General features: G+C 33.8%; 6 protein-coding genes across 10 annotated transcripts in view; 5 read left to right on the top strand and 1 right to left on the bottom strand.

The window, feature by feature from the left end:
- Positions 1 to 14,520: 14,520 nt before the first annotated feature.
- On the top strand, positions 14,521 to 19,633 carry LOC126670575 (RNA-directed DNA methylation 4). 2 transcript variants are annotated; one of them, XM_050364335.2, is made up of 10 exons: positions 14,521 to 14,671; positions 14,741 to 14,821; positions 14,912 to 15,006; positions 15,099 to 15,170; positions 15,261 to 15,302; positions 16,588 to 16,742; positions 16,817 to 16,947; positions 18,679 to 18,766; positions 18,854 to 18,927; positions 19,024 to 19,633. In XM_050364335.2, exons 1-10 carry the CDS (start codon positions 14,563 to 14,565, stop codon positions 19,272 to 19,274), a joined length of 1,098 nt encoding a protein of 365 aa, XP_050220292.1. In that variant the 5' UTR covers positions 14,521 to 14,562; the 3' UTR covers positions 19,275 to 19,633. The 2 variants fall into 2 exon arrangements, with proteins under 2 accessions (XP_050220292.1, XP_050220293.1); XM_050364336.2 differs by having other exon boundaries at positions 14,522 to 14,671; positions 16,829 to 16,947.
- A 25,074-nt stretch (positions 19,634 to 44,707) lies between these two features.
- Positions 44,708 to 46,462, top strand: LOC126670558 (spermidine sinapoyl-CoA acyltransferase-like). The gene has a single exon (XM_050364312.1). It carries the CDS (start codon positions 44,771 to 44,773, stop codon positions 46,211 to 46,213), a length of 1,443 nt encoding a protein of 480 aa, XP_050220269.1. The 5' UTR covers positions 44,708 to 44,770; the 3' UTR covers positions 46,214 to 46,462.
- Positions 46,463 to 47,822: 1,360 nt separating this feature from the next.
- Positions 47,823 to 49,730, top strand: LOC126667174 (pentatricopeptide repeat-containing protein ELI1, chloroplastic-like). Its single transcript, XM_050360134.2, has one exon. The coding sequence runs from the start codon at positions 48,020 to 48,022 to the stop codon at positions 49,634 to 49,636; it is 1,617 nt and encodes a 538-aa protein (XP_050216091.1). The 5' UTR covers positions 47,823 to 48,019; the 3' UTR covers positions 49,637 to 49,730.
- A 336-nt stretch (positions 49,731 to 50,066) lies between these two features.
- On the bottom strand, positions 50,067 to 59,693 carry LOC126667534 (ion channel CASTOR-like). Of its 3 annotated transcripts, none has more exons than XM_050360524.2 (11): positions 59,164 to 59,690; positions 58,458 to 59,075; positions 58,133 to 58,315; positions 56,251 to 56,310; positions 55,965 to 56,168; positions 55,545 to 55,793; positions 54,217 to 54,315; positions 53,676 to 53,870; positions 53,221 to 53,313; positions 51,242 to 51,508; positions 50,067 to 50,582 (listed from the first exon to the last, which is right to left on the bottom strand). In XM_050360524.2, the coding sequence occupies exons 1-11, from the start codon at positions 59,584 to 59,586 to the stop codon at positions 50,364 to 50,366; spliced, it is 2,610 nt and encodes an 869-aa protein (XP_050216481.1). In that variant the 5' UTR covers positions 59,587 to 59,690; the 3' UTR covers positions 50,067 to 50,363. The 3 variants fall into 3 exon arrangements, with proteins under 3 accessions (XP_050216481.1, XP_050216480.1, XP_050216482.1); XM_050360523.2 differs by lacking the exon at positions 54,217 to 54,315 and adding an exon at positions 54,059 to 54,157; XM_050360525.2 differs by lacking the exons at positions 50,067 to 50,582; positions 54,217 to 54,315 and adding exons at positions 53,091 to 53,137; positions 54,059 to 54,157 and having other exon boundaries at positions 51,283 to 51,508; positions 59,164 to 59,693.
- A 1,459-nt stretch (positions 59,694 to 61,152) lies between these two features.
- LOC126667539 (protein LURP-one-related 7) lies at positions 61,153 to 63,962 on the top strand. The gene is made up of 3 exons (XM_050360530.2): positions 61,153 to 61,494; positions 62,765 to 62,977; positions 63,713 to 63,962. The coding sequence occupies exons 1-3, from the start codon at positions 61,264 to 61,266 to the stop codon at positions 63,836 to 63,838; spliced, it is 570 nt and encodes a 189-aa protein (XP_050216487.1). The 5' UTR covers positions 61,153 to 61,263; the 3' UTR covers positions 63,839 to 63,962.
- A 4,676-nt stretch (positions 63,963 to 68,638) lies between these two features.
- Positions 68,639 to 71,855, top strand: part of LOC126667533 (E3 ubiquitin-protein ligase listerin) — a 13,632-nt gene continuing 10,415 nt past the window's right edge. For both annotated transcript variants that reach the window (XM_050360522.2, XM_050360521.2), the window contains exons 1-7: positions 68,639 to 68,851; positions 68,930 to 69,047; positions 69,322 to 69,384; positions 69,460 to 69,537; positions 69,988 to 70,079; positions 70,174 to 70,276; positions 70,446 to 70,598. In XM_050360522.2, coding sequence (XP_050216479.1) covers positions 68,796 to 68,851; positions 68,930 to 69,047; positions 69,322 to 69,384; positions 69,460 to 69,537; positions 69,988 to 70,079; positions 70,174 to 70,276; positions 70,446 to 70,598 — 663 coding nt within the window. In that variant the 5' untranslated portion in view covers positions 68,639 to 68,795. The remainder of the gene's footprint in view (positions 68,852 to 68,929; positions 69,048 to 69,321; positions 69,385 to 69,459; positions 69,538 to 69,987; positions 70,080 to 70,173; positions 70,277 to 70,445; positions 70,599 to 71,855) is intronic.

The following is a 71,855-nucleotide window of genomic DNA, read 5'->3' as shown; positions in this document are numbered from 1 at the left end:
TCATTAGCCCCTCCCGAAAAACAGTTTGACCAAGTATTTATGCTTGTTTGTGCGACTGCTGGTTGGGGCCGTTACTTTGTCGGGCTTGGTTTTCAGCGTGCTTGCTTTAGAAAAAATTACCTAGGCCCAGCCCGTTGTTTTTACTTGGGCGCTTATAGAGCTGGTTTAATTTTTAAAATTTCAAAATTTGTAATCATTTGAAATCCCCTGGACTTCCGCCTGTCGCCACGTTTCACGCAGGTAACCGCTTAACGGTTCTCTAGTTGCTTCTTTAAATGCTTTTTTCAAATTTCCTTTTTTTCTTTTAACTGCTCCTTCTTCCTCCTCTGATCTGCTCTTGCTTCGGCTTCATTTCCTTCAATCTTTGGGTGTTTTCTTCCTCCTTTTATCAGGTAAATCTCTTTCATCTGCTTTATTAGTAGTGTAATTGATTCAATGCCTCGGACTAGGTCTTCTGTCTCTCTTCCCTCATCTGGTACGACTGTAGATTATAGGAATTCTCTTGATACTTTTACCTCCAATGTCGATAAAGAGATTTTGGCTGAATTCCGTGAAGAGTATGGTATTCCTCTTAGCTATTCTCTTTCTGTCTGCGGTTCTCGAGTTGCTGCTAACACCTTCGTCGGTGACGGCAAGGTTATCGTTTATAAAGAACAGTTGCGTTGCGGCTTGCGTTTTCCTTTGGATCCTCTGATCAAAGCCTTTATTGTAGACTATCAAGTTCCTCTAGTTCAAATCCACCCTAACGCCATTAGGACTCTTTGTTGCTTCGTTGAGTTGTCTCACGAACGAGGCTTAGTCCCTTCTCTGGGTCTCCTTAGCCAACTGTTCTTCGTGTCTCGGCGCAACAATGAGTTTTACGTTCGTTTAGTTGCTCATAGGGGTAAGAGGGTAGTTGAAGGTCTCCCTAAGATCACTAAGCGTTGGCAGCGGTCATTCTTTGTTGTCAGTCATGATGAAGCTTTTGTTGATTTTCCTACTGAGTGGGTTGATGATGCAGCCTCGTTGGCTTTCTCTCCCCTTTCTGCTACTGAGTTGGAGGTAGTAGATTCTCTTGTTGATGATGCCAAAAGTTGTATGTACGATTGTTGTGATTTAGTAGATAAATACCTTCTGCGAGAGTTTCCTCATCTTGAGTTGCCCCTTCGTGCTGTGACTGAGGGTCCTCTAGAGAGTGAGGGTACCCTATCTCAATCTTGCCATAATTCTCCTACTGGGTCTTATGTAGATCTGACTGCCTCTCATGGTATGCTTTAATTTGTCTCGTTTTCTTTTACTTGATGTTGATTCATCTTTTGATTCGTTTGTTTTTTTTTTTTTTTTTTTTTTTGCAACTGCAGATATGGGTGAAAACTATCTGGATTCGTTGAAATTGTCCTTTGATGAAGATGTCCCTGTGATTACTGGTGTTGTTCCAGCGTCTACCTCTCTCCCTCCTAAGCCTGTGGTGAAGTTGGAGAAATCCATGGATGCTACCTTGGCAGCCCCTTCTGCGAAAAAGAGCCGTGATGGCCGTGACAAAGCCAAACAGGGCTCTGCCAAGCGACTGAAAACGAACCTGGATGCTTGCCCCAGTCCCAGGGAGTGGTTGGAGCGAAACGTGGATAATGTGACTGTGACCTCTCCTGGTATTGCGTCTCTTTTCTCGCAGTTTGTTCAATTCCCTCAGGATATGGAGTCTTGGACCGATCTTTCGGAAAGTGATGCCTGCGACCGGGTTGACATCGCTTTGCTTCAGGTTTGAAATAATTTCCTCCTCTTTGTCTTTTCTTTCTTCTTTTCCTCTGTTAGTTGTTTATTTGTACCGTGTTCTGTCAGCTTTTGCAAGGGAATGCTTTGATGCGTCGTCACCGGGATGAGATGATTTCGTTGAGTTATAAGCATGAAAAGGAAATGGCTTCCCTCCGGGCTACTGCGACTGCGGAGAAGGTCAGGTTATCCAAGCTGAGTCAGACGGCTGCTGATCGCCTGAAGATTATGGAGAAAAAGGTCTCTGATCGTGAGAATGCTCTGGTGGAATTGAGGCTCTCCTATGACAAGTTGTTGCAGGAGCAGAGAAGTAGCAAACAAGATGCTAATGTGTATGTAAGTGGGTGTTTGACTGATTTCTGCTCTACCGTCATTAAAATTGTGCGTGCAGATTACCCGGAGTATGATATAAGTAAGTTTCTGTCCATTGATCTTCGCGCGCTGGGTCAGCGTGTTGCGGCCAAGGTGGCTGCGAAGAAAGCCGGGCGGAGTGTTTCTCCTATTCTTCCGTCGGATGCAGTTAATGATGGGGCTATTGATGCGATCGGATCCGAGGAGAATGTCAAAGGTGCTGAGAGGAAGGACGCGACGCCCTCCTCTGAAATTCTTGCTGGGACTGAGGTGACTGTGCCATCTACTGAGCTGACCCCCGAAGCTGAAGTTAGTGCCTCAGACCAAGGGCTGGGTGACGTGGACCAATTTAACATTTCGCTTCCCGTAGGAGATGCGGTTGGTCCAAAGGAGGGAGCGACCCTGCCAGAGGAAGATGTATAGGCCGTGTGTTTGGCTGTTTCGTTTTTCTTGCTACTTGTTAGGTAGCTTTTGTACGTAGTTGGGGAGTCTTTATAGTAGACTCCCTTCTTTTGGTTAACTGAACAATTTGTATTTTCGTATTTCAAGTGTTGGCGACTGGTTGCAGAGTCGTCTTGTTGTGTCATATACTTCGATTGCGTTCCTCTCTTTCTCTTTTCTTCTTCTTTTTTTTTATATATACATGTGTGGCTGCGTCCTGTGTCTTCGTCATACTACTGGTTATACTCATATGGCTGACATAAATGAATAAATTTAAATAAAGTGAGAAGAAAAGAAGTAACTTTATTAATGAATGGTGGTTACATCTTTTACTGAAGGTATAGCTTCAGATTTTCAACATTCCAAGTGCGAGGTAATGGAGTCCCATCTAGGTGAGCTATTTTGTATGCGCCCTTGCCGACTACTGCTACTACGCGATATGGACCGTCCCAGTTGGCCTCTAACTTTCCAACTCCGGCGGCTCCTCTTCCAATTTCTCCCTTTTTCAGGACTAAGTCTCCTTCTTCGAATTTTCTTTCTTTGACTCGGGCGTTGTGATACTTGGTCATCTGTCTGCGATATGCCTCAGCTCGGATTGCTACCTGCTGTCTTCTCTCTTCGAGGAGGTCCAGGCAAAGCCTTAGGGACTCCTCGTTGCGATCTTCTTCTAAGACCTGGACCCGTAAGGTTGGCATTCCCAGTTCTACTGGGAGAACGGCTTCGGTGCCATACGTGAGGCGAAATGGGGTTTCCCCTGTTGCTTTTCTGGGGGTAGTTCGATAGGCCCAGACCACGTGATAAAGCTCATCAACCCATCTCCCTTTTAAGTCTCCTAGCCTCTTCTTTATTCCAGAAAGGATGGTGCGGTTGGTGACCTCTGTTAGTCCGTTGGTTTGCGGGTGTGCCACTGAGGAGAATTTTAAGAGAATTCCTAGCTCAGCGCAAAAATCTCTGAAGCTGGCGCAGTCGAATTGCTTCCCGTTGTCTGTGACTAGGGCATGTGGAGTGCCGAACCTGTGACATGTTAATGTGTGGTTTTGTTTTGCTTTTGACTTAAAGGAAAAAATGAAAAATACCAAATACCTGCTCATGACTTCGTTTGATAACCACTTCTGGATTTTCTTACTTGTTATGGTGCTCATGGGTTGTACCTCTATCCACTTGGTGAAATGGTCGACTGCGACTACTATAAACTTTACTTGTCCTCTCGCTGGGACAAAGGGTCCCAGTATGTCTACTCCCCATATCATGAAGGGCCAAGGGCTTCCAATAGTTGACTGGTGAGCGGCTGGGGTTCTGATGAGCGACCCAAATTTCTGGCATTTATCGCACTTCTTGACCATTTCTTCAGCGTCTTTTTTCATCGTGGGCCAATAAAATCCCTGTAACATTGCTTTTCTGTATAAGGTTACTGCGCCCTCGTGAGCTCCGCATTCTCCTTCATGGATTTCCCGAAGGACGTAGCTTCCTTCTTCTAGTGATATGCATTTAGACCATGGGTGTGTGACTGAGGTCCGGTACAGTGCTCCTTCTATTAGTGAATAGACGGAGGAAATTCGAACTAGCTTAGCCGCTTCGGTACGTCCTTCAGGTAGGACTCCGTCCGCTAAATATGCCACTATGGGTTGCATCCATGGATCTAGGACTGCGACTGGTAACACCTGCTGCTCCTCTACCGTTGGTGTTAACCGCTCCTCCTTCATTTGGAGTGATACATATAGCTGGCTTTTCACTGCGGCTGCCTTGGCTATTGCATCTGCTCTAGTGTTCTCTTCTCTGGGGATGGGTATGATTTCCCACTGTCCTCCGTTTTTTTCGATCTTCTTGAGTTGTTCCTTTGCTCTTGCCATGTATTTCGCCATGTTTTGGTCCTTGGTTTGGAATTGTCCCAGCACCTGGCTAGTGACTAGTTGGGAATCACTATGGATTTTTAGCTTTTCCGCCTTTACTTCAATCGCGATTTTGAGTCCTGTTAAGAGGGCCTCATATTCTGCTACATTGTTAGCATATGGCAGAAATATTTGCCTGAGAAATGAATAAAACATATTTGTACCTGCCACATTGTTGGTAGCCTTGAAGCTTAGGTGTACTGCATACTCAATTGCGATTTTGTGAGGTCCTAATAGGACTACACCTGCTCCTGCTCCTTGGTCACTGGAGGCTCCGTCTACGAATAGGTTCCATGTCAACTCCTCGGTTGCTGAGTCACACGGTTTCTCTGTCATCTCTGCCACGAAGTCCGCGAGTGCCTGGGCTTTCAAAGTTGTCCTTGGCTCGTACCTGATGTCGTGCTCTCCCAGTTGTACCGACCAACTGACCAATCGTCCTGAAGTCTCAGGTCGGTACAATGCTTTCCTCAAAGGCTGGTTTGTGCGCACTATGACTGTGTGTCCTTGGAAATACGGTTTGAGCTTTTTGGTGGTTATGACGACGGCAAGTGCAAGTTTGTCTATGGTTGGGTAATTGAGCTCTGCCCCTTTTAGCGTTCTGCTTATATAGTATATCGGCCACTGCTCCTCCTCTTCCTCCCGTACTAGTACTGAGGCGATGGTCTCTCTCCCTACCGATAAGTACAGGTACAGGTTCTCCCCGGCTACGGGCCTACTCAGTAGGGGCGGGTTGGTCAAGAATGCCTTTAATTCTTCGAATGCGACTTGACAGTCCTCATCCCATTTGAATTTTTTCATGTTCCGGAGTTGTTTGAAAAACGGCAGGCATTTTTTGGCTGAGGAAGAAATGAAACGTCCCAGTGCCGTGACTCTGCCATTCAAATTCTGTACGTCCCTCACACTCTGGGGGGCCTTCATATCTATCACTGCTTGGATCTTTTCTGGGTTTGCTTCTATTCCTCGTTGGCTGATCAGATAGCCTAGGAATTTTCCTGCTTTAACACCGAAAGCGCATTTTGCCGGGTTGAGTTTCATTCCGAACTTGTTCAGGACTTTGAAGGTTTCTTCTAAGTCTTGGGCGTGTTCCTCTGCTGTTAGGCTCTTCACAATTATGTCATCCACGTATGCTTCTACATTCCTCCCCAGCTGGTCTTGGAACATGAAGTTGACCAGACGTTGAAAGGTGGCTCCTGCGTTCTTTAATCCAAACGGCATGACTTTGTAACAGTATGTCCCTCGGTCTGTGACGAATGATGTTTTCTCTTGATCCTTCTCCTCCATCGGTATTTGATGATACCCCTGCGCTGCGTCTACGAAGCTATATAGGAGATAACAAGCTGTTGAGTCCACTAACTGGTCTATGTTGGGGAGCGGATAGCTGTCCTTTGGGCAGGCCTTGTTCAAGTCTGTGAAATCGACACACATCCTGTACTTCCCGTTTGCCTTCTTTACTAAGACGACGTTTGCCACCCATTCAGGATAGAAAACTTCGCGGATAAAATCTGCTGCCTCCAAAATGTTTACTTCGTCTGCGATTATCTTCTGCCTCTCCTCAGTGAACCTCCTCTTCTTTTGGACTTTGGGTACACTGCCTGGGATCACGTTCAGTTTGTGCGACGCTACTTTGGGATTGATTCCCACGATCTCCGTTGGTTCAGTGGCGAAAGATTCCACGTTCTTTTTCAGTATCTCTGTTATTTCATGTGCTACCTTTTCTGGTACTTCTGTGCCTACTTTGACCATCTTGGTCTCAGTTAGGTGAAGCTCTTTCATGACGCCTACTGGTTCTGCTCCTTGTGACTCCTCCTCTTCTACTGCGTCTCCTGGGAACGCCTCAATAGTCAAACTCTCATCTTCCTTTGTTGTTACCAAGCAGCATTCCTTGGCCATCTCCTGGTCTCCTCTGACCACTACTATCCCAGATGGTGTTGGCATTTTCAGGGTTAGCAGCCTGATGCTAGTTACTGCTCCCGTCTGGTACAAGAATGGTCTGCCCAGTATGCTGTTGTAGGCCAGTGGAAGGTCTACTACATTAAACTGAGCATGCATCTTTTTGACTGGCCCTTCACTTCTATTTCCCAATTCTACATATAAACTTACTGTCCCTTCTGGACGTATTGGTGCTCCTCCCAGGCCTACTAGTGGGACTGAGGACTTCCGCAGGTCTGTTGTTGAGCCTTTCATCTCTTTGAATGCCTCCAAGGTTAATAAGTTCACGGAACTGCCTTCATCTACCAGTATCCGTTTTACTAGGTGATTCCTGATTATGGCTTCTATCACCAACGCGTCATTGTGTGGTCCCTTCACGTGATGTCCATCTTCTGGTCCGAACGATATCTCTGGGATTACTTCTCTTTCAATTGCGAACACCGTGGCCGACCCTCTTCTGTTTCTTTTCTTTTTTTGATTATTGCTGTAGGGCTCTCCTCCTTCTATCACGTTTACTACGCCTGCGACCTCTTTCTGCTTCTTGTTTTGTTCCTCCTTTTCTGTAAACTCCCCTTTTCTTTTGTCTCCTGGTCTGTCGTTGACAAACTTCTTCAAGAGTCCAGACTGGATTAGCTGCTCTATTTCTCTTTTGAGGTCCCAACATCTGTCCGTGTCGTGGCCATAGCCCTCATGGAAGCGACAGTATTTGCTCTTGTCTCTCTGGATGTCCGGGTCCATCTTCCGGGGTGTGTTGAACATCACTCGATTCTGTTTCATCCAGCTGAGTATGTATACTGGGGCTTTATTCAACGGGGTGAAGTCGTAGGGTCTGTGCCCTGCGCCATATCGCTGAGTCCGTGGCCGTTCTTCCTCCTTCTTCCCTCGATATCTGGAACTATCCTGCTTGGTGTGCTCATGTTGTTTCGTGAGGGTTCTTCTGGATTCGTCTAGTTCCACATATTTGTGAGCGATCAGCATTAAGTCTTGAAAGGTGGTTGGCTTTTTCATCAGGATCTTGTCACGGAGTTCTTCAAACTTTGTTCCCATCTTCATTGCTTCGATGGCTGTGTCATGGTTCAGGTTTTCGATTTGCACTGCTTCCTTGTTGAATCTTTCTACGAAATTTTTGAGGGTCTCCTGCTCTCCTTGCTTGCACTTCCTCAAGTCGCTGGAACTCTTCTGCATGGGGATATTTGTTCTGAACCTTGCTTTGAATGCCGATGCTAAGTCGGAGAAGGAACTTATTGACCCTGCCTTAAGACATGAGTACCATTTTTGCGCCGATGCTTTTAACGTCGCAGGGAACACTCTACAGAGCATGGGATCAGTCACATCTTGTAGCATCATGATCGTCTTGAACTTTGAGATGTGGCTTTTCGGATCTCCTGTTCCATCAAAAGGCTCAAAAGTTGGTAGTTTAAACCTCGAAGGGAACCTTACCGACTGTATCTCTGAGTTGAGTGGGGAATCTTCGTCCCCTCGCTCTTCCTCTGCTCCCTTGCCTTCTTTCTGATATTTCTTCATGGCGCTCTTAATTTTCTCGTCAATGTTGCTCCTTTCGTCCGCTCCCCTCCTCTTGTTGGATGAATGGCTTTCTGCGTCTTTGCTGTGCTTCCCTGGCATCTTGGTTCCTTTTGATTTGTCGTCTTCGATTACATGAATTCGACCGCTATTCCGCACCGCTGCTTCTACGACCTTCTCCTGGGCCGTCTTATCTCCCAGGAGCGGGACTGCTCCTGGTCCCTTGTCTAGCTGCTCCTTCTCCTTTTGTAGTATGGGCTCCGATTGTCCTCTTCTCGGTGCGTTTCCTCTTTCTTTTTCCTTGGTGACTGGGGGGTCCTTTCCACGTCTGGTTCCTACGTCAACTCCCTGGTTTTGCTTTTCTGCGAATTTCTCCTGATCTCTTGCTAGTCCTATCAGGTGGTCCTGGAAGTCATTGATGCTCTTCATTACTGCCTCATGATAGAGGGGTGGCATAGGCACCCCCTGGGGTACGTATGGGGGTATCTGCGCCGTTGACGTCACTGTCCCTTCTGTGTCCAGGGACGGGAAAGGAATAGGCTGGACGGGTCGCGGATACCCTGGTTGGTTAGGTTGACTCCACGGATAGTAACCTGGATACCATCCTCCTGCCTGTTACTGATAGGTCATAGGTGGCTGGTATTGTGGAGTATAATATCCCCACGGCGAGGTTGTGTTCCTCAGTGGGTGTATGCCCTGAACGTTTCTCATCATGGGTGGTGGTGTGATGTCGTACGCGACTCCCGTGGTTGCTGGTATGGTCCCACTGGAGATCGGAACGTTAATTCTGATTCCTCCTTCGGGTATCAGGGGTGGGATGATCGGACCACTGCTTGCTGGTAAGCCTGTTGTTGTCACGACCACTCCCGGCGGTGGTGGTTCTTCTCTTCCCTCCATTCCGTCTTCAAAACCAAGATTAAAACTTATATTAGAAACGAATGTCGTTCCCACAGACGGCGCCAAATGATGGTTTTGATGATCGTCTTTGTCACTATTGTCGCTGAGCTCCCACCTGCTAAGATCAACAGGTTAGAAGGATTCGAGCCGGTGTTGGCTCGAACACCCTCCGATGCCTAAGTCAGTCTCTGGTGAGGTATCAGTGAAAGTAATGATGAGAAGTGAATATGGGAGTTACCTGGCTTAGGCTTCGTTTATATATATATTACATAGTCTTTGTATCATAATAGGATTGTTTCTCTATTTGTCTCAGTTATCTCTATGAGATTCGCCTCTATCCCTGATCTTAAGGGATTTCGGTGTTATCTTGATATCTTCAGCTGTTATAGCTGCGTACTGGGTCAGGGACCTGAATAGATCAGTCTCTGGGTCCATATTCAGGGCCGTTGTAGTGAGTCTTGTCCCTTGTTCTGGTCCTTTATCCATCACTCGCTGAAAAGGACGCCAAGCTTCTATCCAAAAACCTTGCACGCTTGATAATACCCAGACTTGACCGAGAAGATACCATTCTTATTCATTGACCAGAAAAGCTTGTCAGGTGGGAGAGTTCTACTAATCAGAATTTTCAGAATATTGGCCATATCAGCCGGGGAGAAACATTCCCAAACCTTCTCGTTGTTCCAGCAACCATTAGAGGATAAAAAGTAACTCACTTTGCAATCCTCGCTGATGTTTGAAACGACCATCGATTTCATGTAGCAGGTAGAAGTAATCCATCGGTTATTTAGAACATTAATACATGCACCATTCCCTATCATCCACGCCAAACCAGTATCGCGAATACGCTTCCCCTCCATAATACTTTTCCATATATAGCTCGACCCTCGACGCCTAGTAGCCTGCAAAAAATCACAGTTTGGATAGTACTTGGCCTGTAGGACTCTAGCGCAGAGAGACCGAAAGTTATGGATAAGGTTCTAGGCTTGTTTTGCGAGCATTGCAAGATTGAAGGCGTGTAAGTTCCGAAATCCCAGTCTTCCATCTTTTTTCGGTTTACATATGAGTTCCAACTAATCCAATGAATCTTCTTTTGATCATCCGTCCCACTCCACCAAAATTTTGATATAATACGCTGCATTTCCTTGCAAAAAGAAACCGGAAGGGAAAAGACGCTCATGATACAAGTGGGGATAGATTGCGCTATCAATTTAATAAGAACTTATTTACCCGCCTTGGACAAAAATCTCTCCTTCCATCCGAGAATTCGCTTCTGAAGCCTATCCTTAAGGAACGCAAAATGGGTTTCTTCGACCGCCCAATTAACGTAGGCATTCCAAGATACTTCTTGAAGCTATTGACTTACCGAAAAACCAAGCAATCTTCCAAGGCAGCCCTATTTCCGTGAGATACTCCTTTGCTGAAGAACATCTCGGATTACTCCGTATTAACACTCTAACCGGAAGCTTGTTCATAAGAACTGATGATACCTCTCAGGGTCTGTCCCTCCCAAATCGTCGCTTTGATGAACAGAACACTGTCGTCAGCAAAACGAAGGTGACTAATGTGGGGACCTCCTCTACAGACTCTACCACTTGAAATAACCTTATCTCTCACACCCCGTCGAATAAGCGAAGAAAAGCCCTCCGAGCAGAGGAGGAAAAGATATGGAGATAGTGGGTCGCCCTGACGAAGTCCCGTTTTAGGATGAAGGATGCTGAAAGGTGAACCGTTTATGAGGAAAGTAAAGGAAACCGACGATATACAAGACATGATAATCCTAATGAAGTGATTAGAAAAACCCATCCGAACCAAAACCTGCTCTATGAAGCTCCACTATACTTTGTCATAAGCTTTATTCATGTCCAGTTTAAGCGTTGCAGTCCCCACTTTTCCCTGAGAACGCTTAGCCATGGAATGAAACAGTTCAAAGGCAATCATCACATTATCTATAATTAATTTCCCCGGGACAAAAGCGCTTTGTGATTCATCAATCAAATCCGATAACACAGCTTTGAGGTTGGCAATCACTTTAGCCATAAGCTTATAAATGACATTGCACAGACTAATGGCCCGGAGATCTTTCATGGTTTCAGGTGCAACTGTTTTAGGTATCAATGTTAAGAAGGTATGATTAACCCTACTCGGCATCACTCCCGAAGACAAGAACTCAAGGACGCAGGTAACCACATCTCGACCCACTATGTGCCAATAAGAATCATAGAAAAGCACATGCATACCATCAGGTCCTGGCGCCTTCAGAGAGCCCATTTGTTTGAGCGCAGCTACCACTTCCTCTTCACGGTAAGGCTTTTGGAGCTCAGAGAACTGCTCCGCACTCAAACAAGAATCAATACAATCAATGACCATATCCTGGTTTATGGGGGACGACGAGGTGAAGAGGGCTTTGTAGTATGTTTCAATAACCCGGTTGACTTCTGTACCATTCCTCCACAACCCATTCTCGTCGCGGATATGCTGAATAAAGTTGTTTTTTTTCATATTGGATGCTTTCTTGTGGAAAAATTTTGTATTACGATCGCCTTCGCGAAGCCAATTCGCCCGAGATCATTGTTTCCATAAAATATCTTCCGGCGCAAGAAGATTATCAAGCTCAGCTGAAACCTCCGCAACTCAACCACAAGAAGAACTCTGATCATGGTTGTTTTGTAAAAGAAGCAGTTCAACAAGCTTCTTTTTAACGTTTTTTTGAACGTTGCCAACGTTGGAGTAAGCCTATGATTTCAAGGTAGCACCACAAGATTCAACCCTAGCCATAATATCTGACGACACTGAAATTCCCCTACCAAGCTGAGTAGACAACCTCGTCGAAATGCTCAAAACCCATCCATACCTACTCGACACGAAACACTCTAGCTCGCCTGACACCATTCAGAGAAGCATCCATACCTGCTGTATTTAAGAGAATTTGACAATGGTCCGATTTGTAACGAGAAAGATGCGACACTCGCCAACCCGGAAAAGCATTCTGCCACTACAAATTGGCCAAGAATCTGTCCAGCCTGATCTATATAAGGTTATCATTATTTCTCCTATTAGACCACGTCTAAGTACCGCCAGAATGGCCCAAGTCTTCCACTCCACATTCATCTATTACTTCCTTAAACATCTCAATCTCCCTCTGATCACTACCTCTACCCCCCTTCTTCTCACTAAGAGATAAATGGAGATTAAAATCCCCGAATATAACTTGAGCCTGGGAGGAGCCACTTCGCAATTGTTTAATCAGCTCACAGGTCCGAGACTTATGTTGTGATTCCAGCCATCCATAGATACCCACTCCTTGCTACAAAATGTTAGCATTAACATCATCCACCAGAAAACCAATGTAATTGTTCGATGAATTGTCAATCCTAACGTCAATATTTTTCCTTCAAAAGAGAGCGACACCTCCCTTTCTACCATCCGCATCAACAATAAAAGAATAAAAAGTATCAAAAATTCTAACAATACTACTGAATTCAATATTAACTAACTTAGTCTCCATAAGAAAGAAAATATATGGGGAATTATTTTTAACAAATAATTTAAGCGCCCTAACCGTCCAAGGATTCCCCAATCCTCGAAGGTTCCAACTCAATATTTTCATTGCGTCCGGCGAGACTGAACGTCAGTCTCCGCCGATATCTCAATATTTTCGAACCGATCCATCAACCCATCTGTAAATTTCTTTGAGAAAAGGTCATCAGGAAGACCACCATTAACCTCACTTCGGGATCTCTTCATAGTACTTTTCTTTTTAGAGCCACTCCCCTCCCCAGGAACAGCATTCTTGCTAGTTTTGCTACGGGTCCAGGAACCCTCTTTGCCCAGCTGCTTCTCCTTGTTCACCTGTCCAAAAACCGCTGCTATATTATCTCCTTTCTTACTAACATCGTTGGACTGAGCTTGAAGTATATGAACATCCACAAGACCGTTCAGTTGTACCACTTCTGCACCCGATAGTCTTACAATTGGCCTCAAATTATTCTGCCCACTGACATGTTCTTTCAGGTTCGCTAAACCACTGTCCTTTTCAACACCTACATTCTCCAAATTTTGATTGAGATTGAGACCCCGTTGCACCCCAGATGAGCTACCTCCATTATTCGACGTGAACCCTGGTGATTCATGCACATCAACCCTGTTGTGTCTAAAGAGAACTCTAGACTTATTTCCCATCAAGCTCCGTTTACGCGGGGTAGCCCGTAAGCTTGGACCGTATGGCCAGTCAAAAACTTCAGTCTCCTTAGGTTTCTCTTCGCAGTCAACAACGAGATGATCCATCATACCACACCAATAGCAAAAGTTTTGAATTAGTTCGTACTTAAACGGGATCCAACACTACTCCCCAAGTGGGTTAATAAATTTCGTACCTCTAATCATAGGTTTAGAGACATCCAACAAAACCCTAACTCTACAGAACCAGTTGCATTCTCCACTTTCACCATCGACCTTTAGAACTCGACCTAACTTCGATCCAATTTTGCTCAGGGCAGCTTTACCTCTACAGCTCATCGGGAGATTGTAGATTCTAACCAATACAGGACAATGTTTTAGAATCATGTTATTGGGTTGCATGTTTCCGGACATGGGTTCGAGAAGAATAAGTTGTTCATCGAAATTCCACGGACCCTCCCTCAATATTCTTAACTTATCGTTCTTTGAAGCAAACTAACACACAAACAAATTGTCACCAATATCCCTCATGTTAAAACCTTTTAACAGCCTCCTAGCACTCGCCAAAGCGTTCTTCATATATGGTTCAAGTTGTATGGTTTTTGCGTCAGAAGCTTACCCACCGGCTGAGTTCACTTTCTCAACAACATTATCGTCAACAACATCCTCCAAAGTAATAGTAATATGTTCCTCCTCAGTTAATCGCAACTGAGCGCATGTTCAACAAGACCTTCCTCATCTAGACACCTCAAACAACTCCACGGAGAAGGGAGAGATAGACGCACGTGAAAAGGGCGTAACAGAATCGAGAAACCGATAGCAAATCTTCACAAGGAAGAGAAAAACCCTTACCCTAGAAAACCTAAGGTAGAGAGAACTTAACCTTATTTTACATATTCTTAAATATTGATAATTTATAATTAAATTTCAAAAAAACAAAATTCAATAAACATTTTTATTTAAATATGGTATCATATTTGTATTTAGAATTTCATATTTCATACTACTTATATTTTAAAATTTAATAATTAATAATTATTAAAATTGAATTAATTTAGTTGAATCATTCGAATTATTTGAAAAGCCGGTTTTATCTCGGGTCTGGTTTGAAAAACATTGGTAAGATAAATTTTGGGATAATTGATCCTGACCATCACTGAACTTTCGAGTTTTTTCATTTCGGTCATTGAACTATTTTTTTTTTCTTTTTGATCATTAAATTTTTATTTTTTCATTTTGGTATTCAGGCCAAAAATGCTTAGGTGGTAGCCGAAAATTGACATGTGGCAACCGAATTTTGCTAGTATTATTTTAAAAATTTATCACACATGCATAATTTCACTTTAAAAATGAGTTTGTAGGTCAAATTATGCATATATGGTAAGTTTTCAGGTAAAAAAAGATTAATTCCGGCTGCCACCTAAACATTTTTCGTCGGAAAATATCAAAATGAAAAAAATAAAAGTTTAATGATCAAAAAGAAAAAGAAAATAGTTCAGTAACTGATATGAAAAAACTTGAAAGTTCAGTGATCTTCAGAATCAATTATCCATACATTTTGATTTTTAAAAAGTGCGGGTCGGAACTAAGAATTAGGCTGGGTTTTTCCATGGCAGACATGGGAGAAAGCTCGTCAACTGCTCTGAATTCAACCAGTGAGAAGCCTGTAGTTATAAGGGTCAAGCGCAAGTCCTACCACTCTCGCCTCGACGCTTTCTGTGAGTACTTACTTCTCTGTTTTTAGCTCAAATCTTTTGAGTTTTGTTTTAATTTTTATTGCTGTCTAGGGCTAGAAATCAATGAAAGGCCATTGAAGCGCGCGCTTTTGGATTTTCAGAAGCTTTCCGTTACTGATGCTGAATCAAAAGGTACGGACGGACCGCCGAACATTTTCATTTATTTATTTCAATTTCTGCAAGTTTGTGGTTTAGGGTTGATTTACTGAATTGTTGTTGCAGTGGAGGAGTTGAAGACTAAGAAAGTTTTTGTACAGCATGTTGAAACAGTTAGCAACTCAGATGCCATTATTGATGTGCTGCAGTCATTTGTTGTGGTAACTAAGTTTAATTTGTAAGCTGTCTATTCATTATTACATATTGGTAGTTTACAATTGTTTTCGTGTCGGATATACTTGTTTTTTAACAGCCGAGTTCTAGTAGTGCTGTTGAAGTTATTCCGAAAGGCGAAGAACGAAAGCCAAGTTTAAAAAAGGATAGTGTGAGTTCAATGCCTCTCTCCCACTCGATCACACTAAAATTTGCTTGATAATGTGCATGTAACCCAATGTGCGAATTGTAATGCCTGCAGAAACAAGAGCAGCTTTTATCCAAGGCGAGACAAAGTAAAGAGGTTAGCTTACTTGAATTTTGCATAATTTGTAAAAGATTTATAGTATTACAGTATTACAATGTCATCATTTTTTCATTTGTTTAAATGGTATTGATTTGTTTTCTTTTTTCAATCTTACACTTTTAGGTTTACATGCTGTACTTCTTGATTGCTTACTGGTTTTTCAATTCTTGATATATAGTACATATACGTACGATTCTTTTAGCTTATATTTCTTTTTTGTTTCAATCCTTTTATAATCATCTTTTAGCGTCTTGTTGAGCTGCTAGTATTTCCATCTTATTTGAAGCCATGGCTGTAGCCAATCTGTTTAACTTTTACTAGAATAGGAATGGTTGTAGTGAGATATGTCTGCATCATGGTCATGAAATGCTGAAATTTGCATATCCTTTTCCTTGAGATTGACTATGAGATGCATGCTAAACTTTGAGATTTTCTGAGTGTTGTCTATTGAGACCACAATCCTTGTGTATTTTTATGATGAATGATGATTAAGTATACTGTTGCATTATTGTTTCAGGCAGATGAAAAACGTCATTTTTATTCATTCTTTTGTGGTAAATTGAGAAAAGTAATAGTTGCATGTTTACGCTTATGTTCTATCAGAGCTCTAGACTCTTATAGTTGTAAAGTATAATTTGACATTTCTAACATTAGTTAACCTTTTCTCTTTTGATAATTCAAATCATGTTTTACTTTACATGATCCGTTTGTTGATCTTCATAATATTATCATTTGCAAGATGGAAAACCTTGATTATATTTGCTTCAGGATGGAACATGTTTGTTTGTGGGATGCAATTTTCTTGCATAAAGCTTTTAGGTTGGCTGACATTAAGAATTTGAGTTACTTCATTTTCATGAGCAAAGTAAGCTATACTTTGTTGAGGGATGTCTAGCTACTTTAGACTCACTATATATTTAATTCTGTATGATTGAAGCTCTCAATCTCATTCTGGGATATATCAAGTCTTGAAGAGAAGGACTAGAGAGTTCTGGTTGGTTTGACAGGTTTCAGGTTCCCCATGCAGATATAGCACTATAATAATCTTGTTATCAAGCTATCAGGCTAGTTTGAGCAGGGGGGGTAGGCCATCATTCATGTTTCTCCACCTTATTTATTTTCGGAGAAAGTCCAAACCATCTACTACATAATTTGAGTTGATTCATCTCTATATTTTCTGTTTGAGAAGACAAATATGTATTTTTATTACCATGATTGCTTGAATGTCTCGTCTCTCGTGATTATATGCACTTTGTTTCATACTTTCCCCACTATGTATTAGGTATCAGCTCAAAATGCTCGATTTGAACAAATATGGAGACGTCGTAGGGGAAACAAAGAGGCTTCTCAAGATAAAGCACTCCATGACATGTGTCATTTTTATGATATTGTCCGTGTTGATGTCGAGGGACAATCGAGTGAGATGCAAGAGCAAGAGTAAGTGTTGTCATCATGTATGGTATCCACTGATCTCTCTTAGAAATTTGTTGAGAATTGTAAATTATCTTAAGATTCTGTTGCAGGGTTATGTCTTTGGAGGATCAGGAACTTCTCTCTAGTTTTCTTCCTCTACTTAGAGAGTTTATTCCAAGTGCTGCTGCTGATATTGAGTCTGACATGAGTGGAAACATATCGAAGCCAGGTTGTTTTTCTTCTTTGATCACCTTAAAAAGTATTACTTAAAGTTAATCGCGATTCGATCATTGGCTAACTATTTAAATTTCGATTTTGCTGTGCTGTCATATTCTAGAAATGAAAAGTTTGTTTCTAGCAAATTTAGAGATGACATTTTTCAAATGCTTTTAGATTTTATGTAGGTGATTGATAGTGCTCTCCAACTAGTCCCTTCTTGATATCTACTTGTTCATCCGTGCTACATATACGAAGCTTCCTAAATTTCCTTACAGTCTTTTCATTCTTAGAGTCTGCTTGAAAATGCCTCGGAACTTCTCATACATTGAATGAAACACTAAGCTGCAATAGAACGATACAAAACAAAGTATGAAAACCTATAATGAACAACAAACAAGAATTAAATGACTAAAGTAATGAAAATAAAACTTCTAGAATATTAAGTCTGCAATAATGCGAAAATGTTTGTTATCGTTTTGCAATATTATGGAATATTGATTAGGTAAATGTACTTATCTCAAACCGAGTATAATGATTATCCGATACGTATCCACAATGATTGTACGTACTAGTATTAACTTTCCTTCTATTATATAATCTAGAGTAAATTACACTGAGCCACTCCACATGTCATAATTCACACTTTCCTCGTCCTTGTTTGAAAATCAAACAATATAGTCCTCCATTCTTGTTTCTGTCAAAAATTTACTCCTCGTATCCATTTATATGAGAACCCCTTTAAGATCACGTGCATGAATGTAAATAATCTAATGAAATCGTTATCCTTGTGTTAGCCAAATACCGAAATTAACATATTCCCCTTCTCAAGGTAAACAAGTTTTAATTCTAAGCCTATCGATTGAAATCTCTTTCTTAGTGGATGGAACTCAAAACAACCTAAAATAAGGTGGATTTCACTGAAGACAAATAAAATCTTGTCAGTCCATATATAGAGTTTCAAGTGTCCTTTTACTCTCTCTAGGTTTTATGTGATATCCTTCTACATATTTTTCTTATCAATTTTTAACTGTTTATTTCCCTTTGTAACTTTACTCAAGTGAACCGCTTTTACTGCATAAATTACCACCATTATCACCTATAGGTCATGATGATCTTTCCATTTTCTTTTTTCACCACGGTATGGACAATAGCCGTGGTCTAAACCGTGGCCTTCTTGAGTTCCACGTGTGCGTCTCCATGGCAGCGGTTAGGCCATCGTGTCTGCTCAATTCGTCTCCTCTCCACGGCTTACACCATGCGTGTGGTGAGGACAGAGGTCTTCTCCCCTTGCCACGCTTTGGCTCCATGGGCATGGTGAGCTTACCATGGTTTGCACAATGCGTGGTGACCTTTGGCTTTCTAACTTAGCCTCACATTGAGCTTTTCATTTTAGCTTTCACCATGGTCGTAGGATGTGGTAGGCATAATTCCTCGTATGTTGGTACATTTTTCACCAAATTTACTACGAAATAATAGAGACTGATTTAAGTATAGAGGTTTTGTGCAAGTATGCATCAAACATATAAAAACAAGAAAGAAATTGACTGAAATGTAATGTATAATATTATCACTATGAAAAAATGCGCTGCTTTCTAGGATATGCTGTTTGACTTCTACAATCATTTGTTCATATATCCAAACACTCAATTACTCGCCTAGCCTTTTCTGTACGATATCAGGACTGTGGTATAACTGTTCATATTCATGAATGTTGCTTAATGGTCTCTTGTTTCTTGCACAGCATCTGCCGATGATTATGTTTATGACTATTATACTGCGAGGGATGACATAGATATGGACGATGGTGATTCTTTATGCCCATTTCCATTGTAAGTATCGCATTTCTTGTATCTGTTTAGCTGCATCCTTTTACTTGTTATTATTGGTGATTTTCACAAGTGATTACTTTGGTTCAGGGTACAAGTGGAGGATGAAGATTTCTATGATGGGCCAGATGATGAATCAGATTATGAAAGCGACGATTCAAATGGTATCATGAATTCCATTACTTATACGTTCTTTTTAGTTTTTTTTTCCTCAAGTTTCTGTTCATTAAAAAGCCTTTTGTCTCTTTGATGGTTCTCAGCTGAGCATCATCCATGGAATGAGTATCCAGATGAAGAGGAGAGTGGAACATCGTCTAATGAATCAGAAGAAGACGATGACAGAAGTAGTAGGTCTTCAGAAATTGAGGAAAGGCTGCATGGCAGGTCCAAAGTTGGAGTTCCATCTCGTGGAGGTGGGATCGATGATGATGATGATGGTAATGATACTTTTGACGACTATGAAGATGATGATAACTTTGAGTGTGGTGATGATGATGAAGACAGTAGATGATATTGTTAATATGGTTTTTGCCCAACTTGTGTCCTCTTGCTATATTGGTAAATTACCTTAGTTTTGTTTTTGTGTCGAAGTTATAGCTGTACAAACTTAGGTAGATTCTCTTATGTGCCTAGTCTGTTTGCAATGGCGGCCTGCATGATCCGTCGTGTGCAGCTTCAGTGGAGACGTTGACATTGGCTAATGTGGATGATGGTGATTATGGAGTTGAGAGGTGTTTTATCTGATGAGGTTGCATATAAGAAGAAAACAAAAATTCATGGATATGCCCTCATGTTGTTGCTGTATAGCAACATCTCTTGCTTTTGATTATTATTGCAATTCCAACCTGCAGCTGGTAATCTTTATCTTTTTCAGTCTTTACCTTAATCCATGTTTATATTGTTAAATCAGTAAATTGATTTTCTTCTCCATTAGCGCGGATGAGTAGGATATGGGATTGATCAAGAAACAATCCTCGGGATGATTGTTGCTGCAATGAAGTCATGAACTTCTTACTCGTTTCTCCACATACAATGTAAAAAAATGAAAAATTAAACAAAGATCATAGGATAAGCCACATCAGGGTATTTGAAAATTTATGAATAGAAAAGATGAAAATGGACATGTTTGGAAGGAGAACGTTGGAATGGTTTTGAGCTTGAACATCCATTAAATGAGAGAATATAAAGAGAAGTAGGCCCAGCACCATCAATTAGTAGGGTAAAAATCAAAAATCCCTCAAAAATGGTACTGTGTTATATTTATACCTCAACATTTTATTTTTTGCAACAATCTCTCAAGACATTTGAAAAGTTTTCAAAAATCACCCAATATCCAAAATAGGACAACTTTGCCCCTTTCATAACTCAGCTACTATTAGCCGGATCTGAGAGCTTTCCGTATCTGAGAGCTTTCCGTCTAAGCCCTGATGCTACTTTTCATTATGTGAAACTTTGGGCGATTTGTGGATGAAGGATTTCCAGTTAATAACTTTGGATACGTATTGGAATTTTTTTGATTAGATTATCTATGTCGTCTCTATTTTCCAAGAACACTAGTATTAGCTTGTCCACTGTGTCATTCATGGAGAAACTAATTATAATTGGCGGTGATAAACAGGGATTCAGATTGGGTTTAATTCATGGACTTCTAGTCAGTAGTCACTAATCAAGGTATAATTGTTAAAGAATAAGAACCACTAATGGGTCGTTGTTTGTATTTTGTATTGTGGAGGAGAAGCAAAAATTTCAAAATGAAGACGATGACCATGTGTAATTGTGTATGGTTTTAGGTATGGTGGTTTCTGTAATTGTACAAAAAAGTGAAACGTATGCTGCGTGTATTACATGCATCATCACATTCACTTAAGAATTTAATTCAAATACATTTCAGTTAAAAAAAATATTCAATTTATATATTACACTAAATCTCAAAATCCTCTCAATACAGAATGTCATTTAAAATTATAAAAAGCAGCAAAATAAATTTTATTAAAAATTGAATTAAAATAGTTAAGTTGATATAGGTTTATATTAGGTTCACATCAGGTTGATTTTCGGTTATATAGACTGTCAAATACATTTCATTTAAAAAGAAATATTCAATTTGCATATCAATCTAAATCTCAAAATTCTCTCAATATAAACTGTCAGTTAAAATTGTAAAGAGCAGCAAGAATTTTTTTATTAAAAATTAAATTATGGTAGTTCAGTTGATATAGGTTAACATCAGGTTCACATATGATTCACATCAGGTTGATTTTTGGTTTTATAAACCGTCGAATACATTTCACTTAAAAGAGATATTCAATTTGTATATTAAACTAAATCTCAAAATTCGCCCAATATAAAATGTCAGTTAAGATTGTAAAGAGCATCAAGATAAATTTTATTGAAAATTCAATTAAGGTAGTTCAGTTGATATATGTTCGCATAAGGTTCACATCAGGTTGATTTTCGTTTTTATTAACCGTCGAAATAATTCAATTTGTATATTAAACTAAATCTCAAAATTCTCTCAATATAAAATGTCAGTTAAGATTGTAAAGAGCAGTAAGACAAATTTTATTAAAAATTGAATTAAGGTAGTTCAGTTGATATAGGTTAACATCAGGTTCACATACAGTTCACATCAGGTTGATTTTTGGTTTTATAAACCGTCGAATACATTTCACTTAAAAGAGATATTCAATTTGTATCTTAAACTAAATCTCAAAATTCTCTCAATATAAAATGTCAATTAAATTTTATTGAAAATCCAATTAAGATAGTTCAGTTGATATAGGTTCACATAAGATTTATATCAGGTTGATATTGAGTTCACATTGAGTTGACATTAAGTTTATATTGAGTTGACATTGAGTTTATTAGATTTCATTTTAATAAAAACTTAGATTATTTAATTTCAGTTTACGGTTAGTTCATTTGTCACTTTATAAGGTAGTTTTGATAGTGAAAATTATTAATAAATTAATATGATTAGAATACATTAAATTTAAAATTATAAAAAGTTTATAAAAAATCTATTCCACATTAATTTAATTTGAGTTTACATTAAATTAACTTTCAGTCTATAAGATTTTTGACATAACAAGTTTAGAATAAATTAATTTAATTAAAATAAATTACTATTAAATATATAATCAGTTTACTAAGTATTTATTTTAGTTAGTCTATATTAAATTGACACTGAGTTTACATCAAGTTCACATTAAATTTATATTAAATTCACATCGATCACTAGAAAGAATATTAGAAAATTTACATTAAATTTATATAAAAATTCACTTTATTAATTAGTTTATTTGAATTTACATTGAATTTACTATTTTTTATAACTCTTAGACAAACGACATATTATTTAACTTTTAGACCAATTGATATACCGTTTAACTATATTTATATAACGTTTAGGCAAACGACATATTATTTAACTAAATTTTTTAAAAATAAAACTATTTAGCTTTAAAAAAAACAATGAATGATTGTAATGATTTTTTTATTTATATGTATTTTTTTATTTTTTTAAAATTATAAAAATACATAACTAAAATATTTGTTGATGTATTTGAACTCCATTAGTTAAAAGGTATATATAATATATTTTATTTTATTTTATTTTAAAAGTCCTAACTTAAAATTTATTTTAAGAATTTAAATATACCTGTTATAAAAATTAAGGGACTTGTTAAAGGATTTTACCAAGATTCCATCTTCGTCCTCATCAAACAGGTACAGGTGGACAATTATTTTTTAAAGATTACACTATGAAACTAGCCATCAAAACAGTCGGTAAATAACATAATTAAGGAAGAACCACATAAATATTACTAAATCCTTGCTTATATATAAAGATTATTACATGATAAATACATAACAGCAGAAACCCATATAGCTCACAAATAAACAATTTTCAGAATTTATAGAGAGAAAAGAAAAATGGCAGCCGGAACAACCAGCGTGTCTTTAATGAAAGTTTAACAGCGCACGACATAGGTTCAACGAAGACTGTATCATTGCGACTGCAGTGCGTGTTACACAAATTAAAAAAACTGTGCATAAAGTTAGGAGGACAGATGAGAATGGAATACTCTAAACACCGCCGATCGGACCTCCGACCACCGCCGCTGCCTGTCCGACCACTGTTGGTCGGACCAGCGACCAACCATTCCTAATCCTATCTTTTGATTTTAACCTCTAAGTGAGTGAGGGTTAGAAAAGGAATAAAATTAAAATGAGATATACAATGAAAATGGATTTTAAAAAATGAGAGATTTTTGCAAAATTTATTTTTCTGAGTCACTAACGTAAAGTTTACACAAATTGAGTCATATGGTGTAATTTTCTCCAATTAGTAAAGTATTTTAAGATGAGAAATTTACTAATTTACCTAACATATAAAAAAAATAGGATTATATACATCAACGCAGAAAAGTTATAACAATTACATCACGTTTTTTTTAATTTTGTGTTATTACTCTACGTGTTTAAAAGTTAGTGATTCTACTCCAATATGTAAAACACATTATCTGACATTTCTTTCTTCTTTTGTCCCTTTTGTCTCTGTATCGCTCCTTCCTTGTCTTTTTCTTTTTCTTTTTATTTCTCTTTATCTTTCTACTTCCTTTTCTTTTATCTTTTCTTTTCTTCTATTTTCTTTTTTTCCTGTTTTTCTTGTCATTCATTTTTTTCCGATCAATATCATGTTCAACCTTCTAAATTGATTTTAAAAATTTACAATCAATTTTGAATTTATTGATTTTTTATCTCACAAATTAATCATTTTTTTATGTCAGAACACCAAATCCTTCTAGAGCCCAAACCTTCATATCTGAATCTAAAAAGACAATAATAAAAAGAAGGCAGAAGGTACAAAAAAATCCTTGTAGTTTTCATAAAAGTACAAATCAGCCCTTTTACTTTTTTGAGGTATAATTAAGCCCTTTTTGTTTTCAAAAAGAACAAATAACCCCTTTCATCCAGCATCATTAGAAACACTCGTTAATGGCTGACATGTCTGTCATAATCATATAGGAAAAAAATTCAAAAATAATTTTAATGTTTAAAATATTTACCGAAAATATGAGGGGGTAAGTGTCCCAAAAGTAAACTAAAAGGGTTTATTTATTCGATTTTAAAACAACAAGGGTTTAATTGTTCAATTTAAAAAACACGAGGGCTTAATTGTGCCCAAAAAAAGTAAAAGGGCTGATTTGTACTTTTGAGAAAAAGTCGAGGGTTTTTTTGTACCTTCTGCCTAAAAAAAATATACATCAAAAATAGTTTTTCTCCAAACTACAACTAATTATAAAATAATTATTTTAGTTTCAGATAAAAATCAACAAAAAAATGATCTGCAAAAAACTATTTTTTTTCCATAACCTTATCATAATATTATAATAGCCTTATTATGCATAATTATTTTACCTATTTTATCATAATATTATCATTATCATAACTATATCATAATATTATTATAATTTTATCAACCTTATGATAATTTTTGCATAAATTTATATTGTGCAGTTTATGCATAGTTAGATTACAGCTTTATAATAGTATCATTACATTATCACCTTATCATATGATTATACAGCTTCACCTTAGCATGTGATTATCAATGTATCATATTGCATTGTCATCTTATTATCATATCATTATCAGTATCATATGTAGCGGATTACTATATGATAATGTGATGATACTGCTGGATAATATTAGACAAAATCACAGTATCACATTATCATATGATTATCACAGTATTACATTATCATATGATTATCATAACGATATCATAATATACTTTATTATAACAATATCATAAAATATTATCATGACGTACTTTATATATCATAACCTTATCATACGATTATCATAACCTTATCAAAATATACTTTATCATAACAGTATCATAAAATATTATCATAACATTATCATGACGTACTTTATCATAACTATATCGTAACTTTTATCATAAACTTATCATACTATTATCATAATATTATCACAATATACTTTATCATAACATTATCAAAAAATATTATCATAACATTATCATGACGTACTTTATCATAACTATATCATAACCTTATCATATTATTATCATAACCGTATAATATTATGGTATTAATATGATAACGTTATGATACAGTTATGCTAACGTTAATGATACCGAAATGATAATCAAGCATTTTTCTTGACAGAAAAAACGTTTTTCTCTGCAGTGTTATGATATTGATATGATAACGTCATAGTGATAACAATATGATAATCAGGCGCTGTTTTCTGCCGAAAATCGTTTTTTCTGCAGAAAATCATTTTTTTCATCATAAAATCATTTTTAATGCATATTTTCAGATCTTAAACTAAATAAATTTAAGAACAATTTTTTTACATCTGAGAGTTAAATAAATCGTAATAATCACCACGAGTTAAGAAAAAAAATCGCTAAAATGTGGAAGAACGGCGGAGTGAAGACGAAACGAAGGCGAAGCAACGGCGGATCGTTGAAAGGAACAGCGGCGGCGTGATAAAGAAGAAAAAAATAAATGAAGAAGAAGAAGAAAATTGAGAAGAAAAAAATGGAGGAAAAGAAGAAGAAAGAGAAAGAGAGAGAAAAAAATCTGAGAAAAAAGGAAGATGCACATGTGAGAGTAAAAAAAAATGCTTAGAGTAAAAAAATAATAGGAAATAAGTATTATCATAATAAAAAAAGGCTTTAGAGTAAAAAAATAAAAGTGCTAAAAAGGTGAGGTATTTTCTTCATCTTTTCCTTGCTGAGATATAATTTACTATTATTTTAGAAAATAGAGTGTTTTCTCTAATTTTCTCTTTTAAGATAGGTCCATTGACTTGTTACCGTACAAATACACTTTTTATTGTAAAAATTCTTAAAATTACCTTTGTATTAATTAGAAATAGTAATGGGGTAGGATTTATTGTTCCCGTGGAAACCCGCTCCTAATGAGAACGGGAATCACCGCCAACTACTCTCATGGGTATGGGGATGGGAAAAACATTTTCCATCCGCGGGGATGAGGAGGGGACGGAGAGTATAGTCTCTATTCCATAGGAATCTTCGTTTCCACTTTACCTTTATCACACAGTTTAAGAAAGAGAAGTTTAAGAGAATACCTGAAAAAATTATAAATATTTATAAATTTATCTCAAAAACCGAAAGTTTGCAAGCGTGCCTAAAAAAATTAAATATTTATTTTTTTACGCGCAATTTATTTTTTTACTTTGCAGTTTCAAACAGTTGCAAGTAGTTTCAAAAAACACAATTTCAAACTATTTTACAAAACGTTTCAAATACAGTTTCTAATAAAGTTTCAAACGGTTTCAAAAAAAAAAAATTGAAACCGTTTCATAAACCGTTTCAAAGACAGTTTCTAACTGGATTTCAAACGGTTTGTAACGGTTTCTTAAAAAATAATTTGAAACTGTTTTACATCAAATATAATTTATAATAGAGTTTCAAACGGTTTCAAAAAAAAATTAAAACTGTTTTATAAATTGTTTCAGAGACAATTTCTAATCGGTTTATAACGGTTTCTTAAAAATAATTTGAAAATGTTTTAAAAAAACTGTTTCAATTACAATTTTAAAAGGTTTCAATTTTTTTTTTAAAAATGACATCTTTGAAACTGTTTATAATACAGTTTTAAACAGTTAAAAAAACGGAGTATTTTTACAAAAATTTTCAGAGTAAAAAAAAATTCGGAGTAAAAAAATATTTCTTCGAAAAAAATAATTTGTCAAAAAACGGAGTATCTTTGCAAATATTTTTAAAAATGGAGTATTTCATACAATTTTCCTTTAAGATAACATAATTATTATTATGAATTTTATAAAATATTCTCTACTTTTCTTATTATACCCTTATTTAATGTAGGATCCACTTTCAATTTATTTTATTAGTGGAATTTAAATAAGGATAGAATAGGAAGATTGAGTTTTAAAATTGTGACTTTTTGAAAGTGGACAAGACTTTTGGGACAAAAAATTTCCTAAAGTGGACAACTATATTGGGACGGAGGGAGTAATATTTAGTATTTAATTTGTAATTTTAAATAATTTAATTTAGTTTGTTTATTAGTATATATTTAATTATAAATATATAATATCATAAAACGTAATAGTAGTTTCGATTATTAAAAAATCAATTTTTTATGAAAATAATAAAACTATTTATAAGTTTATATGAAATGACAAGCCTAATTACTAAAAGAAAAAATCCACCTTTAAACTTTTTTTTAATTGCCCCTAACATAGAAAAAATAAAACACCTGTCTCAAAACTAGAAAGACTAACAGTGGATGATCCACACATGTCAAAAAAGAGAAATATGAAAATCCTGATAAATAAGTGAAACAAAATGCCATAATATGAATCGACTCGCCACAAATAAAGCTAACATTTACCAAAAAATAAATAACAAGATTTAAGAAAAAAGTGCGTCGGCTGAGGGATTCACCCAAAAATTGAATCTACGGAATATCTTCCTTATTTGGATAAGAACTCCATATAGGGAAGATAAACTCATTCATGAAGATATTCTTGAAAAAGACTTTCTATTAAATAAGGAATCTCTTTCCTGTTCGATCTTAAACCCTACTAAATAGAAATCACTTTCCTATTCGAAGTCTACTATTTATTCTTTCAAATACTATATAAAGAGTTTGAAATATATCTAAAACACAATTATATTCATATACTCAAAACGCTGCTCAGCCTTAACTGACTTAAGTATCGGAGAGTTTATCGGACCATAATTGTCCGGTTAGCTTCTACCTTATTTTGCAGGTTACAAACCGGATCATAAAGCAGACTCCATCAGTAAATAAACTAAAAATAATATACTAATAATTTCTATTCAAAAAACATAACTCTATAAATTTAATAAAAAATCATAATTATTAGGTATATTAAAAATTAAATATAATACTTTTTTATTTTGATAGATATTTTTTTTATCTATCAACTTGATATATAAATTTTAATAAATCTCATTAAGTTTAATAATTTTAAAATATTAAATAATATTACAAGCAGATAGTATAATTTTTTTGTTTAATCTTGAAATGATTTGTACGTAAAATGTAATTAGTTTATAGGCTATTAATAATTTATAATTATTTGTAATTGGTCTTTTATATTTTATAAATATAATAGTCAACATGTAGTTTGTAATTAATGATAAAACCGAATTCCAACATAAATATTGTGAGACCGAGTCATACAGAATCCACTTATCCAAGTGAATCCAAGAACTCACCCAAGGCGACACACCGGAGCCCTAAACGTCTCGCCATGTCTAAAAACTGAAAAGAGGATTCGCCTGAATTTTCAGAAAGACCGAATCTCAAAGAATTTGGTAAAACCCGGAATCATGTCCAAAGCATGTCGTGGAAGACCTGATTACACGGAAACAAAATAATATTTGAAAACCGGATAAAACAGAATCACTTTCCTACTTGAAAATAAACTCTTATCCGAGAAGATAAATTTATTTAGAAAGACACTCCTAAATAGGATGTTCATTGAATAAGGAATCATTTTCCTATTCAAAAACACGCTGCCAAATAGGAATAACTTCCCTATTCCAACTCATAAAAGTTATTCATTATGCACTATATAAAGATATGGGATTTGCCTACAAACACAACTGAATTTAATACAGAAATACGCTGCTTGAGCCTAAAATGACTAAAGTATTGGGACGTTAATCAGACAACTACCGGCATATTGACTATCTATATTGTTTTGCAGGTTTAATCAAAGATCCAGAAGGCGGACTCCATCAAATAGGTATTTTAAAAATTAAATATAAAACTTTTCTTATTTTGATAGATATTTTTTCACCAATCAACTTGATATATAAATTTTATTAAGTTTAATAAATTTAAAATTTAAAATTATTAAATAATATTACAGTCAGATAGTAACTTTTTTATTTAATCTTGAAATGATTTGTACATAAAAAATAATTAGTTTATAATATATTAATAATTTATAATTATTTGTAACTGATTTTTTTGTATTATAAAAATATTAGTTGACATATATTTTCAGAAATAAATGCTGCTAATTTTAAATTTAGCTGTTTATTAGATTTTTAGAAAAAATTGTTGTACTTAATATTTATAATATTTTTTCCAATTAATTTTAGACTAATTTGTACTAAAAATAAATTGCGTGTTATTTCTCTCAACAAAACCCTTTATATATTAATGTGATCTAATTGATAAAAAAAATAACATACTAAAAGAGTCTATTGATAATAAGAAAATCAATTTTAATATTAAGTGATTTAGAAGAATAAGTTTAAGAGGTAAATTAATATTTAAGATGACATTTATGTATTTTTTTTTCTTTTAATAATTGGGGAGGGGGAGCACTTGTGGGAGGATTTGAATCCACGACCTTAATAATTTGTTGGCCAGCGCTTATACCATTTGAGGTATAACTCGTTGGTGACATTTATGTATTTTAAAGATATGTATATATTTGTATTTTATTGAAGTAAGGTAAAATTCATTTGAAAGCTCTTGTACTATATTATTTTTATTAAGGAAGCTCATGTACTACTCCCTCCGTCCCAATAGAATTGTTCACTTTGAAAAATATTTTTGTCCTAAAACTCTTTTCCACTTTCAAAAGGTAATTAACTTTTACACTCAATTTTCCTATATTACTCTTATTTAAATCCATTAATGAGTAAATTAAAAGTAAATTGCAAGTGGACCTTATATTAAATAGGGGTATGATAAAAAAAATAAATTTTTTTTTACAAAACCCATAAGCAATAATTGCTTTTTTTAAACTGTGTAATAAAGACAAAGTGGACAATTCTATTTGGACGGAGGAAGTATTTTTTTTGTTCGTTGAGTCCCTCTACTTATCTGATTTGTTCTTTCACTCCCTGCATTTATCATATTTTTAAGAGAAATGCTATATCACACGAAGTGATAAATGTACTTTTCTTTTTCTCTCATTTTTCTTTACTCATTCGCATCTTTATTTTTGCTGTCATTATTACAATAAACACTGTTTTAACTTTTTATATTGGCAATATAAATTACTATTACTATCTTTCTTTTTTAATTCTTTATAAGTATTCATATAAGTTTTTAAATCATAATTACTTGAAAATATCGTATTTAAATAATTTTATAGTTTATTAATGTTCATTTTATCATTCTCTTTTATATTTATATTATATATTATAAATATAAACTACTTTTAAAAAGTTAGTAACAACATTAAAATTAAAAATATTTAATAAAAGTTTTTTTTTTCACTTTGAGTAAATATGTATTTGCCTTGTTTATAGTAAAAAATAATGATTTTAGAGTTTAAAGTTAGAAATTTAGACCTCACTTAGTTGGGGGTAAGTTCACTAAGAAAGTTTAACTTTTCAAAAAATAACATATTTTTCTTATTAGGTTTATTTTTTGTCAATCCACTTCCCGGAAAATTGAAGAGTTGACTTTCCTTTGACTAGGAAAATGACTTCCCTAACAAAACCTAAATAAGTTCTACTTCCCTAGTTAAGTTAATTGAAATAGGCCTAATTACTTAAAAAACCCTCACCTTGAAACATTTATTCGTTTATACCCTGATTTAGAAAAAAGTTCATTTGTACCCCTTTTTGATTTTTCATTTTCATCTCTACCCTAAAGAGCTAATTTAACCTCTTTTCATTTGGAAAAATATTCAAAATAATCCTTTATATTTAGCTTATATTCTAATTAAACATTAATATTATTAATCCTTTATAATATTTTCATCCTTTAATTAATTTAATTGTCAAAAATTTAAATTTTAGGGTAGAGATGAAAACAAAAAATTAAAAAAGAGGGTACAAATGAACTTTTTCCTACATGAGGGTATAAACGAAAAAATATTACAAGATGGGTTTTTTTAAGTAATTAGGCCATTAAAATACGATTATAATCTTATATTTTATTAGTCAATTTAGTTATTGATGGTAATATTGTCTTTACATTTTAATTAATTAAAAATGGAATGCAACTTCCCGGGAAGTTACTAAGTGAACCAAGTGAGGCTTTAGTGTTCAGTTAATTAAGAGTATCAAATTAAAAATATTTAATAATTTTTTTATTTTGTATAAATATCTATTTGCTTTGTTTGTAGTAAAAAAATTATGATTTTAGAGTTTAAAATTTAGAATTAAGCTAAAATTAAGATTTAGAACTTAAAATTTAGTATTTAAAATTTAATATTCATGTTCTAAAATTTAAAATTTAAATTTAAATTTAAAATTTATAATTAATTTTATATTACTGATATAAAAAGTTAAAGCAGTATTAACTGTAATAATGATAGCCAAAAAAAAAGATGTAAATGAGTAAAGAAAAATAAGAGAAAAAGTAAAGTACAACTATCAATACATGTGTAGTGTATTTCGTGCTATATCACTTCGTAAGATATAGCATTTCTCTATTTTTAATTTTTAAGCGTTTTTGTGTGTACTGAAAAAAAAATGAACAAAGGATCACTTTACCCCCTCATCTTGGTACAAAGTATCAAAAACGTCCAAATTAAAAAAACCGGATCACTTTTATCCTGAACTTGTCAAAACCGGTACAAAAACACCCCTTATGCTGACGTGGCACTTAATTGGAGAGTGGGTTACTAATTAAACCTAATTCACTATAATTAATCACTTTTAAACACTAATTAATAACAATTAAATTCTAATTAATCTAAGGGCCTTTTTTAACTTTTTTCAACTTCTTTTTTTAATTTTTTTTATTCCGGCGAGCCTCCTCGCCGAAAAACAGGAGCTGCTGCTCCTCTTCTCAGAAGAGCAACAGCTCCTCAGAAATTTGCTCCTCCAGGAGCAGATTTGCTCCTCGAGGAGCGGATATGACCCATCTGGTCTGTTCATCTTCTTCAACGAAAAAGATGAACAGACCCAGTCTATTCATAACTTCCATTAGGAAGTGAAGAGGAATAGACCAATCTGGGTCTCTTTCACCCATCTGGACACTTCCATTAGGAAGTGACGAAGATAACCAGAGAACCAGATCTGGTTCTCTTCGTCACTTCCTAATGGAAGTGAATTCCACTTCCATTAGGAAGTGAGGAAGAGACCCAGATCTGGGTCTCTTCTTCACTTCCATTAAGGAAGTGAAGAAATCCTTCATTTCCTTAATGGAAGTGATGAACAGATCCACGGGTCGTCAAGAACAGACCCGTGGGTCTGTTCTTTAATTTTTTTTTAATTAAATTATAAAAAGTTAGGGATTAATTTGTTATATATGTATAATTTAAAGGGTTAATTTGTTATATATGTATAATTTAAAGGGTTAATTTGTTATTTTAAGTTCTTGATTAGAGGGACTAAATTTTTTTTTTTAATTATTAGGTATTAATTTAAAATGGTTTAAAAAGAATTAGGACCATTTTAAATCTTTTTATATCAAAAACCACCTTAAGAAACCGAAAACCACTTTGAAAACCGGAGAGTGTATCTCACTCTCTTAAGTGAGAGGGAGGGGGGTTTTGTACAAAATTTGACAAATTCAGGGTAAAAGTGACCCCATTTTGCTAAATTTAACGTTTTTGATACTTTGCGCCAAATTCAGGGGGTAAAGTGATCCTTTGTTCAAAAAAAATTATAAATAGAGGACTTGGAAAAAACACAAAAAGAGGATCAAAACTGAATTTTGTCAAGTAATATGGACTCTAACGTGAATAATTTTAAGGTAGGGTCTTTTAACAAAAAAACAGTAAAGTAGAGTGGTCTCGGTATAGGTTCTGCCTTGATGTAAAAACTCAATAGTTTACATATATTTTAAACATGTATGGTCCCTAGTGCATATAGCTGTTCACTTGCAATTGTTCTTCACCAAAAACGAAACGCGTTTTTAGATGAAGTTTTGATGGTTGACAGCATTTATAAAGGCGCAGAATGTGTAGTGGACTATGTGATCCTTTGCATCGCACTAGTAGTTTGCTGGAGACATCTTACCTTCATTTAGAATTTAGAACTCATTAATATAAATTCAAACTTTTCAAGTGTATTGGGACATCTTACCTTCATATTATTATCTCATTTTAATTTCATATTGCAAGTATGCATTACCATAGTTTTCATTTCTTGTTCAAGTCATCAAATAGATAGCGATATTGTGAGATTGAGCGCATCGGAATTGAAAAAGAAAACAGAAAAATAATTAAATGAACATAAAATATAGGTAGCTCGTTAATTGCTTATATCCACAGATGAAGTATTGAGTAGTTCATTAATATTAAAATAAAAAATTATAAAAAAAAGTTAAAAATTTCTCTAACGCTCAAAACTCAATCGCTATGAATGGTTTATTCAACTCAATAAGAAAGATAAATCGATGAATGAGTGCCACCTCAGTACCGTGCATGAATTTGAGAAAAAGTGGTAGTTCGTGCATGAAAATGAAAAAAATTTAAACTACGTGATTAAAATGAGAAAACGTGTAAAGTTCGTGATTTTTTTGACATTACCCTTAAAATTATATATAAAAAATTTAAAGTGGATAAAGAGTTGAGATTCTTACACATTCTTTGAATGTAACGAACGTTATTTAATATTCAGACTTTTCCATCATTCATTTTGATCTAGACTGAACCAAAATTAAAAGTCCTACAAAATTAACCATTGTACACAACTACTCCTTTAATAAGTTTTGCATAGGTGGAAAACCAATCACGATAATCACATATGTGATACGAGCAACCGAATCTGTATACCATTTTTGCTCAACAAAGTAATTTTCCTATCATGGCTTGCTTTTCTTTTAGGCAGTTTAAACAACGGACTTGAAGGGTTCGGCTAACTGTTATCCTGACTTCGACTAAAGCCTATTTACTGGACCAGGTCCTTTTTGATATCTAATTTCGACTTTGACAATCAATTTAAAGATTCTAATATTGTTTGTTAGTGTGTAGGAACATATTAAAACTATTGTGGATCGACTCAGAGCCTTCTAACGAGAATCGAATCTTTCGATGTACCACTTGGGCAGTGAGTTTTTGCACCCGCAAAGAACACAGGTCGTGGGCGCGAACAATGTCTTATGGCTCGACAAAATCATTTCATGGGAACGACCTTAGGGTTTTGATAAACTGTCAACTTTAAAGATGAGTAGTGGGCGCGACAACCAATTTTCACGGGCGCGACCATTGCTCCGTTGGAATACCCATATATCTGTGGAGTACCCATATATCTGTGGACTACTAATAGATGGTTGATATGTATCAGTTGACCATTTGAAAAATCTAGCCACCACCTAGGTCACGGGCGCGACAAGCAAGGTAGCCGGCACGACAAATACTTTTCCTGCATAAAATTTGTCATCTTCTTGGATGATTTGGAGGAGAGTTGATGGGGTTTATAAATACCCCTCAACCACCACAATTACCTGGTTAGACACTTCATAACGCCCTTATACTACAAGCATTCAATTTCATCTCTTCCTTATTAATTGTTCATCAATTTTTATTGATTGCTTCTTGTTATTGGTAATCATTTATTGATTAACCATTAGTGTTGTAAGTTTCTGATTAGACTTGAAAAATCATCTTTGTAAGTTTGAATGTAACTCTAGAAAAAACTCTTTGTATTAGTTTGGTGTTAAGCTCAAAACACCCCCATTAGTAGATTACTGAAATCTCAATCTTTGATTGAGTAGTTGAATAAAATCGGTTTGTGATTCGAACTACTTTAAATCCTCTCGTGTTTTTACTCTAAACTCTTAAACTTTTATTAAAACTTTAAACAACTTTTAAATTCTTAAAGACTTAAGTGGCAATAATGCCCCCTCAACTTGCAAGCAATGAGTAATTAACACATAAATTAATTTTGTTGGCAAATTAGTATACAAACTTGGTGATTATGGGTAATTTGCCCATTTTGGCAATTTACCCCCTCAATTTGTAAGTTAATAGTTCCCTCAATTGGCAATTTGCCCTTTTAACTTGTAAGTTAATTTGCCAAAATGGGCTAATTGTCCATAATCACCAAGTTTGTGTACTGATTTGCCAACAAAGTTAATTTATGTGTTAATTGCTTATTGCTTACAAGTTAAGGGACAAATTGCTACTTAAGTCAATTCTTAAAGGGTTAATTGCAAATTCATACACGAACTTTACCCTATTTTGCAATTACAACATAGAATTTGAAATTTGGCAATATTAGTAACTAATTTTACACTTTTGGCAAATCAATACACCAAACACGAAAAACACTAACGGGGACATTGTAATATACTGTCATGTGTCGTTACGTGATTGGTTGGTCTACCAATTTCCAAAAAATGAAAATTGGTTACTGACATTGCCAAATTTTAAAATTTATATTGTAATTGCAAATTAGGGTAAAATTCGTGTATGCATTTGCAATTAACCCATTCTTAAAACTACCTTATTTAATAATATTGGCTGAAATATACAATTTTCAACGTTTTCTTAAAAACTGTTTAGCACATTAAAATGATCCTCATCTAATTCATATTTAACAATATTAGTTGAAATAATAGTTTTTTTATTGTTTCTTTAAAAAGGTCCAACAATCAAATTTTTTTTTTTTCACAAAGGCTAAAATTTCCATTAATAATAACGAAAATTACATGAACGGTTTCTCAACATATTGAGTCAACTATTCTGGAGAAAATGATGAGAGCTGTAAAAATACAGTCATCGACTAGGGCTAAACTAACCACCATGGGTCACCCAAATTTATAGGCTAAAATAACTAGATCTAATAATTAAATCTAGATTTCTTGAACGTTCTAAGGGAGCCCATATCCTGAACGTTCCAGCAAAAGGTACTCATTGTTCTCGGCAGTCCTGCCGAGCAGAGACCGCCGTTGGTACAAAGGTGGAGTTTTCACCCCCATCTCATCAATCCACAGCAAAGCCGGCGTCTTTTTCTCGCCGGAATCGCCATCCTCAGGACCTCCTTTGAGTATCATTAAGGAGAGGGGATTCCCTAATGACACTGTTTTCTTTTTTGAGCCCTTACTGATTTTATTTTTTGGGCTCAGTATTTTATTTGTTTTCTTAGGCCCCTTCTTGCCAATCTTGGGTCTAGATTCTAGATAGCCCATTACGTCCTCAGCAGATTTTTGGAAAAATAAATTTGATTTTGCCAAAATCTCCTTCCCTTTTGATTCTGTTGCCTTATCCACCTCTACTTCTATTAAATCTCCACTTGCCAAATTTCCTCCTGCATTACCGCTACTACTTCCCTTATCAAAGATCTTCACAACTCCCAAATCTTTTAAATTCAAACGGTCAAACAAATCCTTGCCATTTGACTCCATAACTTTGTTAACATTCACTTCCACCAAATCAGTAACTGAATTTGACATACCTTCTTTGGAAAAATTTGATTTTTGAAATTCAAAATTTCCATTTTTGCTGGAAATATTCACCTCCTTCATCAATGCAAATTTTCCTTTTTCTCCGCCTGAAAATTCGTCAACTCCCATATTCTTCTTCCCGGAAATTTTCCACGCTGTCACCGCCTGAGAATGATTCAGCATAGTCGCCGCCGGAGAAGATTGATTCATCAAGTCTTCCCCTACTTCCTCCTCCCTTTCAGAAATTCCCCTAGCTCTCTTGAATGTAACATTGTTTTTCTGTAAAGGACCTGCCTTGATAAACTCATTGTATTTAAGAATTTCACCCTTGCTCAAAGAACACTCAGCTAAGGGGTGTCCAATGATGCCACAATTTAAACATAAATCTGGCAATCTTTCATACCGTAAGATTGCAGTAATCACAGTGCCATGAGAATCAATTTTGACCTTCAAGCCTCGCTTTAAAGGTTTAGATATGTTAACAACAACCCGAACTCGCATATATTTGCCAATACAATCACCCGAAGCGCCGGGATCAACTTCTTCCACCACACCCAGTTGTGACCCTAAGGAAAGCCCAGCTTCTTTTTTCATGCACATTAGGGGCAGATTATGAATTTGTATCCAAAAAGACACAAGGTTAAACTTCATCAATTTGTGATCTCCTATGCCTACTGGATTTTCCAAAACAATGATGTTCTCATGAAATTTCCATGGTCCTCCTCTGGTAACTCTTCTCTTATCCTCTGAAGAATTAAAATGAAAAACAAAGGTGTTTACATCCACCATCTCAACCACCAGGGCATTTTTTGTTCTCCACATTGAATTAACAGCTTGGATAATACCTTCTCTATTCAATTTCTTTGTTGACAGAACCTTGCCAATTAACGAATTTGCTACTTTCTGTTCTCCGACCAATCGAGCTTCGTTTCCAAGCTCACATTCCACAATATCCTCATCATCTGAAAGCGATAAGGATTGGCATAACAACGATAGATCCATCAGAACAATTTCAGTCTAAACAGAATGTTCAGAAAGAAAAAACTATTCTAACTAAACAGAGAGTTTAGAGAGAAAAAACTCTAAGTAAATACAGAAAGGGACAATCAAATTTTAAATGCCTATCTTATTGCGATAGTTACACGAAAGAATTTTATGTCCAAATTTTTTGTTACTCAAGTTCGTCTTTATTGTATTAGTCATAATAAAAATGTGGCGGAAACAGACGTCTGACTAGAAATTTGAGAGAAGAGTAAAGATTTAATTCCCTCAATGGAATGTGGATTTTGTTGAAAATCAAATTCTCGTGAAATTGAGGGTAAGTCCAATTAGAAATTTTATTTAAAATATCTGTATACTCTTTTTTATGTAATCAATATAAAACTATTTAAAAAAAAAATCAATTATTCCATAAAATAAAATATATATGAAAAATTAGAAACTCCATATGACATTTTAATGGACATTATAAATCATAAATCAAATATTACTAGAATTATTTTTCTTTTTTTACTTAAATAATTAATATCATCGTAAATAAATAAATCCATATTATTTATTTCACTAAATAATTACTTATACCTTATTAATAATTTGATAATTTATTATTTTCTCTTAAGTAATTAAATTAAATTATTAAAAATAATGAACAATATATTAAAAATTGTAATAAAAAATATATATAATAGATTGAGTTCCCATGGGGACGGGGATGGAGATCCCCCGTCCCCTCACCATCCCTGTGGATGGGGAATAATCTTCTCCCATTCCCGTACTCATGGGTGCAATTTGTGTAGATTTTCAGTCCTATTAGAGGGAATCCCCTCTCCATTGCCATCCCTAAATGAAGAGTACATTTATTAATAATTATTTTATATATATTTTTTAGAATTAATATGCTTTGTATTAATTGGTTGTTATAAATAATCACGCCACATGTCACGTATTAAAGGATGGTTCATAATCTTACGTAGTGAATTTGGTTCATTAAAAAATTTATCCTTTATTATAGAGAGCATACTTCTAAAAATACGCTGCAACAAAATTCTCTATTTTTAAAAATAAAAAAATAAAAAGTGAGTTTGGCTCTTCATATATAGAGAGTCAAACCAACTCTCTATAATTTAACATGTACAAAAATATCATTTTTTTATTATTTTTCTTTTAAAGTTTGGATTAATTACAAACTAAATCATAAACTTTACTCTTCATATATAAACTCTTAAATTTGACAATATCAATAACCAACTTTTATTTTTTGACAAATTGCTACACCGACCAATCATGCAACGGCACGTGGCGGTATATTACAATGTCCATTTCAATATTTTTTTAAATTGATATACCAATTTGCCAAAAAATAAAACTTGATTACTGGCATTATTAAGTTTTAAAATTCGCGTTGTAATTGCAAATTAGAGTAAAGTTCATGATTTAACTTGCAATTAACTCAAAAAAATCTGAACATTATTATCTTTAAATTTTAAAAATTATTATATGAAAATTAAATTTATAATTTTTATCATTAAATTTTTCTTTATTTATTTAAAGTTCTTTATAATAAAAAGCAGTATTAGAGGTGTTCTAATGTTCTAAATGATATACATTAGCATAAAAGGTGTGTAATACACAAGTTGCCTTTTCCTATTAATAGGGATAAATTTTTAACTAAAACAAAGGTGTAGTGTGAAACTACAAGTTTGATTACAAAATTAAATATAAATAATGCATGAGATTAAATATGGGTTTTGCCAAATTAAATTAGAGAATTTGTGCTAAATGTTCCAAATGTAGATATATTTACAAAAAAGCCTCAATAAATATATATTTTTACTTTATATTTTTAGGAATTTTTTTTTAATAGTTTTCTTTATTCTTATATATAAATCTTAAAATAAATTCCTCTAAAAAATTTCGAACCTTCACTTTTTTAATCTTCACGATAAATTTCTTTATTTTGTTGTTCAAATATTTTTAATGACTTTTTTCTCTCAAATCTCTGTTACTTCTCTCAAATCTTCATTATTCAAACATTTTCATTGCAATGGTGAATTGTTTTTTTTTTTTCAATTCCGCGACCATTACTCATGAAAGACCTAGGAATAAAATGTATCAAACTCTAATCATTTATAAACAAGATCGTACCACTGCAAGTCAAAGGACTTATATGTACAATCATGAATTAGAAGACACTGTATCAACTTGTATGAATTACCATGTTTAAGTCATTTAACGTCACTTGTTCGACCTACTCAACTCTTTGAATGTCCACATGTTTATTCTGGACTCTATCAAGTAGTATGAGACTCACAACCTCCGTTCATTATTGTAACTTATAAATTAGGAAAATAAAGAGGTAACGATTTGGAATAATGTATGCCCTTCTTTATAGGATCCAACATGATCGTCAACGGTACTTACATCACTTGTGTAGTAGAATTTTCTATCATATTCTTAATGCTTAGGAATGGATGTATCATAACGTGATGAACAATATATTTGACTGAACTCTTATTTGGTGAAACACTAGTTCAAATTAAATATGTATATTTTTGCCATTATGATTAGTTTATACAGGTATATAGACAATATGATCATAGGGTAGATACTACTAACAATCTCCCACTTGTACTAGTGCCATTGACTACTATATCTAACCCCATGTTTTCAAGATATAAATCTAATTGACTATGGGTCATGAGCTTTATCTGTGAGTCAGCCATGTTCTCGACTGATGCTATCTTTTGGAAAAACACTTCTCCCTTTTCAATGAATTCTTGAATAATATAATAATACATTTTCTATGTGTTTAGATTTCTGGTGAGACCTAGGTTTTTTTGCTTAGACTATAACTCCATTATTATCGCAAGAAAAAGAAACTGCCGACTCAATGGAAGAAACCATCCCAAATTCGGTAACAATCTTCTTAATCCAAAGTTGAATTTTTCAAGTGTATAAGCTCGAGCATGCATGGATAGTTTTTTTTTTTAATTTTTTTGTATACCCGTCCACCACACTTAACTTTATACCACCATGTATAACATTTTAGCTATGAAACATTTATGAAATTATTATGAAAATATCATAAAATATTTATAGAAACAATTATGATTTGTTTGATCTCTTTCTACATTTTATAATTTGTCGGATCTTTTACAAAATACTATTTTTTTCAAAATCTAAATTTGTATATGCTCATATATCTCATAAATAGTTCATTCATTTTCATGTATACTAGCAAAATAGCCAAGCGTTGCTTTGGCTTTAACTACCAATAAAATAATGAATACTGAATTAATATATTATTTTAAGTAAAATATTATCAATGAACCTTTTTTATTATTACGTAGTATTAATTTTAGAAATTGTAGTATTTTATTAAAAAAATCACAAACCTTGATAAGGGATGCATTTTAAGAAAAATAATATATATTAACAATTATTGTATTGAAGAAGAAAAATAAAATAATTTAATAATATTAATATATATTACAAAAAGTTAATTTTAAATTTATGTTTAAATTTATGTTTAAAATTACTAATATAATTTAATACTATAAAATTTAAAATAATTTTATCGTGATAATAATTTAATTAAAAAAAAATAGATTCACAAAAAGAATTATTAATCTATAAAATATAAAATATGTATTTTTTTGGCCCAAAATATGTTATTCTTTGTTTATAAAAATTTAATTAAGGAAAAATAATCTTTAAATTCAAATCTTCACATTATTTTTGAACTAACTAAATTTTTAAATTCAAATTTATTTATTTTATATCAACTGCAATAAAATCTTTTAAAAATATAAATATTTAAATTTTTGAATGGTCTTTCTCTTCAAAAGTATTGGTCACAACTGATGGACTATAAAAAGATTGAATTTAAAAAGTAAGACACAAAAGAATTGGACACAGTAATAATAAATTGATCAAATTGGAACATATTTGTAAAATTAAAATTATGATAGGATGTTCCTGTAATATTTTAATAAATTAATTAATTTTTAAAAATAATTTAATCATAAAAAATACTTGAAGAATTGCAGTACAACTCTTCATATATATTAAGGAGTGCAAATGTTACTTTTTACTTTATTTTAACTTATTAGGCAGCATTTCACTGTATTTTACCATTTTAAAGTCCACAATATAGCAAGTGAACTCTGCATTTTGCATCTTTAGAGGGGCATGGGTTCGACCCACCACTCTGCCAGCCAGTGGGCTGAAAATGAATTTTGAAAATACTAACACCTAATATCTAATTTAGTGTCCTTTGATAAAAAAAAAGTCCACAATATACATTTTGCTCTCATCATCTTTGCCGTTTTTCTTTTTGTAAAAAAAAATCTTTGCCGTTTTAGACTATATGCCTGGCTCTCTTGATTTGTCGTTCTACCATGCTATGCTTTCATTACTGCGTTTTGATCAATCATTTATATCGTCTAGTCTCTATATCGTTTTTCTTCTACTTTAATGTATAATATAATTTTTTATGCACGATACTTGTCTTATACAAGATTTTAGTTATAAAACTTTTTAAAAAGGTTATAACACGTGTATGAAAATGTTATGAAAACACTATGAAAAGATTATGATTTATTATATCTCTTACAATATTCAGATATATCATAAATATCAGTATGTAGTTTACCTTTATACTGAAAATGTTCAAATATTTCATAAAAGCTCAATTCTATTACTAATATTTATTTGTCTATGAATGACCCTCCTTTTTATATTTTAACATTTGTTGGTTTCTTAGAATATGTTTTTTTATAAATGTTTAAATATACCATAGATAACTATAAAATTTTGTTTTAGATTATATTATAAAATAATTGATGGAAACTCATTTTCCACACGATACTAATAAACCGAATCCCAAGAGGATTCGCTCATAAAAAGCCTGAATGCAGGATGAATGAAACTAGAGAGAGTTCAAAACGCTGAAGCTGAATCCTACCAGATTCGACGGTTAGGGAATAAAGTCAAGATATGTTTGCTCTAAGAAATGACAGCTGAAGCAGCCGAATCCTCTAGGATTCGGTCATTAAAAAACACCAGACCAAATACGATTTTCATTTAAAGAGCGAATCTTAAGTTAGCTATACCAGCGATAAAAAAGAAAAATTCTAAAAAACCTAGCCCTTTTAGAATAATCAAATGTAGTCTTCTATTCGAGACTAAATTACAATTTAAGAAGACTACCCTATTTAAGACTTGATCCTAAATAGGATTCATTCATAAAAAGAAAAACGCATTGAATATGAATCCTTTTCCTATTCAGATTCAACTTTTTAAAATGAATCAATTTTTTTTTCAAGACTCTACCAAGTTTTCGCTCATCATTATATAAGGGACTGAGGTATCCTTATACACACAACTGAAATACAAATATTCTCTTTTAAACTCAACACTGACTTAAGTATCAGAGAGATAATCAGATCATCACCGCCTGATAAGCTATTTACTCTGTTTTGCAAGTCCAGGCCATGGTGAAGCTCACCAATCCATCAATTATTATAAAAGACTAGTAAAAAATAAATTTATGTAAATGTCTCAACATACATATTCTTTTAATGAAACTGTAATTAAGAGATTAAGACAAAGTTATGAAAAGGTTATGACACAAAAAATATTTTTTTACCTTTTATATTGAAAATGTCCATATATTCCATAGAATCTAATTTCTGTTTTAATCTCTCTTTGTTAAGAAACTGAATTACACAAATCCTTTTATGCAATAATTATAAAGATGTTATAAAAATTATTAAAGTTTTGTTTTTATGAATGAATATGTATATTAAAAAACCACAAAGCGTGGCATCAAAAGAAGAGAAATTTCTTGCTGCTTGGGCAGTAGGAAATACCTGCAATCTCTTATGTGGCAGTCTAAGAGAGGCTGCCACTCTTATTTTATTGTTTTTATTATTAATTGGTTAATCAATCAATTTAGTACTGATTAATTAACCAGTTTAATTATTACATTGCTTATTTTATAACTTTGTTTATATATATACACTCCAGACTCCTATAGAAATCAATGCTAGTTTGTTTTAGATTATATACGAAACTGTTATAAAAGACTTATAGGAATATGTATTTTTATGTCTCATCAACCATGTTTCTTATATTTACAAAAAAATCATAAAATAGTTATGTCACTATTATGCAAATATTATGAAACTGATATGTATTGTAAAAACCCATGTTTTTTTACTGAGAATGCAGAGAACTTTCTTTTATGCAAAATTTAAATTTCGACTTGAAATAATTGTTTATAATTAATTGCGAGCTGAACAATAATTATAAAATTTGAATCAAATTATGTTGTTGATCTTTCTATCAAATCGCTAGGTAAATGAAAAATATTTTTAAGAGAGAAATAAATAGAAAATTGCAGAAATCAAATCGCAAGTCTAAAGAGCTTTTTTTAGATTGAACTGAAACTGAATCAAAGTTGTCATATCAAATCGCGAACAAGAAAATAACACTTTTAAGTGAGAAAAAATGTTTTCAGTTATGAGAGAACAAATAAAAAGAGAGTAAAATCATAAACTGAAAAACTGATTTTTTTTTACTTTTTTAAATGAAATATATGTTTGTTTAGATAAATATATAAAGATCACATACTAATTAAAATTAAAATGTAGTCAAAATAGCAAAAATATGCATAGTGAAAGGAGAAGGTATGATTAAGAAAGGATATTGGATTAAATAATATGAATTGGTTGCTTGTAATTATTAGTATACATTCATATCCAAAAGGATTTGCTAACTTGATAAGCCTCCAACATCATGATTTCCCACTCACCAAATCCCAATATCAACATATCTATGAATACTCCATTCACATCTTAGAATTAAGTCGGGTCATTTTGATGTTATGATAACTTGATTGATGATTGTATAGGAATATTTAATCTTTTTTATTTGGCCAATTCGATTAAAACCGATCCTTTTTAGGAAATAGTAACAAATTTAACTAAAAACCATAAATTTATATCCTAAAAATTGAAACCATGATGTTTTGTATCAGATAAAAATTACTTCTATATCATTTAGGTTAAATAAGAAATTTTACTCGATTTCAATAATTTGTTTGCAAGTTATTTCATACTATATAATTTTGTCGGGTTTGATATTAACTAAAATTATTTATAAAAGCTGAAATCAAATATTCAACTAATTGAAGTTAATTTAATCAGTTTTGAGATTGAATGTAATAACCAATCAATAACTTTTTTAATTTATTGGCAGCAATGTTTAAAATTCAACAATATTAATTTATTATTTGGTTATTATGTGCCAACCTATGAATGTTTAGCCCAGGCGATGGTTGTATTAAGTTATTTTATAACAAGTTTATGAGCATTTGCGATAGAAGATATTTAATTTTTCTTTTATTTTTTTATTATTAAATTTAATATGACAAACGCTTCATTAAATTATTGCACTTGAACGACGTCGCACAACCGTAGTGTTGTATAATATTCTCATACAATAATATCCAATTATACATGAGTAAATGAGGCCTAAATTTAGTCTATAAATATGAAATAATTGGTCTATGTTTTACTCACAACAAATTATAAACCTGACTGTCCGACACATTTTCAATACTCTTTCTCCATCCATGGCAACCCAACTACAAAACATTCCATTCTTGCTTGAAAAAAAAGATGTTATCATCATTAAACCTGCAAAATCTACCCCTTCTGAAGTTCTTTCGTTCTCCGCCATCGACAACGATCCCAACCTCGAAATTCTATGCCAAACCATCTATGCATACAAAGCCAACCCTATTTCCACTAATGGAAATGCTCATCACCATCACCCTCATCACCCTGACCCTGCATCTCTCATTAAAACCGCAATCTCCAACGCGTTGGTGCACTACTATCCGCTCGCCGGAAAGCTAAAGAGGAATGTCAAAGGTGATAGAAAACTTTCCATGACTTGTAATGGTGATGGTGTCCCATTTTTAGAAGCAACTGCTAACTGTAAACTTTCTTCTTTGAATTACTTGGATGGTATTGATGTTCAAATTGCTAAACAATTTGTCTTTGATATTGCATCAAATAGTGAGTGTGGAGGTTACTTCCCACTAGTGTTTCAAGTGACTAAATTTTCATGTGGGGGTTTTACTATAGGGATGGGGTTATCACACTCAGTGGCTGATGGGTTTGGTGCAGCTCAGATTTTCAGAGCCATTTGTGAGTTTGCTAGTGGGAAAAGTGAGCCTACGGTGAAACCAATATGGGAAAGGGAGAGGCTAACTACAAGCAAAACTACTAAAAACCAACCATCCAAAATGATCCCTATTGATAACCCTTTCTTTGGTTTAGCAAAATCACCCTATATGCCAACTAATGAAATAGTCCATGAGTGTTTTTGCATAAAAAGTGAGACTATAAGAAATTTGAAAAATAACCTAATGAAAGAATGCGGAAACGGAGATTCGAAAGAACGAGAAACGAGTACTTTCACTACAGTTGAAGTACTCGGCGCGTATATATGGAGGTCTCGAGTTCGAGCGTTTAAGTTTAACCTAGAGGAGAAAACTTTATTCTCTTTAACTATGGGGGTTAGACAACTTTTGACTAACCCACCTTTACCTAGTGGGTACTATGGGAATGCATTTGTGCCATCAAATGTGGTTTTAGTAGGTAAGAAACTCAATGAAGGGCCACTTTCTGATGTGGTAAAGCTCATAAAAGAGAGCAAGAAAAAATGTGCAAATGAAGAGTATATTAGGGAGCACATAGAGATAATGGAGAAATTGGTGGAGCTTAATATTAAAGTTGAGGGTGGTAATGGTGCAACTATGGTTCTAACAGATTGGAGACAATTGGGTTTGCTAGAGAAGGAAGATTTTGGATGGAAGGATCCAGTGAACATAATTCCAGTGCCATGGGCTATGTTTGGTTATGTGGATTTGTGTATTTTTATGCCTCCAAGTAATTTGGACCCATCAATGAAAGGTGGAGTTAGAGTTCTTGTTTCTCTACCAAAGGATGTTATGCCTAAGTTTAAGGAAGAAATGGATGGTCTCTTGCATCTTGGAAATGATAGTTAATTAGTGCTCATGATCTCTATATTGCCATTATAAGTTTGGTATGGTATTTAATCTATAGTGTACTTTAGTATAACCTCCTTATTAAGTGGATTTGTATTTATGGATTAAGTGGATTTGTATTTATGGATTTAGTTATTAGTAGATTGTATGGTTAAAGTGAATTGCAAGAAATTTGTGGTTCGTTTATAAATGAATGTAATTGTATTTGACTTATTTAGTAATTTTACTTTGTGATATTTGTGGAATCAATTATGTCTATGTTACATAAATTATTAGATAAATTCAATTAAAAGTAAAATAAATAACGGAGGCCATGGAGCTTTAGCATGTTGGCAAAACTTCCATGTGCATCCTCAGAGGCCTGGTTTTCGACTCCGGCCTTTGTAGACAGTAAGCTGAATTAAAAATGAATTACTAAATACAAAAATTAGCAAATTATCTAAATAGAGAAAATATTAACATTTCTTGACTCTAAAACTCCAACTTGATTTGCATACCCTAACGTATCAGACATTTATTTTTTTATTTTGCGATTTCTTTTTATACCATGTGTACTACATGTTTGAGTCTCAGCTTCTTCTTCCTTTTCTTCTTCTTCAACTCCTCCAAAGATAATAATTAAGAATTCGACAATTTAACTCAAAATTTTCAGCTTATAATAATTCAACAAACTGATTATTCTGATTCTATCATTTCTTTTTGAAAATTTATTGCGAATATCAAATCTAGTTTTCGATCCGCTCGAATTTTTAATTCGTAACCTAATCGTTTCAAATTTTGTTGAAATTCATGTCCAGTGATCATAAATTTTTTCAAAAAAGAAAAAAAAACAGTAAACTATTAGTTTATTTTTTATAATTAAAAATCTATTAAAAACAGTTTCAAACGGTTTCAAACAGTCTCTGAAAACAACTTCAGATGGTTTAAAAAAACAACTTCAAAGGTCTTAAAAATATTATAAAGGTTTCAAATAGTTTAAAAAAACACAATTTGTACGAATTCAACTTGGTAATGATACTTATTTTTATTTTTTAAAGGCCTAATCACTTAAAAACCCCTCACCTTTAAACTTTTTTTCAATTCCACCCCGACGTTGAAAAGTTGTCAATTTTACCCACTTTTGAATTTTTTGTTTTCAATTGTACCCCAATTTTTATATTTTTGTTAATTTTTTTATTTAAACAATGCAATCATTCAATTAACGAAGTCTAAAGATGAAATTAAATTCTTTTCTATTCAAAAAAAATACAAATAAGTCCTTTATTTTTAAAAACTAACTAAAAAACATAATCAAATTAACATTAATTTAAATTCGTAATTAATTTACCTAAGTTTAAATAAATTTTCAAAATATATAATTAATATATGCTAGATATGGAGAATGTTTTTAAATTTTTTCCAAATGAAAAAGACGTTAGTTTAATATTTTAGGGTACAACTGAAACATGAAAAATTCAAAATAGGGTAAAATTGACAAATTTTCAACGTCAGGGTAGGATTGAAAAGGGGCTAAAAGGTCAGAGGTTTTTAAGACATTAGGCCTTTTTTAAACTACTACATGAGCCTTCTAAAATTAAAACATTTAGTGTGTTCTCTTCTTAATTTTTCAAAATACAGTACTTGAAAAGTAGAAGGAAAAAAAGTTAGACTATTTTTTAAAAACAAAAAGTATTTGGAAGAGCTCTAAAATGTTTCAGAGCTTAAATTTTTTGAATCGAGTATCATAGCTTTCAATCTCTATATAAGCTGCCTTTAACTTGATCATGTGAAAATGTAGATTGGACTTGAATTGCTCTGTTGCCTCAGATGAATTTATCATCTGTTAAATGCATTACATCACTAGTAAGCAAAGGGCCAATACCGCTACTGTTCCACGAGCTTCAAAAAACAGCCCCCAAAATCTCTGAATTTATAATCTCCCAACTCCTAAAATCTTGCGGCAAAATCACTGCTCTTGAAGAAGGAAGCCAAGTTCACTGCTTAATCCTGAAACATGGGTTCAATCAAGACATGATCATAATGACCTCTCTGCTCGACATGTACTCAAAATGCAGCAGTATCAATGATGCTGAGAATGTGTTTGTTGAAATGCCTGAGAGAGATATTGTGGCAACCAACAGCATGATTCATGGGCTGTGTCGGTCTGGTTCGACATCAAAGGCAGTCAAAATGTTTAATAACATGGATGAACGCGATGAAGGGTCTTGGAATTCGTTAATTTCGGGGCTTTCGTGTAATTTGGAGGGGGATATTGCATTGGATTTTTATGAGAGAATGAGACTAGAGGGAGTAAAAGTTGATGTTATTACTATGGTCAGTGTTCTTTCGATTTGTGCTGATCTTGCAGCGTTGAGTAACGGTAGAAAGATTCATGGGTTGGTGGTTAAATTTGGGTTTGAGTTGTTTTTACCAGTTGGAAATGCAATTGTTGACATGTATGCTAAATGTGGGAGCATGGAGAATGCTTGTGTGTGTTTTAACCATATGGCTGTTAAAAATGTGGTTTCTTGGACTTGTTTAATTGTCGGTTACGGAAAGCACGGACGAGGAATTGAAGCTCTCAAGGCACTTGATGCGATGGAGAGCGAGCAAGTTGTGCCTAACAAGATTACGTTCTTGGGTGCATTGTACGCTTGTAGTCATGCAGGATTAGTACAAGAAGGATGGAGGATTTTCAATATAATGATGTATAAGTACTCGATAACGCCCATTATGGAGCATTATACTTGCATGGTTGATCTTCTTGCTCGAGCTGGCCGCCTCGATGATGCCTACAATTTCATGGAAAAGATGCCTGTAAAACCAGATGCTAGGTTTTTGACTGCATTTCTTAGTTCTTGCTGTTCATTCATGAACGTAGAGTTAGCAAAGAGCGTTGGCGATAGGTTACTTCAATTAGTCCCTCAAGAAGCAGGAGCTTACATGCTGCTGTCCAACTTTTACGGGCTTGTAGGCGACTCGGAACGCGTAGCAAATGTGAGGAGACTAATGCTAAAGCGTGGAATAAGGAAACAGAAGGCGTATACGATGATTGAGATTGATAGAAAGGTCCATAGTTTTGAATCAGGAGATAGATCCCATCCTCTTAGCCGTAAAATCTACAGTTGTCTGCATAATGTGGTTAAAAAGATGAAGAAGATTGGATATGTGCCTAACACCAGCATGGTGATGCAAAATGTAGATGATGATGCCAAGGAAGAGATAGTTCTAGGCCATAGTGAGAAACTGGCTATTGGACTTGCTTTAATCAGCACACCACCAGGAACCCCTATTACATTTGTTAAGAATCTTAGAGTGTGTGTAGACTGCCATATAGCAACAGCATTAATCTCCAAAATTGAAGACAGGGAGATTATTGCAAGAGATTCTAACCGATTTCACCATTTCAAAGATGGACTATGCTCTTGCGGAAACCAGTGGTGATCTATTGGGATGTTTAAAAACCGAACCAAACTGATAAAATTTCGTCCGGTTCGGCATAAAAACAAAATCAGTTTTGTAAAGGACTTAAGTTCAATTCTGGTATGAAACAAAATACAAAAATCAAATCAAACAAAAAGAGTAACTGAACTGAACTGATCGATTGGATTTAGTTTGATATATTTTAAAAGATTATACATCTGATTCGATTCAAAAAAATTTCAAACAAATAAAATTTTAATTTTATTCGGTCTAAATGTGCACCCCTGGTGATCGGTAAGTAACTGAAGCATCATTGGTGATGTCAATTGCACTTCACTGTGAACAAATATATATGTACATTGGAATATAAATTATTTAGTACATAAATAATTTAGCAATAGATCCAACAAATAACATACTAAAATGAAAAATAACATAAAAAAAACTTACGTAATTCGGTAATTAAACTTACATTCATAGATCAAAGAATCCGAATCATCCATTAATTGTCAAAATGGGTATAAAATTGGTTAAATTGTTTAAAAAAACATTCTATAGAATTGCTATTGACAAGGTTCAAGTGTGGATCTGTAAACTTGCTATCGATAGCAAGCTATATGTACATTTGAGGTGCTTGTATATGACCGAGTATGGTATTCCGAATCCTGTACTCTGATGGCTGATGACCTTTAGGAATTTATATATTCTGTCACCCTTTCAAGAATTTGTAATTTCTGTTCACATATGTTCATTCCTTCTCCGCAATTACCACAAAAACATCTTTCAATGACCACTTTCTTCTCTCATTTTTGGCTGGTGGATTGATGACGGCTCTTTCAGCGTTAGCTAATCGATAACCGATGACAATCTCTCTCCTCTGCCTGGCTCGTAACATTATTTCATAGAAGCTTAAATCGTCACCTTCACGAAGATAGAGAGATGCTTGCCTTATATGCATCTCATTTCCCTGAAAAAATTTATAAACAAAATAGAAAATTCATGAGAAATTGGCTCCATTACAATGTAATTTGCTATGTTGGTCATAAATACAGAGAAAAACTAATAATTTTGACCCCTAATAAGTTGAAAAGAATCAAATAGGCGGGTAATTGATCCTGAAGGTCACTGAAGTTTCAAGTTTTTTCATTTCAGTCACTGAACTATTATTTTTTTCTTTTTAATCACTGAACTTTCAATATTTTTCATTTTAATATTTTCCGGCCAAAAATGCTTAGGTGGCGGTCAGAATATATTTTTTTCATCTAAAAACTTGCCATGTATGCATAATTTGACCTAAAAACTCATTATCAAAGTGAAATTATGTATGTGTGATAAATTTTCAAAGTAAAACTAGCAAAATCCGGTTGCCACATGTCAACTTCCGGCTGCCACCTAAGCATTTTTGGCCGAAAATACCAAAATGAAAAAAAATTAAAGTTCAATGATCAAAATGAAAAAAAAAATAGTTTAGTGACTCAAATGAAAAAACTTGAAACTTCAGTGATGGTCAGGATCAATTACCCCAAATAGGCATTGGCATTGGCATTGGCATGCAAATTAACAGAAAGATTATTGCACACATGTATTCAAATGAACTATCTATGAATTTCACTTAAGAAACATTACCTCCTCCGCGAAGAGCTCTTCCAGTACATCATTTATTTGACGATCCTCTGCAACCATGGCTAATGCCATGCTGACAAGCTCATTTGATAAAACATAATCGCTGATTTTTGACATGGATAGTAAATTTTTCGTCCTAGGGTCGAGAATTTCACTGATTATAACAGATTTATCAGAAGCTTGTTGCATCTCTCCTATCCAAGAGCCTTGTGAGAAGCCTCCTCTCTCAATTTGGGTTACCATAGCTTCTCTATAAGGAAGACGCTTTGCCTGCACAGACGGTGCAAAACAATCAGAAAATATGTGCATGCAAAGGATGTAGTAGTAAATGTCAAAAACAAGCAAACAGATAGAATCTCCTTAGTCGTTACCATTTTCTGTCAAGTTCAATCAAAAATTTCAAACATATATTCTCGTCCAACTAAATAAAAAATATCACAGACAAGAATATAGATTTCCATGTAACCGAACACATTTCCTATGTTAAACTGAATGAAAACATGACCCGTATGATGCTTAAGACAAGAAAAGTATTTAATATGGATTTTGAAGTGTTTGCCTTTTGAAATAATAACGTTTTGGTCAGATCTACACACGAGAACTTATCTAAAGTTCAAGCGGTAAATCATAAAACACTTCAAACTATCATCAGCAAAATGTCAACACAACTTGCCAAATAAATGTCCTTTTGAGCATGTTCTGTCAATCCACTTGAGTCTGGTATTTAGTTTATGAGAACTGTAACTGAAAATACTTTCATGTCATCCTTAACACTTAACACACCGGTTAACCTTTCATAGATATCTTTAAGGAAAACTATTAACTAATTCCGGTGTAAGATATCTTTTTCCATCAACAGACACCATTAGCACATATTTGCCTTGTTACTTCTCCATGAATTTCCTATTAAGAAAGGCTCCATGAACCACTTTCCAGACCTAAAATCAAATAAGTTAATAGCACCCTAACCATATATGTTACTGCAATACATCGTTCTTGTTCCAAAAGAAAGTTTAAACATGTTCCTTCTCTAATTTTTTATCATTCCATTTGACTTCTGTCATTTTCTCCCAATTGGTTGCTAGTCTAGCCAATCATGTCATCCCTATGTCTTCATGTCACTAAACTGCAATAGGAATTCCATTAAGAACACATATTTCTTTTACTTCCAATTTTTGTAAAGCTGCTATAACCTCCGATACCCTGATCTTAAAGCGTAGTGGGTATCACTTTCTTCTGCATAACATTTTGTCAATATAACTATCAATTATAGGTTTATCAAAATGACCCCATTTCGTAATTTCTTGCATTTGCTATCAGAACACTACGGTCTTCCATGCACCAAATTCGATATATGTCTTAGCATTTATTTCCTTTATCGACAAAAATTTGTTGGTAGGCATACTTATTCTAAGAATTATGCGACTCTGTAACATTCTTGTCTGGCCTCGATAGCTCCACATACGGGTTAGTTTCTTTTGAGTCTTTTTCACAACTTTCTAACACACCCCAAACTTCCACAGCGACCTTTTTTAATTTTGCAACTATCTCTATCATATGGAAATTTCATCCATGTCAAAGACATGTTATTATTTAAGTTATATGGATGTTTACAAGCTGTATTAATATGCTATAACACAAAAATGGGCATATATGATTTACTAGTCAGTATGTTTGCCTGTCTATGGTCTAAGTCTATTCAGCCATAAGTTACAGGTCAGAATATAAAGTTTTACATGTAGAGTAGATACATGAGACAAACTTCATAGATACATCCCATGTGTAAAGGAACAAACATATTAAAAGGGCACAAGTACACGTTAATCAACATTGCAGTGACAAGAACGCTTACTGTAACAAGAAGCTTCTTATTACAACATATCATGTAGGAAGAGCAAACTGCAAGATAAAGTATCCAAGTGAATCCTAGTCCACGACTCCACAGACCCAATTTTAGTGAGTGAAAGAGAAAATCAAAGCACCTGAATATCACGAATCAATAATAATGTAGCAAGAGATCTGGAGTCAGCTTGAATAGCAGAATCTTCCACTGATTCGTCAGCCAAAATTAAGATCTACAAAACCAAAGACATCAAAATCTGGTTAGCAAAGAAATGACAAGACGTGTGTGTAATATTTAATTCTGACAATCATCATATATAACCACAGGCTACCAAATCTTCCATTTTGTGTGTTAAAGTGGAGAATCCCACATTGGTTGTGTGTATGAGTGAACATGTATATATTGGTTGGGCACCTCCACTTAAGACTTGCTGCTCCGCCTGGTCACGCTACGCGTAAGGGGGAGCGTTAAAGTGGGAAATCCCACATTGGTTGTGTGTGAGTGGACATGTGTTTATATATTGGTGGGGCACCTCCACTTAACACCAATTGGTTTTAAGATGAAATCTAACATTGTGAAACTGATGCAACTCACCGAGTCAAAAGATTCCAAGGGAAGGCTCTCCAGATGACGCCGTATAACAGCATTTCCCTCTCTATTTACTAATGTTATATTCACCAACCTGCCAATATCCAGTCCACCATCAATAAGCTTTTTTTCCCTTTCATTTTCAAGAACATCATTGAACATCCAGAGCTCTGAACCATGAGCAAGAGAGGCATCCAATACCTAACAAACATAAATCAGATCTTGTGACCTATCAAAAAATATGTATAAAGCAAAGTTAAGGGATAGGCAACGCTATTGCAACAGAGTCAAAATTAAGTCAAACAGGAAGGAATGGTCTAATTTCTACAACCATTTCGCTGCACCAAAGAAATGCTGGGAGTATGATTGCAAAATCCTGGTAACATTACCATAATCATATCTTCCATATCTCGTCGCCAACCACAAAGAAGTATCCTTTCTGTAGACTTTGGAACAATGAAGTCTTTGGGTAGACTTCCTCTCCATACCTGCAGCATTCAGGTGCAGGAAAAGAAAAAGAATTAGGGGCTTCATAGAAAGAACTTACCACAATCATATCATCTATGTCTCTCCTCCATCCACAAAGAAGAATCTTCTGTGGCTTTCTTGCTGGTCGAGATATGTGAATGAGTGATGCTTCTTTAACCTGAATGATGAAATTATTATACTATGTAAGCTTTTAACTTTGTATGGCCACTTAAATTCCACTGAAGGCACCACCATAATGTGCACAAACTGGAACATGTTCCTGTACCATGTCTGACTTCCCTGAGTGTAACTCACCGTATCTTTCTCTATTCTTTCCCTTTCTCCTTTTTTTATATTATTTCACCCATTTAAAACATATCCAAAAGAGAAAATTAGATTCTTCTATTGTATATTATCCTAAAATAATTTATAACAGCCATCTACAAGGAGAGCCACAGTGCAAGTCCAAAGCATCGCAATGTAATTTAACACATCTCATGGAATAGAAAACACATACATGGGTAACGGACATCAAAGTTTAAGCATGTAGAAGCAACAGCATAATTCATATTTTCCCGACAATAGATACTTGACAACCCAATGCAGATAACGGTACAAGCATGCATTATACTGTGTGCACGAGTGTTTGTGGGGAAGAGAGTGAATCTGATGACCTCAAAGGCTCAAACAATTTATACAGGTTTACATGACTGATGACTGGTAAACCTCATTAATGCAGTAAAAGCATGCACATGTTATATGTCAGCAGTGGCTAATAACCTCAATCCATGATTAGAAGAGAAAGAGAGACTATCTGATGACAATTGTACTGTTTTACAGGACCGGTAGGCCTCATTAATACAATGCAGTAAAAGCATGCATATGTTCACGTCAGCATGACTAAAAAACCTCAATCCTTGACCAGAGGAACCAGGAAAATCATTATAGATTAATTTCCTTTATGAGAAAAAAAATTCCAAATTGCATAGAATGGGGATACATTTTGATCCCAGTGCATAAACTGATTGCTTAATCCCAAGGAGATAGTGAAGTACAAACCTTGGGTGTACTTGCCTGAGACCTGATCAAATGCTTATAACTAGATCAAATAAAGCGAGATAGAACTTGGGTTTGGTTCTCTCCTTATAGCTATCAACTTTGACTAACTACTAGATGTGCAGATTCATTCGCTGCTTTCTTTTATTGGGTGGGTAAGGCATAGGTGATGCTAATGCATGTCTACATTGAACTTAGAGAACCTCGTTCCTACAGGTATAATTGTGTTTCTTTAGCCTAGGACAAGCCTCCCACCATGCATACCCCACATAGGAACACAAGACAAAGAGAGTAAGCTCGAATAAAAAAAAATCTTTGAATCTTGATTTTCTAAAAGAAAAATGGAAGCACCATTGGTAATGTTGCAGGAGCATATGTGTCGTCATCTTCTGCTATAACCAGCACTTCATCACCTTCTTGCAGAACATACGTGTCATCAGGGTTCAATATAATCCTACCACCACAGGATGCGACCTTGACCCCACAAGGTATGGCATCAGGGAAACTGATTAACACATCCTCAAACTGCATCCCATCCAACTGTGTCCATCTTTTGATGTAAAACTCACAATTCTCAAATCCAAGGATATCTTCCCAAATCTGTCATAGCAGTCTTTAACCATCAGAAGTAGAAAGGTGATAGCCAAAAAAAAAAGAATTTTCTAAGACAATAATGAAAGAGAATTGCTTTCTAGCAACGAAATCAACCAAAAACATGACCCCATAATTTTAGTAAAATGCAGTTAGAGTACTAGACTTTCCAGAATTGACCTGTGCAAGTCCTGGCTGCCGAGCACATTGAATCATTAAGCGGCCAATGACATCGTGAGCTACAACAGTTTCAACAAGATCTCCGCCAACAAGTTTTACAAGGACCTCATTATCCAGGTCACTGAGTTCAACCACAATGTGCCCTCTCAGCCCTTCTTTGACTCCTGTTAGACTTAAAACTGTTCTCAATGCACGAGCATCACTCTGAAACAAACAATGAAGGAGTTAACAACCATCACCTTTTTATGTTCTAAAGGAGCACATCAATCCCTTCATTCAAGCAGACCTGGTCAGCATTTCCATCTTCAGCAAGGACAATAACTGCACGGGACTTAGAGACAGATACCTGAAAACTTTAATAATATTAGTAAACCAAGAAGGGCAAGGAAACAGAATTACAATGTCATCATAAAGTAGATAAATTTGTGACATGTAAGCACATTGTATCAGCTAAAAGAATAAGATATCAGCTGTAACGACTGTATGGGTACATTGATAAAATATGCCAATTTAAGGAGAGAGAAGAATAATTAGCATATATAATTGTGCTGATCATCAAAGCGGGCATGATATTAAGAAATATATATATATATATATATATATATACTAGTTTCGCATTACGTGCTATGCACGTGGCTCGTAACGTAACAGGTCAATGAACATATTAGTAAATTTATTATAATTATATCAATTTTTTATTTATAATTAATTTAAATAAGTTAAGAATTTTTGTGAAAGTAAATATAATACATTCGGTAATTAAATTTGTTCCATACTGAATTTATTCTTCTTTTGGTTTTATAATAACCATAATTAAATAATTAACTTAATTTTATTAATAATATCTTTAAAAATAATAAGATAGAAATTTAAATAATAATATATTGACCAAATACAGTATTTTAATTTTGTAGTTCAATCAAACTAAAAGATAGGTATTCCTACTAATTTGGAGACAATTTAGTTATTTTTTACATATTCAAACTAAATTGAAGATAAATTAGCTACCTATTCTAATTAGGACTATAATTACAATAGTGATTAATTAAATAACTAATTAGGTAATGACTATAAAACCTTTATTTAATACTAAACTGAAAAGAATTATTCGGTAAATTTGCATGTCCCCCCCATCCGTGCTTTTATATATAGTATAGATATAGACATAGTTATTAAATGCGAAAGGCGACCCAAGGCGACAAGGGTCAAAAAGCCTGAGGCGCAAGGCGTGGGGCGAGGCGAAAGCCTTTTGGAGAAAAGGCGAATAATTAATATATATATATATATATATATATATATTAATTATATATATGTAAACCCTAAGCATTTAAAAAAAAAATCAAATATAATTCAAAAGTTCAAAAGTACTAATCAAATTATTAAAGTCTAAGTTAAAAGATAACTAATTATCAATGCAATAATGGCTTTGAAAAAGAAAGGACCCGTTGAAGAAGAAAAGAGAGTCTTTGCGTGAAGAAGAAGAATTGGAATATGTATGGTTGAATCTAGTATTACACTTATACTAGGTTAAAATATTAGAAAAATAGGTTAAAAAGGTGGCCCAGCAGCTTTTTTAAATGTGTTTAGGGCGTAATTACACTTAAAAAGCCCATAAAAACAGATTAGCATTTAATTTTTTTAAAAAAAAAACACTAAACAGCCCTGAAATCACAGAGGCGAGCGCCTCTGGCCTCTCGCCTCCCAACTGAGGCGGCAAAGGCGGTCGCCTTTGCGACATCGCCCGCCTTTGGCCATGTGAGGCGACTCAGCCCTCGCCTGAGTCGCCGCCTCAGGCGCGTCTTTAATAACTATGGATATAGATATATATATATATATATATATATATATATATATATATATATATATATATATATATATATATATATATATATATATATATAAGCTACAAGTTGCATCACTCTACCGAAAACTAGCTGCAGAGAGAACAGAACTTGAGATCATCTGGACAACTTGAAATAAGATTTGATAACCCCTATCTGAAAAAAGTAAACATGAATTCAAGCTACTTGACAGCCTATAGCATTTCATATATCAGTTCATTCAAGTTCAGCCATTCTTGTAGGTAAAATAATTTCTAGAAATTTTTCCGGGGAAGGGAATATACCAATGCATTATGATACAGGAGCATATAGCGAAATGATACATACCTTTTTGAGGTCAGCAAGAATCAGTGGACTTCCACTTCTGCATATGACTTTAGTTCCTTTAAAGTCAAACTCCATTTTACCAATGTCCATTTCCATCTCTTCTTTATCTCGTTCAGCCATCACTACCACAATCCCTCCACCCAAACTCTCATTGGCTATAGCTAGTTGATTCAGCAGCGAACCCTGGTTTGACAACAAAATAGTTAGCGAGTCAATGAAAAAATACCAAAAGGATGCCCCAAGTTCTAAATTTATTCATGTGTATCTCCAACTGATAGAACCCCACCGATAATGACATTGATCAACCACAGAATCAGAGGCTCACCAGTTTATCACTCCATCCAAGAATCAGGGTATGCTTTTGCTCAACTACCTCACTTTTTCCCTTCCTCAAGGAATCAAACTTCTCAGATATCGCATCAGACACAAGGCCAAGCATCATAGCAAAAATAAGCATCCCACCAAAGCTAATAGAAACAGAAACCAGCCTCGGACCAATACCTTCAGAATTAGCATGGTTTCCGGAATCCGCCACGTAGGTCCAAGATAACCAAAGAGAATCAGCTAAACCATCATCAGTCACACCAAACAGCGCTAACCCGCCAAGACATATAAGTAGCAAAGTAGCAACCAACAAAGCTAGTGGCTTTGCATACGGATGGACAGATAAAAACACATCCACTCTGTATTCAATCAGTTTGTCTAACGAAACTTTCTCGGAAATATTATCGGATGATCTCGATTTCGCCGATACAAGATCAATGTACTTGAGACCCAAAACAGGTATTGATAACAGTATAATTGAAGATACAAGAGCCAAATGTTTTAATCCATTACTGTAATACTGATCACCAAAATCAAATGAAATTGAATCGATATTATCTATATCATTAACTAACAAACCGCAAGCTTGTAATCTAACATTCAGGTTTGTAATTTGGTCCTGCAAGCATAATATGAACAAGAGACTCCATCAATAACAAAACTAAGAAATGTGAGGACCAATTTGAAATTAGAGTAAAATTGTTGACCTGTAAGTCAAAGACTTGATTGTGCAAAGAGAAGTTCTTATGTACTAAAGAAGCAAGAGTAGTGACAATAACCGCTGCTGATAAAGCAATCTGCCAACGGACTCTAATCCGTTGACCGGAGAATCCGAAAATGGTGTGACTGGAGGCGGAGGAGGTGTTGTCGGCGGAGGAGGAGGAGTTAAAGTTCCTTGCGGAAACGACATCGTTGGGTTGTTGTTTGTCGGGACGGCGGGAGAAGTCAAAACGACGTCGGAGGCGGGGATATTTGAGGTCGGGGGAAGTGGAGGGGGGGCGGAGTTTGGAATCGGAGGAGAAGCGGCGACGGTGGTTGGAGGAAGGGGGAGGTGGATAGGGATGATGGATGAAAGATGGAGAGGGGAAGAACCAGTCCCTGCTTGATGAGTCTTGCTGCTCAAGGGACATTCTTTTCTTCTTTTTTTTGATTAAAAGTGAAGGGGATCGGTTAGTAGTAGTGATTAGTGTTAATTGCTGTCAAATGAATGATTAATTTTGTTCTTTCTTTTCTCACTTTTGCCTCCTCAATTTTAAGACAAAACGAACCTTTAGTTATAAATATTTATTTCATTCAGACATAGATGATTTGTTAACAAGGACGATACTACGACTCCGAAGGGTCTATTTTCGGTTCGGATATTTAAAAAAATCAAACCATTATAAGAAAACGACGGTTTAATGTAACTAGCACTTGTAAGAGCGGTTTTAACCGCCGCTACAAAGAAAACATCTGTATTTTATTAAATTTACTTCCCCCATTTGCCACTGCTTGTTAAGTAGAGTATAATAATCTCTCTAATGTATGTTTCAGGCAGTATTCGGTTTTATATCCAAATTACCCGATTGAATCAAATCAAAATTTTAATCTAGTTTGGTTTCGGTTTGGTTATAGTTAAAAAAATTAGGCCCCCTTTGAAATGAATGAATTCCTTAAAAAAAGTTGGAATTCATTTATAATTCCAATTTTTGATGTTTGGAATGAATGAATGGACAAATTATGTTATACTTGCTATTATTAAAAATACATTATTTTATATATACTAGTTTTGCATTACGTGCTATGCACGTGGCTCGTAACGTAACTCTTCAATGTACATATTAGTAAATTTATTATAATTATATCAATTTTTTATTTATAATTAATATTAAATTAATTAAGAATTTTTGTAAAAATAAATATAATATATTTAGTTATTAATTTTTTTTCATACTGAATTTATCTTTCTTTTGGTTTTATAATGAACATAATTAAATAATTAACTTAATTTTATTAATAATATCTTTAAAAATAATAAGATAGAAATTTAAATAATAATATGTTGACCAAATACAGTATTTTAATTTTATAGTTAAATCAAACTAAAAGATGGCATTCCTATTAATTTGGAAAGAATTTAGTTATTTTTTACATACTAAAAACTAAATTGGAGATAATTTAGCTACCTATTCTAATTAGGATTTTAATTACAGTAGTGATTAATTAAATAACTAATTAGTTAATGACTATAAAACCTTTATTTAGTAATGAACTGAAAAGGATTATTCAGTAAATTTGCATGTCCCCCCCCCCATCCGTGCTTTTATATATAGTATAGATATGTTAATTTTTAATATTATTAATATTATTAATTTTGATTGTTTTTATGTAATATAGTATATACTAAATTTATATTATAGAGCAAATATAGTTAGTTATTTTTAGCATATAATAAATTTTAGTAGTATTTTAGTTAATTTTTAGTGTTTAGTGAAATGGTTATAAGGTTAATTTAGGGATAGATTAAAAAGAATTGAATTCTAACTCAAACATAAATATGCAGAATTTATTTTAATTGTATAGTTTACAGTTTTTCATTCCAAACAGTAGTAAAAAGAACAAAGGGGGCCTTAGCTAATTTAGTTTGGTTTGGTTTAAAAATATCTTGATTTTGGTTAATTGGGTTTTGATTAGGTAACCGAACCACAGAGACACACACCAGACCAGAGTGGTTTATTGTTGGGGCGTGCAATAAAAGAGCTGGCAAATTGCATCAGATTCTCCTTTTCACCTACAAAACTGAATATGATTTGTCAAGTTTTGTCCTAATGAGCACGACGTCGGCTCCTGTTTATCCAGCTGCTGCGCAAATACCGGTAGACTTGTTTGTATCGAAGAAATATCCTGGACTGAGTCGCCGCGGACTTGGATTTGCCGATTCTTTGGGGAATTTACTCTTCCGAGTGGATCGTATCTCGCCATCTTCTTCTTCATCTTACAAGTGGGTAGTTGTTGATCATTCTTCAGGAAATCCCCTCTTCTGCATACTTCGTCAACATGTAAGTAATTCATTTATTACGGCCAATTCTGCTAATTACTTCAAGATTATGTCAATTCTTGATCAAAGTTTTAGAACACCTAACCAGTCACCATAGTTAAAAATAGTAACTACAAGTTATGAGATATTAGGTTTGATCATAATATAAATGTTGATTAACATGCACATAACTAAGTTATGCAGAATTTAATTTGTCAAATCTTGGAAAAATTGGCCTTACTAAACACATAAATCCGACCTCAGTCATCCGAATTTCATTTTACTACAGCTAACACTGTTTAAGTCGCCACCATACGTTCTCACTAACGGGTCAAGTTGAGAAGGTCTGAAAAGGATCCAACACTCATTTATTAATTGTTCTTCAATAGTCTCATTTTTCCAAAGATCTCGCTTGTCCTGCCGTAAATGGCGCACCGTGATGTCATTTCCCATTGACATGAAATAGATGAACTAAGACAATGTCATCGACTTGGGAATCCTTGACGGATATCTCCTTTTTCTGTGGTTCCATCTCTTGTGTAGTTTGTTGACCTTCAGTGCTTGAGCTAGATGGCTGCATACCCAAGTCACTTGTGACTTGTGAGTCCACTGTACTCGCTACCGCCATGTTCTTGGCTTTCTTGTGCCATCTTTCTCAATTTTATCAAGTCTTCCTTGTATTTGCTGATTAAGGTAAGGAGATCCCTTGAACAGGGGAAGCATTTGTTGTGTAATAAATTAATAGTAGTTTAGCAATAAAGGTTCATTTCGTCCTATTAATTGGGGATAGAAGATCGAAAGATTTTAAGTTTGTGCTTTTGGACCAAAAATTATCCACAGCGTGTCATCTACTAAGTGGGTGGGTCATGATTAGTCTAATTGTCCCCTCTTATGTATTTGTCCTCAGGATGTGTTAGAATCTTTTTCTGTCTGTTCTTGTTTTATGTTAGTAACTAGTTCAACTGATTAAGGTAAGAACCCATATTCAATACTCAATTAGTTCAGCTGGTTAATGATTACTTTGATCTCGTCAGTTCTGATTTTGAACAGCTCATTAATTATAAATAGCAACGTATTTGGAACACATCTAATTATCAGGCTAAGTTAAGGCACTATTTGGAAGAAATCTTGATTTCTTGATGATCATGTCAATTTTGGCATGATTTTCATTCTTTTCAGAGCTTTTCCTTTCAATTTTTTGAAAATAGAAGAGTTTAATTGCGGCAGCCATAAGGTTTTAATTCCGCAAACAACAGGCTAAAAAGAAGTAATATTGTTAATTTTGGTTGTAGAATGGATCTTGGCATGGTTTCAAGGAGGATGGTGAAGGAAAAAACAAGATGATATTCAGAGTGCAAAGAACATTGAATAGATTATTTACAACTGAGCTAGAAGTCTTTCTAGTCAAAGACGATTCTGGAGAATCAACCTGTGACTTTAAGGTTAAAGGCTGCCCCGCCCGGAGATCATGCACTATCTTTGGAGGCAAAGACATTATAGCTCAGGTATAATCAGTATGGCTGCATTCAACTTAAATTACTTTAAAGTTAAACAAACATTATCATCATCTTTTGGGCTTGGAGGCATTCTTTCCTTTCTTTCTTTTTTTGTCAGCGTTGATTTCGTTTCCTTCGTAATTTGCGAAAGTAGGTTGCAGCAAATACCAGTTTTAACATTGATTTATAAGTGGTGATCACTTATGAACTACCGACCTCTGTTTAACTGTATTTCAAGCTTTCATTGCTTACGGAAGTAGCTCTTTTTACTCGTATCTATCGATTCTATCCGACTTTTTGTTTTATTCTTGATAGACCTGCTTGCACCATGTCTAACTCCTCAGTGCAATTAATATTTTTTGTTCTAAACCAAAAGGCTCAAGTCAGAAACAGCGAGAATAAAAGTTGATCTACTTATATTAGTTGTCCCCTGGGACATGAAAGTTTCGAGTGCTAAACCAATTTTGTTCTCTTGCTTTCTTTCAATTGAGCTTTTCGCTCCTATTTTTATATGAATTTTGCAGTTGTTTTGTTGTGTATCGACTGCTTCTTGTACTAGCTATAACGGCGGAGTATAAATATTCCTAATTTCGATATTTTTCTTATATTATCCTTTTCTGTAATGTAATTATAAAAATAGTTCACTTTAGGTAGCATTAGTGTATTCATCTCTCCTTTTGGCCTTTTCTCATTCAACACATTATCTTTGTTTCTAATAAATTGTATTATGTGCATTTTATGCAGACTAGTCTCATGTACAAGCTTAACCAGATTTTGGCTCGAAGGAGTAGATTTCGGCTAACCATATTTCCGGGATATACGGATCATGCTCTCGTTGTAGCTTTGGTTGTGATATTCCTAGATAGATAAAATTGATTGAACTAATAGAAATGGTTTCAATTACAAGCCATCTGATTTTGCATATGTATCATTGTCCTCATGCATCTTACATCTTTTCTAATAGAAATATGTGCAACTAATTTAAAATCTTCAAGCTGTAACTTTACTTGGGTTGAGTTGCATTTTTACGAAATAATTTTGTTTATCAAAGTTAAAAAGAAGAAGAAGAAGAAGAATCTAGATTTGTCAATTATTTTACGATTTGGTACCTATTAACACGATAAGAATTAATGCATGAAATTATAATTAAGCAATAAAATAGTGAGTAGACTATAGATTTAATAAGAATTAATTATTAATTACCAATGAAATTAGAAGAAATTTAAAAATGATTGATAATTAAAAAAATTAATATTATTATTATTTCACATATATTCAGTAAATGTATATTAAAATAATATTATTATATCATTAATATTATTATATCACATATATTCAGTAAATGTATATTAAAATACTAAAAATAATTTAATTCAATAAAACCTTTAAAATCCTTACTAATATATTTATTCAAAATAAAAAAGTTATTAAATATTTCTAAAAATTCATTATATACTATCTAAAAATATAATTGAATATATTATAAAATTAACTAAACATTAATTGCTAAACATTCCAATATTTAAACTGGATATTTAAATTTCATTAAAGTGAATTATTTCAATATATGTTTTATGAAAGAATTAGAGGATATTTCCTACGGTACTTTATTTTATATTTTATTTTCAACTTTATATTGTTTTTAAATATATTTACAGGTCGTACCTTTTTTTTCACCAAAAATACCTTTTTTTTTAATTTCTAAAAGGCTAATCCTCTGGAGAAAAACGAACAAAGGTCAACGCGCCCATTGAATTTGTGACACGGGATCATCTAACCCAATTTATACTTTTTTGAGCAAGTAACCCCAAAACTCTTCATTTTTTGGTCAAATAACCCCATAATTTATATTTTTATTTCAAAAAATGGACTTACAATAATTATATCGCAACAATTAAGGAAGTATCTAATTACTTTTTTATCCCTCACCTCCTATTTGTATTTTACGCGTTTTAAAAATACAATTATGGGATTACTTGACCCATAAATGAAGAGTTTTGGGGTTAGTTGCTTAAAAAAGTATAAATTGGGTTAGAGTCCCCGTGTCACAAGTTTAGGGGGCGCGTTGACCCTTTGTTCGAAAAACAAATCTCACCTTTTAACCCAAATTCGTTTGTACCCTCACCTTGCAAGATTTTAAATTTTGCCCAAATTTCCACCTTTCATTTTTCAATTGCACCCTCGAAGTACAAAATTGACCTTTTTTTACTGAAAAAAGTTCGAATCAACACTTGATACTTTAACTCATATTCTAAATAGTTCTCAATGTTAAAATTTTAACAACAAAACCATCTTCCCTAAAATATTTGAAAAATTACTAAATTTCACAACCACTTTTATTCAACCTTACCGTTTTACTTCCGCAAAATTAATTAAATTAAATTTTTTAACAAAAAATTTAACGATTTTTAATAAAACAAATAACGAAAATTAGGGTGTTCTTCAAAGAAGAACATTGTTCTTTTTTAAAAGAACAACGCAAGATTGTTCTTCAAGGAAGAACACTTGAGAAGAACAGCCTGGGCTGTTTTCAAGAAAGAACAGCCACCGCCAGAAAAAAATCGACAGTTGGTTGGTAGCGGTCTATTTTTTTTAATTCTTATAAATATGTTGATTCGGTTTAAAATCGGAAGATATAAATTTTTTTAATTAAATTTAATTAAAAATAATATAAAGTTTAATTAAATTAATTTTGCGGAGTAAAAGCGATGAGATATGGTTCGATTTAAAATTTAAAATTAATTTTGTATTTAAAAAACTAATTTTAAATTTTTTAATGATATTTTTAATTGATTTATATTTAATGTGAAACTTATTAACTTTTAAAAATTTAGTGAAGATGGTTTGTTTGTTTAAATTTTAACATTATGGACTATTTAGAATATGGGTAAAAATATAAAATATTAATTTGAATTTTCCATTAAAAAGATGTCAATTTAGTATTTTAAGGGTGCAATTGAAAGACGAAAGATGGAAATTTGGACAAAATTGGAGATTTTACATGATGAGGGTGCAAATGAAATGGGGTTAAAAGGTGAGAATCTTTTCAGAGAATTTCTAAAATACTTTTTTTTCATTTTTAACTGATTTATGCTTTTTTATAGTTTTTTTCTGGTGTGTTTTGTTTCGTTTTTTTATTGTTATTTTAGTGTAATTATGGTGTTTTTATAATATATTTATGATGTTTTTTAGTGTAGCTATAATATTTTTATAGTGGATCAATGTTGTATTTATAGTATATCTATAGCGTTTTGTAGTGTTTTTATAGTATATACCATAAAAATACTACAAATACACTATAAACCTTCCAAATACACAATAGATACACTAGAAAAATACCAAAAATATATCAGTAAAACATAGATACACCAGAAACACGCTATAAACGTAAATACACCATAAAAACACTGCAAATACATTATAAATCAATTTGTTATTTACAAAATCAGGAGCATCAAAACAAAAAAACAAATCTATGAACAAGAAAAAGACAATAATTATATGAACAATAGAAGAATTTTATTAATAAAAAATAATAGATCTGCAATAATCTATTTAGAAAAAACCTAAAAAAAAATATCGAGGAATCCATCAGAAAAAACACGGTGACGAGAAAAACAATGAAAGAATTATGGTGATGAGAAATTCACCGAAAAACGCAACAATGAGATAAAAAAATTTATGTGTGGCGAAGTAGACGAACGGAAGAAAAAGTTGAGAAAAATAGACGAACAGTGAAAAAGAAAAATGAAAAAGAGAATTTTGAGAGGTGGAGAAGTAGAGAGAGAGAAATGTGTAGCTCTGTGTACCTAAAATGAATGTATAATTTTGTAAATATGTCTGTAAAAAAGGTACTGATAACGTAATAAGTAACACATGAAGGGAGCGAAGTAGCCTCATCGAGATAGAATACCACTAAGTCAGGGAATTATAGGACTCAAACCGAGATACCGTCGTAACAAATGACTGCTATCATTGAACGAGAACCGAAAGAAAACAAACGATCATAGTATCTCGGTATGTTATGAGAACTGATAAGTTAGATGCGATCTAATTGACAACTCGGTTCGATAATAAACTTGGATAACGACAAAGCTCATAAAATCTTCAAGGACCTAGGTAAAAACTCTCATACTAACTTATTGGGATCACATACAAGATCTGTTATACAGGGAATGTTCTCTGCATCGCAAATCTGACTCAATATTCGAGACACAACGAGAAGTTATCACGCCACCTAACCGAATTGTGGGGACCAAAGAAAAATAATCAGCTGTGGCAGGTTCGCACGGGGGTGAAACTATAAAAGCATTTTATGTGCAAACCCTAAGGTATTCTTTCTTTTTTATTATATTACTTCTTCTTCTTCTTCTTCTTCTTCTTCTTCTTTTCTCTTCTTTCCTTTAAACACTGATTTGCTCGTTGGAATGAATGCCGGTGTCCCCCATCGGTATTCGGTATGTCGCTGTCTGTTTCTTGTTCTTCAGGCCCAGTAGATTAGAGCAGTCGGTAGTGATTTGTCAGATACCGACGGAAATTATGGAAAGATATATAAAAAAGGTGTTAATAAATTTGAAAATCATGTATTTTAAAAATAATTCTTAAGAATTATTGTAATACTATAATTTTGTGGTAAGTTTCTAGAATACACTATTCGCTAACTTATTTATACTTTTTACCTGTCAGTTTTTGACTTTTTTTTTTGACTTTTTTTATTTACGAAAAATACCTATTTTTTTAATTTCACAAATATCTTTTTCAGTTTTTAATAATCTATTCTCTTTTTTTATAGATTTTTTTCCTGGAACTTTTTTTTTCGTGTTTTTATAGTATAAGAATAGTGTATATATAGTGTTTTCATAGTGTAAGAATAGTGTATATATATTGTATTTATGGCATTTTTGTAGTGTTTTTGTGGTGTATATCATAAAAACACTACAAATACACCATAAGCACTGCAAATGCATTATAGATATACTTAAAAAACGACATAAATACACCAAAAAACATAGATATCCCAAAAAACACTAGAAATACACTATAAATACACCAAAAATACAAATAACGTAAATATATTATAAAATCACTATAAATACATTATAAATCAATTTTTTATTTACAAAATCAGTAGCAATAAACAAATCTATGAATAAGAGAAAGACAAAATAATTATATGAATAATAAAACAATTTTATAAATAAAAAATTATGGATCTACAATAATTTAATTATAAAATATTTAAATCATCACAAAAAACCTAAAAAATTCACAAATCTAAAAACAATGTTGAGAAATCTATAGCGCGAACAGAAGAGACGAACGGAAACGACGAGAAATTCATCGGAAGTAGATAAACGGAAAAGCGAAAGGAAAAAACGAACGTAAAAGCAACTAGAAGAGACAAATTGAAAATCAAACAAAAAAAAGAGAGAACTTTGAGAGAAAAAAGAGGAAAAAAGAATGTTTATGTAAAAATTTAACCTAAAATGAAATAAGACTTTTATATATAATGGGTACTTTTGTAAATAAGTTAATAAAATACGTAGCGACGGAAATAAAAGATGACAAAAAATGGTGTAAATAAATTTTTAAACTAGGGTATTTTATAAATAATCCCTATAATTTTACTAAATATTAGGTATTTATAATAATTTCCTAAACAAATTATATACAATTCGGTGAGAGGCGACCTAGCCGTATTCCGAACACAAAAAGGCAAACCCGCCACTCCAGGACTCGATTGAGCTACCTATTTAAGCTAAACCCAAACAAAATCATCACAAAACAAAAACAACGCTTCCAATTCAGAAAATAAGTTTATTTTCAGATGGGCAAACAGAAAGGAGATTCCGGGCGGAGCAAGTCCCGTCCGTCAAGCAGCAGGTAATCTCTCATACACAAATTCAAACCCCAAACTTCACAATTCTTTGTTTAATGTTTATAATTTACTCTTCACTGCAGTCTTGCCGCTTCGTTACTGCCGTCTGCTTCAGCCGCAGCCGCCGTTGGATTTGGCGGTTATGTTGGTAGCTCCCGTCTTGACGCTTCTCTTGCTTCCGAAGAATCAACTTCCTTTTCGGTATGTTAATCTTTTTTTTTACTTCTTGCATCATCAATTACATTAAAATTTATAACAATCAAGCTAGCTAGGAATTAAAATATTCAAATTAATATACCATGCTTGTTTTTACTTATTGCATTAACTGTATAGTTTTTGCATCATCAATTACATTACTATTAATAACAATCAAGTTAGGAAGTTAATTATTCATATTAGTAGTTAACCAAATTTAATTTAAAGAGATAATTATCTATAAACAGTTGTCAAATCAGGCCTTTTTGTTGTTATTCAGGATGTAGACAGTGAAGTCTCTCTACACTTGAAAAGGCTCGCCCGGAAGGATCCTACCACCAAGGTATATTTATATGTTTATAGAAAGATTGATATAAAATCGAAGCATTATGTAACATGTTTCCGTCTTTTTGTACAGCTTAAGGCTCTGCAAACTTTGTGTCTTCTCTTCAAGGAGAAGTCTGCAAAGGACTTGGTGCTAATTATTCCGCAATGGGTATGCTATTGTTTTCTCCTTTTTGGTCTCATTATACCACTATTGATAAATTTCGCTATGATTTGTGAAATTAGAAGAATAAGTAAAGCAGGTAAATATTGGTGCCAAAAATAGTGGAATCACTTATCTCAAGCCATGTTATTGTTCTCACTTCGAAAATTCATTGCCATTTGCCACTAGTTTTAATAACTCACCTTAAATAACTGCTGCCAGATTTGAATATTAAATTGTAGTAATTAGAGGTAGACAATACTTGGTGCTTTGCTTCTAAAATTAAATTTTTTCTATGAGGTCATGATGTTATTTTCTCCTTTTCTTGTTTCCGTTAGTAGTTACAGAGTCCAATAGTCTGCACGTGATATTTAGTGTATTTATTATGCTTGGCTTTCCTTTAGATATGTTTTTTTCTTCTTTTGAATGAACCTTGGAAATTGGTGTTTCTCTTGTTAGGCATTTGAGTACAAGAGGCTACTGTTGGATTACAATAGAGAAGTTCGGCGAGCCACTCATGAAACCATGAACAGCCTTGTCGTTGCTGTAGGGTATAAAGATGCATTAACATATATGACACTGTGAATTTGTAAATATATAATATTTTCGTCCTTTGCTTAATTTGGTGTAACTCGTATTTTGCAGAAGAGATTTAGCTCCACATTTGAAGTATTTGATGGGACCATGGTGGTTTTCTCAATTCGATCCAGTTTCTGAAGTTTCTTTAGCTGCCAAGAGGTCACTACAGGTTCTTATTACTCCTACTTATATGTGAAGTTTTGTTCTTTACTTTTTGTTGATATAAGTCTAAAAATTTGGGCAATTGTTGTCATGCTTGAGAATGATAGTCCAAAGATTTGAAACTTCTTGCTTCTTGAGGCTATAGCTGTAGTCTTATTTTATGTTGTGCACAACAGGCCGCCTTTCCAGCTCAAGAAAAGAGATTAGATGCTTTAATTTTATGTGCAACTGAGGTATTCATGTATTTGGAGGAGAACTTGAATCTCACACCACAAACCATGTCTGATAAAGCAGTTGCTTTGGATGAGTTGGAGGACATGCACCAGCAGGTATGCTGTGATCAATACCTATCATTAGCTTTATTTGGATTTATATTTCCAAGTACTCTCGTATTGATAAATACAATATTTTTTAATCTGACGTGGAATTGTTTGAATTATAGGAAGATGTAAAAATTTGATTGTTCTCTCCCTCTTTATCGCTGGCAAAAACTAAATACACTTCAAAAAGAGTTTCTTACACCCCTTTCATGTGTTGATCAGAAAATTAAAATACACAATAGGAGGAGTGTAAGAAACTATTATTGGAGTGTATATAATCTTTCCGTTTATCTCTCTCTCTCTCTCTCTGTTTCTTTCTGTCTATTGATCTAAAAGAAAATAACAGATTTCATTGCCATTGTTTGATGTGTGCATTAAAAATATGGGTCATTGGATTTTATTACATGTTGCTCATTCACAAAATTACGTTGTGTTTGTTTTTCCTAATTTGAAAATTACTATGCTGTTTGCTATCAATCAATGAGTGTGAAATTTTATTGTGCTTTGCAAAATAATCATTTCTCATGTTCTTTTATAGCTCTGTAGGGGATTTGTTCCAAATGTTCTTTCGAAAAATTATGCTGCCTTTGTTCTTTCTTTAATCATCTAAAATTACTATTCTATGATTGGTACATGTGACATTTATTATACTTTAAATAGCACTTGATCTTGAATTTGATCATGTTATTATCCTATGTATCATTCTGCTTTTTGAATGAGGAAATTTGTACTCGTAACCTCCTTGGCAGATGAGAGATGTGGTTACCATCTAGGCCATGTCTCTGCCATCAATTCTTTTTTCCAATTTGTTGTGGAAAAATATTTCATGCAGTCTAGAGCTGTTTGCTTAGATTGATCAGATGCTGCTTCACACATTTGATTCTTCTATCTCCTCAAAATAATTTCCTTTTTTATTCTCATTATATAGCATATGTAAGATTTATTGTTTCATGTATTTTGCCTCTCTTTTTATATGTTATGAAGAGGATGTTCTTTTATGCATGTACTTTCTATTGTGTAAACAATGGTATCCAATAGTTCAATGGAAGCATTTTATTGGATACTATATTTAAAAAAAATTGCCTTGCCATATGTCGTTATTGGCTAGGAATTATTGCATGATAAAAGTTGAGATCGATGTTGCAGAAGGAAACTGCTAAGTGCATTAAAATACTCTTGCAGACTAATACAATACTTAACATCATGGTATTTTTTATATTGTGACTGATTAAAAATATTATGTCAAAATGGCCGGTTTTGGGTTTT

Source organism: Mercurialis annua, linkage group LG2 (assembly GCF_937616625.2).
Source record: "Mercurialis annua linkage group LG2, ddMerAnnu1.2, whole genome shotgun sequence".
In the NCBI taxonomy this organism is placed as follows: domain Eukaryota; kingdom Viridiplantae; phylum Streptophyta; class Magnoliopsida; order Malpighiales; family Euphorbiaceae; genus Mercurialis; species Mercurialis annua.
Note: the sequence above shows the minus strand (reverse complement) of the source record. Positions and strands in the feature narration are given on the sequence as shown.

Coding starts and splice junctions, on each gene's coding strand:
- LOC126667534 (XM_050360524.2), bottom strand. CDS start 59,586: ATGTCCCTTGAGCAGCAAGACTCATCAAGCAGGGACTGGTTCTTCCCC. Junction 58,316..58,457: donor TTGGATGGAGTGATAAACTG/GTGAGCCTCTGA, acceptor TTGTCAAACCAG/GGTTCGCTGCTGAATCAACT. Junction 53,314..53,675: donor CCTTGGAATCTTTTGACTCG/GTGAGTTGCATC, acceptor TTGGTTTTGTAG/ATCTTAATTTTGGCTGACGA.
- LOC126670575 (XM_050364335.2), top strand. CDS start 14,563: ATGGCAGACATGGGAGAAAGCTCGTCAACTGCTCTGAATTCAACCAGT. Junction 15,007..15,098: donor TGCTGCAGTCATTTGTTGTG/GTAACTAAGTTT, acceptor GTTTTTTAACAG/CCGAGTTCTAGTAGTGCTGT. Junction 18,928..19,023: donor TGAAAGCGACGATTCAAATG/GTATCATGAATT, acceptor GATGGTTCTCAG/CTGAGCATCATCCATGGAAT.
- LOC126667539 (XM_050360530.2), top strand. CDS start 61,264: ATGAGCACGACGTCGGCTCCTGTTTATCCAGCTGCTGCGCAAATACCG. Junction 61,495..62,764: donor TCTGCATACTTCGTCAACAT/GTAAGTAATTCA, acceptor TTTTGGTTGTAG/AATGGATCTTGGCATGGTTT. Junction 62,978..63,712: donor GCAAAGACATTATAGCTCAG/GTATAATCAGTA, acceptor CATTTTATGCAG/ACTAGTCTCATGTACAAGCT.
- LOC126670558 (XM_050364312.1), top strand. CDS start 44,771: ATGGCAACCCAACTACAAAACATTCCATTCTTGCTTGAAAAAAAAGAT.
- LOC126667174 (XM_050360134.2), top strand. CDS start 48,020: ATGAATTTATCATCTGTTAAATGCATTACATCACTAGTAAGCAAAGGG.